General features: G+C 32.6%; 6 protein-coding genes and 1 long non-coding RNA gene across 13 annotated transcripts; 3 read left to right on the plus strand and 4 right to left on the minus strand.

Annotated features, from left to right (window-relative positions):
- Window positions 1-6,039: 6,039 nt before the first annotated feature.
- LOC112284906 (uncharacterized) lies at window positions 6,040-12,620 on the plus strand. Of its 3 annotated transcripts, XM_024525266.3 has the most exons (11): window positions 6,072-6,351; window positions 6,562-6,639; window positions 8,181-9,137; window positions 9,333-9,432; window positions 9,801-9,883; window positions 10,153-10,287; window positions 10,404-10,527; window positions 11,105-11,141; window positions 11,318-11,423; window positions 11,821-11,931; window positions 12,190-12,620. In XM_024525266.3, exons 1-11 carry the CDS (start codon window positions 6,286-6,288, stop codon window positions 12,352-12,354), a joined length of 1,962 nt encoding a protein of 653 aa, XP_024381034.1. In that variant the 5' UTR covers window positions 6,072-6,285; the 3' UTR covers window positions 12,355-12,620. The 3 variants fall into 3 exon arrangements, with proteins under 3 accessions (XP_024381032.1, XP_024381034.1, XP_024381033.1); XM_024525264.3 differs by having other exon boundaries at window positions 6,040-6,351; window positions 8,181-9,432; XM_024525265.3 differs by having other exon boundaries at window positions 8,186-9,432.
- Window positions 12,621-22,195: 9,575 nt separating this feature from the next.
- LOC112284725 (uncharacterized) lies at window positions 22,196-25,531 on the minus strand. The gene is made up of 7 exons (XM_024524851.3): window positions 24,511-25,531; window positions 24,100-24,327; window positions 23,766-23,906; window positions 23,425-23,580; window positions 23,114-23,235; window positions 22,813-22,986; window positions 22,196-22,649 (listed from the first exon to the last, which is right to left on the minus strand). The coding sequence occupies exons 1-7, from the start codon at window positions 24,793-24,795 to the stop codon at window positions 22,382-22,384; spliced, it is 1,374 nt and encodes a 457-aa protein (XP_024380619.1). The 5' UTR covers window positions 24,796-25,531; the 3' UTR covers window positions 22,196-22,381.
- Window positions 25,532-28,163: 2,632 nt separating this feature from the next.
- Window positions 28,164-31,264, minus strand: LOC112284724 (glycerol-3-phosphate acyltransferase RAM2). Of its 2 annotated transcripts, XM_090251797.1 has the most exons (3): window positions 31,021-31,264; window positions 29,794-30,596; window positions 28,164-29,525 (listed from the first exon to the last, which is right to left on the minus strand). In XM_090251797.1, the coding sequence occupies exons 2-3, from the start codon at window positions 30,439-30,441 to the stop codon at window positions 28,632-28,634; spliced, it is 1,542 nt and encodes a 513-aa protein (XP_090107923.1). In that variant the 5' UTR covers window positions 30,442-30,596; window positions 31,021-31,264; the 3' UTR covers window positions 28,164-28,631. The 2 variants fall into 2 exon arrangements, with proteins under 2 accessions (XP_090107923.1, XP_024380617.1); XM_024524849.3 differs by lacking the exon at window positions 31,021-31,264 and having other exon boundaries at window positions 29,794-30,911.
- A 21,923-nt stretch (window positions 31,265-53,187) lies between these two features.
- LOC112285091 (uncharacterized) lies at window positions 53,188-56,737 on the plus strand. 4 transcript variants are annotated; one of them, XR_002970594.3, is made up of 3 exons: window positions 53,188-53,996; window positions 54,737-55,037; window positions 55,214-55,713. It is a non-coding gene; the product is annotated as an uncharacterized LOC112285091 (long non-coding RNA). The 4 variants fall into 4 exon arrangements; XR_016504125.1 differs by adding an exon at window positions 55,721-56,737 and having other exon boundaries at window positions 53,209-55,037; window positions 55,214-55,486; XR_016504126.1 differs by having other exon boundaries at window positions 53,385-54,559.
- A 2,613-nt stretch (window positions 56,738-59,350) lies between these two features.
- LOC112284971 (uncharacterized) lies at window positions 59,351-62,268 on the plus strand. Its single transcript, XM_073535423.2, has 6 exons — window positions 59,351-59,360; window positions 59,610-59,744; window positions 59,854-59,909; window positions 60,209-60,357; window positions 61,387-61,505; window positions 62,108-62,268. The coding sequence occupies exons 1-6, from the start codon at window positions 59,351-59,353 to the stop codon at window positions 62,230-62,232; spliced, it is 594 nt and encodes a 197-aa protein (XP_073391524.1). The 3' UTR covers window positions 62,233-62,268.
- Window positions 62,269-62,503: 235 nt separating this feature from the next.
- Window positions 62,504-64,963, minus strand: LOC112285090 (DNA repair protein RAD51 homolog B). Its single transcript, XM_024525624.3, has one exon. The coding sequence runs from the start codon at window positions 64,220-64,222 to the stop codon at window positions 63,194-63,196; it is 1,029 nt and encodes a 342-aa protein (XP_024381392.1). The 5' UTR covers window positions 64,223-64,963; the 3' UTR covers window positions 62,504-63,193.
- Window positions 64,964-65,877: 914 nt separating this feature from the next.
- LOC112285089 (uncharacterized) lies at window positions 65,878-68,732 on the minus strand. Its single transcript, XM_024525623.3, has 4 exons — window positions 67,630-68,732; window positions 67,338-67,427; window positions 66,498-67,137; window positions 65,878-66,331 (listed from the first exon to the last, which is right to left on the minus strand). Exons 1-4 carry the CDS (start codon window positions 68,097-68,099, stop codon window positions 66,008-66,010), a joined length of 1,524 nt encoding a protein of 507 aa, XP_024381391.1. The 5' UTR covers window positions 68,100-68,732; the 3' UTR covers window positions 65,878-66,007.
- Between the last annotated feature and the right edge of the window lie 3,357 nt (window positions 68,733-72,089).

Here is a 72,089-nt window from a genome sequence, read left to right on the forward strand (position 1 = left end):
GAACTATCAACAAGATAATTGGACAACTTTTTTGCCATTGGTAGAGTTTGATTATATTAATATGGTACATTCTTCTACAAAACAAAACATCTTTCTTTGTAAATTATGATTATCATCTATGACTTGATACTTTTGACTTTTCAAAAGCTGATAATCGTGCGATAAAAGATTTAAAAAAATCATTTATCAAAGCTACATATAATAATGAAGGTGCAGTTGAAAGAAGCTCAAGAATAATAAAAGATCAATGCAGATGTCTATCGAAAGGAACAACCACCATCCCACATGGGTGACAAGGTATGATTACTTTGTTGCAATATCAAGACCACTTGTCCTTATGACAAGTTGGACTATCATAGACTTGGACTATTTTCTATTTTTGCATAAATTAATCTAGTTGCATATCATTTACACCTACCTAATTAACTAAGCATTGTTAAAAGTTGAATTGTAGAAATGACACCAATTTTACAAACTAGCTAAGAGTACTAATTCTAATTTTAATCTATGAATCCCAAGTTGCCAATACAAACCCTTACTTTGAACAACAATTACAAAGTCCAAACAAATCCTATCAAAACCAACCTTAAGTCTTTGCAAGAAGCTTCAACCTAGCTCTCAAATCCTAATCTTTAATCTTCAAATGAAATCCTATTTTGCCCTAGGTAGTTTTTTTAGTACCTAGATGTTTGATTTCGACCATATTTCACAAACGGTTAATCCTTAGGTATCAATCTAACATATCTTAAAGATTTTTTAGCCCAAACCTAACTTTAACTTAATCTTAGTATCAACCATACTAATTATTTATCTCATCTATTCTAGTTTTATCAATTTATGGTCTTTCTAAGGTAGTAAAAGAGTCTCTACAGCCTATAAGGTAAAAGTACTAATCAATATTCAATCTATTAAGTATTAAGATAAGAAAATAAACTAAAAGGCTCTTATAAAAGCCAATTTTAGATACCTTGAATTATTATTGAATCAAGATAATTAGATATTAATTAAAAATTTAATTTTAATTATAGTTTTATTATATAGTCGTATTATATCATAATATCAAGCAGTGCAGTTATTAATTCTTTAACACTAGAAAGATATCTTATAATAGAAAAAATGACATGATTTGGTGGAGATGTTGAAACATCTCCAATCATCTCTATATCTTCATTCCTTGCCATTCTTGTTGCTCTTTGTAGCAATAAATTGAATTGATGTATTGCAAGCACTAATTCTTTGAATTTTTCTTGAATTTGTGCCATTGCACTCTTCTTTTTAAGAATCTCTACCATGATAATGATAATACTTAAAGAAAGAAGATGTCTAATATCACTGAAGATAAATTAAAAAAAAAATAAATAAATAAATAAACTTAAAATAAAATAAAATAAAAAACTAAGAACAATATTAGTTTAAAAGAGGTTATTTTGCAATTCTTAATATGCTTAAGTCTTATAAAAAAAAAAGGTGATTCACTTTTAATTGAAAAAAAAAAAAAAAAAAAACTTCAATATTATATTCTTATTAATTTGTCAAGGATAAGAATTCAATGAAAGGAAATAAATAAGTGAGACTTTTTCAAAGAAATATGAAAAAATAAAAATAGGAGTATGTATATTAAAAAGAAAATAGAAATGATTATTGCCAAAAGACAAGGAAAGTAGAAATTCTTGAAACTAGACTAAAAACAAAAAAGAATTAATAAAAATGAAGAAGGCTTTATTTTTGCTTATATATATATATTATCTACCTAAAATCTATGTGACAATGTTCTATAGGACCTCCAAAAATGTGTTGACTTTACATGACATGTATCTTAACTTGCAACGCAAGTTTTCTATATGGATGCCAAATAATTAGCTTGTTCTACAAGCTATCAATACATGTGATATGTGATTGGCATATTAACCAAGTTTCTAACCTACCAATCAATTACAAATATATGTAAAGTCAAAATAGTATCTATAAACTTCTTGAAAGCTTTTCTAAAAGTATTGTAAAATTAATCTACTTTTACCTACTTCTACTTATTTATATTATTTAGATAAAAATTACAATAGATATATATCTATGATAACTATGTAGTAATATTCTATAAAATCTTTGATGTGTATCCAACTTATAAGAATTTTTTTTTTACATGTACATGATGTGGCCAAATTATACTACAAGTTATCAACATGAATAATATGTGAAAAACTTGTTCGCTAAGTTTTCAAACTATCAATTACCTACAAATACATATAAAATCAAATTTAAAAGTTTAAAAGAATGTTAATAATATTCTTTTCAAAATTGTCTTGATAATTTTTAAACTATATTGAAGTAAAACTTGAAGTCTTACCACCATTAAAAATAAGTGTGGTACAAATAACAACATGTATCTTTTCTTTTACAATATGCATAAAGCTCTTTCAAGTAGAAGTATAGCTTTGGTTGTATTATTCTTATGAATTTTTACTTGATTAGCAAAAGTCTTGGTTAAGAAATGAAAAAAATTGAGACTACAAGAGATCCAATCTATTTATTTATTTTTTTTAACTAAAATAAACCTAAAATAACCAAGATACAAATTGATCTTATAATCTTAAATATTACTAAGCTATTATGACCATTTAATGCTACATCTATAAGAATAGCTTCATGAATAATATGTTTAAAAGATAGTAGATAAATATTTATAATTTTTACATACATTAAGTTTTTTTTATTAAAGATATTATGTATCTTTTAACAAAGTCTTTAACTAAAAAAATAAGTTAAAATTTTTTAATCTAAAAATATAGAGTTTTTTGATTTTTAAGTCTTTAATAAACATCATTGTAAAATGAGGTGAAGATTATAAAGAGAAAATATTATTTTTAGTAGATATTCCACATAATTATAGGCAAACAAATTCTATTATAATTAAACAAATATTTTTTCTAATATATTGTGTATTTTGACATCTATGCTTATTATTTTCTAGTTGTGTCACTTCTTTGAATAATGTTGAAAAGTGTACTTAGGATATTTATATATAAGCATAATGCTTCTTGATATAATTAAGTCTTTTAATATTTATTAAGAGGTTTCAAATTTATTGCATTAATTTTCTTATCTTTTATTTTTAAATGTGTGTATTGAAAAGATATTGATATTGCCATTTAATTATAAAAAAATTAAGGGAGATTTTTATTGCACTTAGATCAAAATTTAAGAAATTGATTATTATACTTTAAAGCAAAATTAATTTCTTGATTTAATATTTCAAGATCAAATTAGTTTAGCATTAATATTTTTACCTCATTTTGTAATCCATAGGAAAATTGGTTGATGAATTCAACATCATATTAATTAATATCAAATATAAGTTATTAAAATTATAAAACATATAAAATTATTGAAAATTTTCTTTGATATAAAATACAAGTCTTGTTGGTTGTAATATAAATTACATAATATTCTCTATATAAAAATCAAAATTTTTCAAAAAAAACCTAAAAAAATCTAATATTAAATCATATTATTCTTAAAAATATAAAAAATATTATAAAATAATTTCTAAAAATAGTATCTTAATTAATTTAACTTGTGATCTTAGAGTTGGATAACTTGAAGGTTGAAGTTCAACTATAAGTTATACTTTATTGATGAATCTTTGAAATTTTGATCTTGTACCATTAAATTTTTTGAGCAAAGAAATATTTTTTTTCTAATGCTTGCACAATATTTAACCATAGAAGAAGTTATATAGTTTTGTGTAGATTTTGAAGAAGATCTAATCATCTCTATATCTTAACTTTTAGTTAATCTTGTTGCTTCTTATAGTGGTGATTTGAATTAATGTATTATAAACATTAGCTCTAACATTTGTTCTTGCATTTGTATCAATTTGATCTTTATTTCAATGAGTTATGCTATAATAAGATAATAAAAAAGAAAGATTATTAATATCACTCAAGAAAAATATAAGAAAAGATTCAAGAATAAAGAAAAATCTAAAAATAATATTAGTTTAAAAGTAAGTAATTTATAAAATCTAATATTCTTATGTATTATTTAAAAAAATAAGTTATCAACTTTTAATCAAAAAAAGACAAAGCTATAATATTAAAAGTGTATTCTTATCAATATTTCAAGGACATGAACTTAAAGAATGTAAATAAACAAGTGAAATGTATATTAGAGAAAGATGACATAAATGAAATAAAAAGGTATGTAAATTTAAGAAAAAATTGGAATGGCTATTTTCAAAGACTATAAAATTAGAGGCTCTTGAAACTAGATTAGAACTAAGAAAAGAATTAACAAGAGTAAAGAAGTCTTTATTCTAATCTTTAAATATACCATCTAATTAAAAGGTATATGGCGACATTCTATAAAACCTCTAATACGTATGCAACTTGTAGGACATATATCTAACTTGCAAGACAACGTTCTTATATAGACACAACATGACTAAATTGTACCACAAGTGGCCAACATACAAGATAAGTAGCTAACTTATAGGCTAAGTTTTCAACCTATCAATCACTTACAAATACATGTAAAGTTAAGTCTACATTTGTAAATCTTTAAAAAGATTCTATATAAGATATTATTATATGTAATTATTTCAATTTATAACTATCTAATTCATATAATATATATATATATATATATATATATATATATATATATATATATGTGTATGTGTGTATAATTGTGATATATAGATATTATCTTCTTCAACATACTTCTATATATATATATATATATATATATATATATATAATAACACTCTTATTTATACTAAGAAGATTAACGTAAATTTATAAATAAGATTTATATATAAAAACTTATGGTATCCTTTTTTATTCAATTTTTTTTTAAAATTGTGACATATTATATGAAATTTTTTTATTAAAAATATTATTAGTTTTTATTTTTAAAATATTATTATTTATATAAAAATCTATTATTATAATTTTTTAATATAAATTAGAATTTTAATGTATATATGCAGAGATGCATAGTTATAGCTTAACAATTCTTTTTCTTTTTTTAAAAAAAAATTACTTACAGAATTCATAATTTGAACAAATTACATATATGTATGTGGATTAAAATTATGTATATATATATATATATATATATATATATCTTAATGATATAAAGTCTCTATTTTCTGATAATTGTCAATATTGGATACATTAAGTTCAAATAATCTCGATTGAAATAACTCATACATACCAATTTTGAAAAAAAAATCTAAAGGCATATCAAATCAACCAAAGCGCCACTGCTTCCATGGCAGGATTCATGCCATATATAATTTATTTTTCTTATATATACATATTCCAGCAACGCAAATGCAACTGATAAATAATACATTATTTACACAAGACACATCCATATATTCAAAATACATTACAACATAAAATATAATTCTAAAAATAATCCTATTAACATAATACCATATCACGTTCCTACTTATGCTCAGAATATATATATATATATATATATATATATAATGTTTTTTTCATAAATTATCTGAAATACAAGATAAAGACATAAAGAAGTGTTCTCATTGACCAAACATGGATGAACAAAGGAATAAATGGACAGCAGTGCCACAGATTGTGGTACCGAATGGCATATGTATGTATATATATATATATATATATATATATATAATAACATATAATCCCACACATTTGTGTATAAATATACACCCACACATACACAGATGAATAAAATAGAAGGTAAAAAAATACCATCAAAGAGGAATCTCGCACAGCAAATAATCAATCCAGAGGAGCGAACGTGGCGAACAGGCGCGGGTCCATCCCAAAACGGACGAACCAACGAATGAAACCAGAAACGGATGAATACGTTTATCGAGGATGAGAACGTGACGGAATGGGCGAATGGAGTCAAGACAGCTGGACGTGACAGAGCGGGTGCGAGGGGGCAGGGAAGGGTCGGGGGAGGCGAGTCCGCCCCGCCCGGCCCGACCAGCGATACCGATGCCTCCTTGCCAGCGTGGTTCCGTGGTGTGGCGTTGCGTTGTTTAGCGTTGGAGATGGTGTACTATGCATTCTTTCATTCATTCATTCGCGTTCGCTCACTTTGCTTTGATGTTGTGGGTTGTTGTTTGTTAGTTTTGTTTTTCAGTGCTCCTCCTCCTCGACTTGCTGTTTGCTTGGATCAGCCTTGGGTTTTGGCTCAGGGGGAGCTGTTCTTCTGCCTCGCTCGTGGACTCTGCCATAGTCTCCTCTGACAACACTACTGCTCAGCTCTGCATTCTTGTGCTTCAGAGAGATGCAGGGCGATGGGTCTCAAGCTGTAGCGACTGCTACCCCTGCTGCTGAGATTACTGAGCATGAAGTATGGGTCACTAATATTTTTAGCTTTTTAGCTTTATTTATTTATTTATTTATTTATTTGTTTTTCTTCTTCTTCTAGTGTTGCTGTTTCGTGTCTTGATGCTTGGATTGGGAGGGAAGGGTGGAGGATCAGGTTTTTGCATTGGAGTTTGGGTGATGTTTGAGAAGATTTTAGTTTTGTGATGTTGTAATGTCGGTGATGATGGTGCAGGTAGGTACCGAGTTGCGTGATGGGTCGTCAGTCCAAGCGGCAGCGACTGTGCCTGAACTGCCACCACCACCCAGCAAGGTATTGTTTTTTTAAAGAGCTATTCCTGAAATCCGGTTGAGGTTCAACAATGCCTCCTCTGGCGCGCGCGTGTGTGTGTGTGTGTGTTTCTTTGTTGTTTCTGTCGGTGTCCGATGGCACGAAAACTTCTTTTATATTCACGGCTTCAGTAGATTGTGCTTGCGGTCGAAGGAGTTTGTGCTTTTGCGTGGATTGTCAACGTAACTACATTTTAGAATGTGGGGTCGCTCGCGGTGTACAAGGCCCAGGATGGGGACGGGCTATGGGCAAGATAGAGCAATGGGTGGTGTGGAGGAAAAGTTGACGGAGGAGATGGGCAGATTTTAGAGACTCGAGATACGGAGACCTGCAACCGATGCTTGCTCCCTATAGAATACTCTTCTTCTACTCTCCTGCCCAGGAGTTACATCTAAGTTCCGAAGATTAACGTGTTAGAGCAAGACTAGAAATGGACTAATAAATTGCAGACACTGAGCATTTTTGGTTGAGAGTGATGAACCGGAAAAACAAATCTTGTGGCTCTGTATTTGTAACCATACATCCTTATCTACACCCGTTAATCTTTCTTTCCTTTACATTTTCAAATGACATTCCTAAGCAAGAGAACACATGCAAATACCTCAACATCCTCATGAATGTCTGGGTTGACCTCAAGAAGTCTAAGTTGTGGATTTATTCATCAGCACCACTGGGGCCGAACGTAGAGTTTAGGCGAAAAAGAGCTTCCCTTGATTTCTCACAACTTTTCCTGATCCGAAATTTAATCTTTTTCTACCTTATAATGGATGGTCGGTCTTTAGAGTCGTATTGATAGCTGAAAGAACTCTCCCTTCTAGACGAAAGCGGGCTAGCATATTCCCGTGGTGTTTCTTGTGTAGAACGTCCTAATCTGTTCAATGGAAGGAGGCAGAGTCAATTAGTTGGACACAAGACCTGAGTGTGGAAAATTGAGAGGAAAACTTATGTGGAAAGAATTTGTCTGTAGTCAGTTTTCGTGACTTAGGTTGGGAAAAGCTTTGTAGGTGGGATGTTTCAGTAGCTTTTGCGGAAAGCAGATGAGCTCTTTGAAAGGATCGCTTTGAAATGTGATGTGCATCTAGTTGGACTAGAGCAACCAATGATATTGTATCCACAACTGATTTCGGCCCCGTCCAGTAGCCATGGCCTCTACATACTCATTCGTTAATGACTTCAAAAGGGATCAAATGCTTGATTTCGCAGCATCAAAGTTTAATGAATATCCTAGAGGTGCATCTGAACCTGTTTCAATAATAATATCTATCTGATAAAGCTTCCTGAGACAAGAAATCTACTACTAGGTATAAGGGACAGACTTTTTCCTACAGACAAGAGTGATGACTTCAAATAAAATGTTATATTGCACATGTAATTTGCGGTGACGCTTGGTGGAGGTCTGGGTGAGGTGGCTGCAGATTGCAGCTACGATTTATGGTTGTGTTAAGTTAGATTCTCGAAATCAACAAACATATTCCTGTAATGACTTTTTGGTCCAACTAACTCTTTGTGGGATGATGTGAAAGGTTAGTGGCGTACCAGAGGATGAATCACAAGATGCAGTACCCAGCAGTCAGTCTCCTGCACATGCTATTCCTGTGGTCAAAGGTCATCTAGCAAAACAAATAAGCAATAACGAGTTTGTGGATGCACCTACCGATTTAGAAATGGCTGCGACGGTTAATGGTCCTACCAATGGTAAAGACGCTGAGCTTCCCAGGGTTGATAACCAACAAGAAGAACATAGAGGCCCCACGGAGTTTGTGGATGCATCCTCTGTTTTAGAGACCCCGACCGCCATCGATGGACCTGCAAATGATAAAAAGGTTGAGCATTCCAATTTTGAGAGCCAGCAAGAAGGACAGGTGAACACTCCAGAGCTTGTGAATGCACTCACTGTCTCAGAGACTCCGGCCGCCGTTGATGGACCTGCAAATGTTAAAGAGGTTGAGCTTCCCAATGCTGAGAGCCAGCAAGGAGGACAGTCATCTACTGCGGAGCTTGTGGATGCACCGTCTGTTTCAGAGGCCCCTACTGCCGTCTTCGTATCTGCTAGCGAGAAAGATGTTGAGCTTTCGATTACTAAAAGCCAGCAAGGACAGGTGAACACTCCTGAGCTTGTCAATTCACCCACTGTTGTGGAGACGTTGGCCTCAGTTAGTGAACCTGTCAAAGACAAGGAAACTGAGAACGTGACTACACCTGTTGAAACAACTGATGAACCTGCCGAATACAAGGAGACTGAGTTGGCTACGCCTGTTGGAAACCCAGAACCTGAAGAGAGCCCTCCACTAAAACCTGTTGCTGGTTCAGCTGTCTTTAGCGAGGAGCAGGACCAGGATGCACTTACAACGGAGGTAGTTCAGAAGTCCCTAGAATCATCTAGTTCAACTAAGGAAATGACTTCCAGTGTTGGCGAAACGTCTCAAGCTCACAATCCGAGTCAACCAGAGGTACCTGCATTGACGAAGACTGTTGCCGAGGTAATAGCAGCCCCTATCCTTGCCACTGAAGGTAACTCTGAGATTTATGAATCATCACAAGTTAAGTCAGATGAAGAAGCAATTACTAAGTTGAATGAAGATGTAGTCGCTCTTCAAAAGGAGGATTTTACAAGGAAAAGTTTACCGGAACCCAGTGTTGTTCCTGCAAACGGTTCACTGGACGCCGTTCTGAAGAATGCAGATGATGCCAAACCCACACTTGAAGACTCCAACCAAGGTGTTGTAGGTACTCAGATTACAGAGGAGTCTGCAAAAGAGATTGTCGAAAAGCAAGGTGTGTCCTTCGAACTATTTTTAGTATGATTAAGCTAGCCGCTATCAACTTGCATTTTGAAAAATATCAGATTTTTCTTTTTAAAAAAAAAGAAAAAGTAAAAAAAGAAGAAAGTAGTTAATATGGTGAAGTTCAATCTTTCTGCTTCTTCAATGATGTGAATATCTCAATTTCGAATTCTTCACTGAGAATCCCTTATCAATATTGCATTTCGAAGGAGTCCACACTATCTTAGCTCTTCCACTGCAGTAGGTATACACTTGTTTACTTGTGATATTTATAACATTTGATAGCTTGGTTCATAATGTGCGAGTGTCTTGATGACAAATCGAGAATGTTGTATTGGATTTTTTTTGCCATATTTTTAGAGACAGTAGCTGGAAAGGTGGATGAACTGAAAGTTCTTGAAGAGATGAGAGCTAAAATTGCCGAGGTGGATCCAAAATCGAAGGCATGTTTCACTTTATCCTACATTCAATGTTCGTATATATATATATATCAAACCAAAACTGTGCTTTTTCTAAATAGTGTTGAAAAGTGTATCACTGACGATAGCGTGGAAGGAGTCAAATTTTGAATAAAAAGTATTTGGAGATCGGATTATAGATTGAAAAAATATCTTTCATTGCAAGCAAGACACTTGCATGTGTTGTCATGGACCAATAACTTGGGAAATGCAGTCCACCACGTAACTTACAAATGTAGGTGTTCTGATTTCAGGACACAGACGAAGCTACGCTGAGAAGGTTTTTGAGGGCTCGATCATGGAAACTTTCGAAAGCAGTCAAAATGTTTGTGGATCATCAAAAGTGGCGGCGTTCATTTTTGCCGCTAGGTTATATTCCACAAGAAGAGGTGACTTATTCAGCACTGATTTACATTGGCTGGCAAGTCATTTTCACTCTTCTTCACTCCAGACTTTGCTCTTAACGACTCAGGTTTACCTGAATAAAGGTGTTAACATTTTGCAGATTAAGAACGAGCTAGATGCTGAGAAAGTGTTTCTACAGGGGAGTGACATCAAAGGTCGACCTATAGTTGTCCTTATGGCAGCCAAACATGAGGCCAGCAAACGCAACTTTGATGAATTTAAACGTGAGTTGGTAGATATCTTGTTATGGGTCGTCCAAATATTAACTTTACCTATGAAATGTTATCGGTTGCTCAATGGAATTGCGATTGTATATACCGGATTAAACAAAGTTTTAAGGAAAGGAGAGCTCTACTTTTAGTCTAGAGCCCTGATCGGAGACTACAGCTTTCGCATTAATCACAAATGTTTACCGGAACAACACTAACTTTTTTTTTCTTCTATATCATCTTTTTTTATGAAAAAGGTTATGTGAACGAAATATCGTCTATTAGATTTCTTCTCAGCTGCTGTAATTATTGCAATGGAAGAATGCAGTTATTTCTTGGTATCTTCTAATAGCAATAGTGTCAACAGAAGATTAAGTAAACAATAACGAATTGGATTCTAAAACTTGAGTCCGCACATAACTTGACTAATTTCTGGCTTTGCTTTTGGCCTTAAGCAAGTAGTGTTTGTCCTAGTAGTTTCTTTTAGGTGAAGTGTAGCGTAATTGATATTGTTCACTTTAATAAGTCCATTCTTTTCAGTAATCTTTGAAATCTTTCTGGTCACGCGCATTTCATGAATTTTTGTGTGCAGGTTTTTGTGTGTTCAGCTTCGACACATTGGTGGGCAGGTACGAATCATGATTCCTCATTCATTGTCCTGTCTAAAGACTTTTCTTATACTACTATTTAGATTGGCTTGAATGTACTCCAGTTTGCGTGCAAGATTAGTTGCTATATACTTACACCATTTTTCTGATTAATGCTTTAGGGGTACGAATGAGTTCTGTTGTGATTGCCTGTGCAGCATGAAACCTGGGAATGAGACCTTCACTGTCATTCTCGACCTGAAGGGTTTGGCCTTTAAAAATGTGGACGTCCGAGGATGGATTTCGATCTTTGATTTTTTGCAGGTTGGTTTTAATATTATGTGCCAGCTGGCGCATCTTTCAATCATTTTAAAATCAAAAATGCTTTGAAGAGCATAAAATGATTCGACTTAAGTGCTGTGCATGGAAGTTGTTAAACTGTCGCTCTCCAAGAACACGCTATCATAAATGCAACCAAACACTAATACCGTACAATAAGTTGCTTAGTATAACTTAAAACATGATTATTAGTGTCAAAGAAGAGTATTTGGTGTACATGCTTTTGCATCTAAATGCATATGGTAGGGTTGTTGTGTGTCGACTTAGGCATAGTCGGGACGGGCCGCACCAACCGCGTTAACCATAATCATTTTCTACTCATCACCGTTGCGTGTTTTACGATCCTACTCAAGCCCTGTTCATGGTGATGATGATGATGCAGGCATACTACCCGGAGAGGTTAGGGAGACTCTTCATTATCCATGTGCCAAAAGTATTTTGGGGAGCATGGAAGCTCGTGTATCCTTTCATCGATAAAGTCACGAGGGAAAAGGTGAAAGCCCCGTTTCGTACTCCGTAATTGCATTCCGTAGATACTCGAGATTGAAGTTGTGAAACGCATGCGTAGAAATCTGTAAACTTATAGAAACTATCGTAACCTACGTATGCGACGCCGGAAACTCATCAATGAAAGAGATAGTTTTGGTTTTTGGATCGAGCTTGTTAATTTCCAATTGTGCTTTGCAGGACGTAGCTAGAATTGATGCGTATTAACCCAATTTGCGCCGCCTTCCTGTGGGTCTCTTTTCAGATTGCCTTTGTAGAAGACAAGCAACTCGAGAGCAGATTGCGAGATGAGATCGAGCAAGACCAGATCCCTGATATTTATGGTGGTGCTCTAGCCCTGGTGCCCATTCAAAAAGTAGCTGGTGCTCATCAACCGCCGAAAGCAGCAGACCATGTGCAAACTTCCTGAAAAGCCACCCATCTGTTTGCTTACTGCGGTCAGATATTCTTTCTATCTCTACAATTTGTTTTGGAAGCGCAGTTGCAGGCTGTGGTTGTCGTGAACACGACAGAGGTTTCAGAGGGCCTTTTATTGCTATTTGGATTCAAAGCATTGGGAGGTGGCTGCGATGCTGTCTGTACTGTTTCAAGCAATGTAGGGATCCCTGCTGTATTCATCTAATGATAAATGATTCACATCATTGTTCGATACCGACAAGACCTATTTTTTAACAACTTTTGTTCCCTACGTGTGAAGATGAGATTTTTAAATCAATGTAGTGTGTGTCGTATAATTCCTTCATCAAAAAGTTTTAAAGATGCCTGCAAGAGAATTTTGAAGTTGCTACGTGCGTTTTTATTGACACTGCCCGTGATAGTGGTTCAAAATCACAAAATAGGTACACACGCACACATACATACATATATTTGTTTGCAGCAATCTTTGTTGTGAGTGATGAGAGCATTCCGTCCCGGGCTCAATCATAACATTTTTTGCCTTGATCTGTATGAGAAAATCTGTCGAATCCAGCTGTTTCAGTCCACAGCTCTATTATGTGTTGCCGAATGCGATAATAACCAGTTTGTACACGTGGTGAACATTCTTAGATGCCCAGATTTGTTGTATAAAGTGTAGCTTTACTACAACAATCCACATGGTAGTTCAAACATATACATCATAGGCATGAAAGATTATAGGTCTTAAACCAGGTTCCTGAGGGACCATGCAATTGTATATCTGCACGACTTTGACGATCACGATTAATTACAGATTCCATTGCAGGAAATTAATCCACTTGTAAAACTAGACGCTGGTACATTCACACTGAGTTTTTGGATTTAAATCCACTGCTTCAAATCCTGGTCCTGATACCCAAATTAAAGCTTACTGGAGTGAGCGATGGCTGCAAATAGCTCAGAAATGTACAACATACAGGCGTGAGGTGCAGAACATAAGAAAATTGCACCTCTTACAAGTGCTCCTCTTGCAGAAAACAAGTCTGGTGTAATGGGCAAACGGTGATGAAAATAGAACCCCCCCTTTTTTTTTTTTTTTTTTTTGTAGTAATGTTCATGTTCTGCAGCATGGTGTTGAATTCCCTTAAGAATATGACAATCCTGGTGTATATAACTACAAGTCTGATCACAATGTAGGTTTAATCACAATGTAGGTTTAGCTTGAAAAATCCTTGCAGGATGGGTTGGAGCATGTTAACTTGCAGTTAGTATTTTAACAGAAGCATGTAGAACATGTAGGGTGATTGTTGAGAACTGATTATAGAATTTTTAGGATTACAACCTTTGATGGTATAAATCATAGCCTAATTCCTTGAATTAGGTTAATTAGGACTAAAGCGATAAGAGTTAGAGAATTAGAATAGCAACTTAGTTAGTTTAATAATTTAGAGGTTGTTAGTCATTACTATAAGGATTGACTAAAAGCCTATAAGTGCATCTAAAATCATTCACATGATTTAGGAGTTGGAATTATAATTCTGTAAAAGATTTAGGGAAGTTAGTAATGATAATTTTGGATTTTCCTCCAAATTTGACAAATTCAAGCAGCATGGTGGTTCTTCTACTTAATGGGAGTCTTTTTAATGCAATGGTGGCACCGGATATATCTCATGGAGTGAAGAAAACAAGATCACCATCCTCTCCTTCAAAATACAAGAAAAGCAATGAAATTCGCATTTTGAAGAATTTCACAAAAATTGCCAAGACCCTTGTGAGTAAAAACTTCCATGAAAATTATAATTGAGCATGGATTGAGGCATGTGAGTAGTTGATCTCAGCTTAAAAAGGTGTTTTGAACACAATAATGAAGTTAGATTTACAAAAAAAATACTTTTTTGACCACTTACAAGAGCCATTAGCCTTGGTAACGAGATTGGCTTTTGGATGAATGAAAGCCGTAGATCCAGATTAAGGATCTTAAAAATCAAGGGTAGAGATGTAGCCACTCTTCTACGAGCCTCCACTCAATTGTATAAGAGAGGCTTGGTTTTCCAAGCCCTCTCTCTTTCCTCTTTTGGGTGAAGGGCGGAGCCATGCCAAAATTTGGCCAAAATCCTAAACTTAATTTTATTTAGATTTTAAATCTCATTGTGAACCTTGTGATTGTGTATGTATGGATTTTGCATTGTGAAGGATGGTAATTAAGTTTTAAAATATGTTTCATTGAGGTAGATATCTCCTCGGCCTTTCAAATACCCTCAAGGGTTTCAAGGGCCTCAGATTTTCTTCAATCAGTCACTCAATTTCTGTTTTTTCAATGTGAGATTTTGATTAGTTGTAGATTTTGTTGTTAGCTTTCCAACAAGATAAGACTTGCTTGATTTGGAGTAAGAAAGAATTTTTGGTGAAGTTTTGAGTTTGAGGGAGTCGACTGCCTTTGCAGTTTGAATCAATCGAGTTTGGAAAGGCATTTCTCAGTGTCTGCTAATTGGATTTATTTGAAATTTTGGGATCATCAAGCCTTATAAGCTAAGCTTTGAAAGGCATAAGTTTTGGTGAATTTAAAGACAATCTGAATTTTTAGTGAATTTCTAAGTGAAGAGGGTTGGTCACTGCGGCAGTTTGGATCACTCAACTTCAAAGGAGAAATTCTCATGATTGGATCATTAGATTGCAACGAGGATTGTTGGATCAAAAGCGCCTTCAAGTCAGCCTTGCAAAAAGCTAAGAATCATTCAAATTGAAGCCGATTACAAATTTTGGCAAATTTTGGAGTAGAAGGGGGTCGCTGCCTTCAATCCTTAAGTGTTGTCAAGGTACCTTCGCTTTCACCTCTCTCACTTTATTTTTACTATCGCCTTCATAGTGACTTGTAAGCTCCACATTTCACTTTTTGGCTAATAAATTTTAAGTTTAACTTTTAACCTTTAATATTTTCACTTTAACTTTTAACTCTAATTTTTAACATTTAACTTTTAAACTAAACTTTTAATTTTAACTTTTAACTTAACATTTTAATCTTAATTTTTAACTTTAATTTTTTTTTAACTTAACTTTTAACTTAGCTTTTAATTCAAACTTAAGTTTTTATTCTTATGGTCAATTAATAGGAATAACTTAGTTAATTATTTTGATTGTGTTTGCTAAGTAAATTTAATTTAACATGTTAATTTAATGTTGGTAACCATTGCTTGGAAGGCCTAAAACTAATTTAATTTTTAATATAAAGATTTAAATTAGTCTAACAATTACACAATTGGGAGCTCTCCAATTCCACCTCTTGGACTTGTTGTGTGGCATAGGTTTCATCAAGTGGTGAAATTTGGTCTCACAACAACTTAGATCATTTTTTGAGCAACTATATATGAGTTGTTACATATGCAAAGGCAAAGTATTAAGAAATCAAGTAGCATCAAAAAGAATTTTCTTAGATTAGAAATCAGACTAGACATAAGACTAGAAATACAACAATATTTGGATTTTTTTAAAACTTGTGTTAGCAAGACTAAGCTATTTTTTTTGTTTTGTTTTGCTCAATGATTTATTCAATTGCAATTAGATTTCATGAAGCTTTTAGAGGGTTCTATAATATTTTAGAATACTATAAAATGTGCTACTTGGAAGACAAGTATCTAAACTATAAAAAACTTTAATAACAGCTTTATAGATCTTGATAAATTCTATATCAAAATTTTATGATTATATTTTGCATCAAATAATACATTTATATCTAACTTAAGTCCTAGAAGCTATTCTAAAATTTTATAAGGATATATTATTTATCTAACTTATTTTTACTTATACTTACTATTTTATTTAAATAATTTAGATTTTTATGACATGTAATAATTAAAAAAATATGCTTCTATTTTAAACAAGAAGTGTTACAAGATTATATCCTACAAGATTATATTCTAAGTATTAAGATATAATACAAGAATATTTTTAGAAGAATATACTATAATCTATTGAGTACCTTATAATATATGCCCTATTATTTCTTTAGAATTTTAAGCATTTCATTTAAAAAACTATTTGCTATCTATTCAACAATTATCTTAATCTACTATTTTAATTTTTTTATATTAATATTTATAATTATTGATAATTTATTTATTTATTTTGATATCAAATTCATTTATACTAACACATAATTTTTAATCGAATTTTCTTCTATTCCTTTATTTAATCCATATTTTAAAATTATAATTTAAAATTTTATTTATTTAATTTTTTGTAATTTTGATTTTATATATAAAAAATTATAACAATAATTTAGGTCTTAAATCTAGAATATGTGATTTTTATAAATTAATATTAGCTATTCAACTTAATATAATTAACTACCATTATTATATATAATTTAATATTAAAATTGAAGTCTTTTGCTTTATTTTGGAGATAATATATTTTGGAAATTTATTGAAGTATATTAAAAATATATATATATAGTTTAAATGGATATATAGATAGATAGTTGTATATTACCATATACCCCTCTTTTAATTTAAGAAGAAATATATATATATATATATATATATATATATATATTTTAAGGTAGAAAACATAAATTTTATTTTTTGAGTATTCTATGATAAAAATTATTTTAGTGTATCCATAATATTTATCATTTAATGATACAATAATGATTTTAAAAAAAAAAGTTTGTGATAAATTACTGTATAATTGCCTAAAGAAATAAACTAGTTTTGAAAAGTAGAACCCCAAGCCAATAATTATTTGTCCTTGACATTTTTTACTTTTCATGTTAACGAATTTTTTTATTAATTTTTAACATTTTATGATTTTAAGAGCAGTTTATATATCTAAAGGTTCTAAGTTTATTATTAAAATTAAGTCTTATTTTTTAATTTAGATTTTTGATTATAATTTTAATAACAACTATACATGACATAGTTTCTTTTATAATAAAATATACTTTATTGCATAAACTATGTAAAAGTGTTATGACTTACTAAAAAGAGCTCTAACATTTAGCTTTTAGTAGTGAGGTGGAAATTTATTAATGAAAATAATATTAAGAAATTTTAACACATAAAAATGCAATTCATATTCCTAATATCTTCATACTAAATTCCATAATTAATATAATTAGATTTTTTTCCTTTTCTAATACTATATAAGTTCTATATTTTTATGTTTTTGATGTTAATAGCTTAATACACTCTTTTATTGATTATAAGATGCATTTATTATATCAATGGCCATTAATGAGGAGATTTTAAGATTTTACTAACAACTTGAATTTTTGTTCTATAGTAGAAAATTGGAATTTTTTTAGCTAAAGTCATTATCTAATATAAATAACTTTATGATATATTTTTTTTAATTTTAGTATTATTGAATTAAAATATATTTGTAACCTCAAAAAGAAATCATGGTAACTATTGGTTTTATCTTCCAAAATAATTATTCTAGAAATTTTTAGAAATCTTTTTAAATTTAGTTCTTTAGTGATGCAATAATTAAAATAAAAATTTGGATCAAATGGAATTATAAAAGTAAGATAGATTTTTATTTTATCTATAAGTAATAAAGTTATAATACTAAAAGAACCAACATCTAAGATAATTTGTGACTTTTGTGTAAAATATACTTACAAAATTTTAAAAATAAATAATTTTTTGTAAAATTCTTGATCTATTAATAAAGGTGATTATTTTTTTGTGGTCTTTTTTATTTATAGAAGTTATATAATTTAACATGATTTATTTTTTATTAAATAAATTAATTTTATTAAAAATATTTTTTAATTTTGTTGGAATATATGACATATGGATTGTAAATCATTTATTTCTTTGTGTATTCATTAAGTGATTAGCAATTTGTTTTGTTAAGTTAAGGTAGACTTGAAAAATATTTTTAAAAACATCTTCTATATAAAAGATAATATTGAGTATCTAATAATACTTTTGTAATTATATTAACTAATGATTATATGCAATAATGCAATATAAAAATATATATTGTGAATATAAAATTTGATTGTGGAAACGACTTTTGTATCCTATATAGTTTCAATATTTATAGATTTTAAAATTTTATTTATGTATAAATAATAATCTAATTACACTTGGTATTTTTTTTAGTTTTATCTTTTATCAAAAAAAGTTACTTTGAATTAATTCTTAAATATCTATAGACAAACACTATAATATAGAATAAAAACAAGACTAGAAGGTCCAAACTAAATCATAAGACATAAGTTGTTGAAACTAAGGAATCTCTCAACGTTGACAACTATATATATGAAAAATTAGAAAGCTTTTAGGTTACATTTAGTGAAAGGCTTTATTCCCAAGTCATTCTAAGATGCTTCTTGAATAGCTTCTTTATTACTTTGTTGTAAAGAAACCTTAAGAACCTTCTCTTGTGAACTTTCTATATTCCTTGGGAGTCTAACAACTTAGCACCTTCTACAACCTTCCAAGATCTTTTAGATTATTTTAAGACCTTCAAAAAAGTTTTAGTACTTCTTAGAATCGTTTAAAACTTTCTTTGGATGGATGCATGTGGCAACAAAGCTCTAAGTGCATTCTACAGTATGTACCACCAAAATCCTAATTGGTATCTAATTTTTGAATTTACAAGTGTAATTGCTAATATTATTTCAAAAAATAAAAATTATCTAATATAAAATTTTACAACTTTGCTTACACATAGGTACATCCTTCATATAAAAGGACTTTTTTGAATATTAAGATTATTCCAACCAACAATAATAAGTAACAAAATAGAGTTGTACTATAAACTATAGCAATGAGATTGGACACCTATAGGATCAAATTTCTTAACCCATCACATGTCTACTAAGCATACCATTTATATATATTATTTTATATAACCAATTTATATGGAAATTTAAGTATTGTCTTCTCTTTTTTATATCCCCTTCTTTAAAGCAATCATTAGATATCTCCTTTCTTTCTCTTTTTATTTTCTTTTCTATTCAATTTAAATGATTTATATTTTTTTCTTTCACCTTATAGCCAAGTTATAACACAACCATGGATTATAAGAATTGTTTTTCAATTTTTGAATTTGGTCTCTTCAAATTTTGTGTACTTATTGTCAATTAGTAAATTAGAAGTATAATTTTTTTAAATAAATATCAATGAATAAATTAATAATTATTGAGGTTTTAATTTACTATAGAATTTATTTATATTTTTATTAGGATTTTTAAAGGTTTTCTTAAAATTTAACTAGATTTTGAATAGGATTCAATTAAAATTTGATTGGGATTTAATTAGGTTTTTTTAAGAACGGTTTAAATTTTGTTAAGATTTCTTCAAGTTTTCTTTAGGATTTCTTTAAGACTTCTTTATGATTTATTTAGGATTTTTTTAATGATTTTTTAATGTTTTTTTATGATTTTTTAAAATAAATAAAAAATTTGTTAGGATTTCTTTAGAATTTGATTAGAGTTGTTAAAGAGTTTTTAAGATTTATTTAGAGTTGATTAAAGTATGATAAGATTTTTTTCATATTCTTTTAAGATTGATAAGATATATTTAGCATAATTGGAAGCTTATTTATATTCTTCAAGGTTGCCAAAAAAATATTTCTAAATATCTTATGCATTGTTTTTGGATTATAAATCCAACTTCCATGTCAAATCAAACTCTTTTATAATTAGATGCTTAATGCATTCTTAAGATGATTTTCACATTATACAATGCCACGTGATTGTATCATAGAATTGCAAAATTAAGCTCCATTTCTATTTGGACAAATATATGATCTTTTATAAACAAATTTAATAGCCATACATGAATACATTGATAAAAAAATTTTAAGAATTTTATTTGAAATTTTAAAATCACTAGCTAGAGCATCTATACTTTTTGTCAAGAAGTAGAATGGATACATACAAATGTGAATTAATTATTGTGGTTTAAAAAAGTAAATATTAAAGAATTATTATCTATTTTCATTAATATTAGGATTTCTTAAACAACCAGGTTAAACAAAAATCTAAACAAAAATTGAATCATATGTAGTTTATAATTTAGTACACAAAAATAAAAATAGACAAATAAAAGAAAAAATTTTGGACAAGAAATAAGCATTTTGAATTAAATGTTATGCCTTTTGGACCAAAAAATACATTAATTATATTCCAATATTTATTAAATGATATTTTTGAGAGTTTTTAGATAATTGTTTTGGCTGCTTTTTTGATAATACTTTGATCTTTTAAAAAAAACTTAAAGAAAACAAAAAAAACATATAAGATTGGTACTACAAAAATTAAGATATGCACCTTTATATGCCAAATTAAAGAAATATGTATACTATTGGCTAAAAGTAGAATTTCTTGGATATATCATAATAATGAAGGTTTATTAATGGATCTAAAAACAATTAGATTTATGAAATATTATACAATCTTCAAGACAATAGAAGACATAAAATATATATATATATATATATATATATATTTATTTATGTTTGCTAATTTTTACTTAATATTTATTAAAAAAAATTCTAAAGTAGCTATTTTACTTACTTGGTTGACATACAAGAATAAATTCAATTGGAGGCCTCTCATAGATAATGGTTTTTAAGACCTTATAATAAATTTGATTATAGTTATAATCTTAATATATCTAGATTTTGTAAAATTTTATTTATTTATTTATTCTTTTTTATAGAAACTGATGCCTTGGATTTTGCGCTAAAAGTTATGTTATTACAAAAGCAAAAAAAACAAGAAACTTTACTGAATTGCATTTTATTCTAAAAAAATTTTAGATGTCAAGATTAATCATAATAATAAAGAAATCCTTGCTATTGTAGATTTTTTTGAAGATTGGCATTATTTGCTTGAAGATGCTTCACATTGATTGATTGTATATACAAATCACAATAATCATAAATATTTCATATTTTCTCATATTTTGAATTATTTCCAAGGTGGTAGAATATGTCTCTAGCCTCTTTTTACTACAATATTACATGTCAATATAAAAAACAACAAGATTTGTCAAATGCTTTGTCTAAGGAATTATACCTTGAACCAAAAGTGTGAAAGGCAACATATGACCAACAACAAATGATATTCTTAAAATCCTGGCAATTATGCTTTTGAGCTACCACTTTGTCAATTGTAGTAGATTCTTTACTTTCTAATAAGATTTGTAGATCATTGACTACAAATTCTCTTGTATTTGACATTAAACAACATACCAGCAACATTGAAGATGATACAAAGAAAATTTAAGTTTAAAGACAATATCCTTTACTTTGAGAAACAACTATATATTCTTGACAAATGAACACAACTTTGTGTTTTCTTCACATGTTAAAACTTTCCTATTGCTTAACATTTTGGATTCAGTAAGATGTTAGAAATTTTTTTTTAGAAATTTTAGTGTAATAAAATTATTTATATCAAATTTTATTTTTATTTTTATTTTTAGATTTCTAAGGGTTTTTAGCAAAAAAATCAAAAACCAAATTAGTTATATTCTTCCACAGTAAAATATCAATATAAATTATACTTAAAAAAATTATAAAAAATTCAAATCATCTTCTTACTCATTTATTTTACTGATTATATTTATAACGATCTGATTACAAAGATTATGTAACCTAGTTATATATCAATACTCCAAATATTGTAATAAATCATATTTGTTAATGCAATTGTTACCATATTAACCCTATACACATTTCTCATTATCTACAAGTCACCCAAATCAAATCATTGTTCCCAGAGACACTTATTCAGTTGTCACTATACAATTTTACCCACAAACTTAATTGCACATTTTACAATCTACACATTGACAATTACAACTGTCATCAATCAAATGTGAAGTGGCCAATCATTGCAAGTGTCCTCTTTCAATTAGTTTTTCTTGACATGAATATATGTCTATGTACACATACATACATACATACACACACACACACACACATGTATATATATATTTATATTTATATTTATAATTTTTTGAAATAATCACCTAAAAAATCCTCAACTTATGCTTCAAGGTTTGAGCAGGGGCGTGCTACGACACAGTGCCGTCGTCGTCATCGTGGACGAGCGCCGTCGTCGCGGCGTGGCTACCGAAGCCCATGTTTCGCCAGACTACAGCTAATCCGCTCCCCATGATGTTCATCAACATCGCGGAGACGGCAGCTGGGACCGCCGTCAGCGGCGAAGCAAAGTGCATGGTGGCCAAGACCACTCCTAAGGAGGAATTCTGCATTCCGACCTCTATCGACACCGCGCGTCGCTGCGGCTCCTCGAATCCAGCTGCCTTGGCAGCGACATAGCTGTGCAAAGCAACGCACAGGTGGGTCCATCTTGTCACAATATTGCCCTGGATGGGAATACAACGTGTGCCCTTTTGGCACCTTGCAGAGTATTGATCGTTACCAGTTCGAATAAAATAGAGAAAAAGATAGTTGCGTATGAGGATTGATGGCGGATTAGTACCCGAGAAGGAAACCTGCGCCGTGCAGAGCCATCACGACGCCTCCGATGATGCCCAGGGTGACGATCACTGGTTGAGTTGTCGTTGCTGGATCCATGGCCGATGTCGCGCTTCCCAGAATGGATACCATCTTCATAGGAGAGGCCACTAGAAGTGGGATGTTGGCTGAGAAGACACTGTCAACATTGGGGGGAAGTCGCGGTGTCAATAGATTGTGGAAAACAGCAGGACTATTCGGAATTCATAGGATCCGGCATTCATTTAGCCAAGCTGTAAAAAGAGAGGTGAGGCAGGAGGAAGTACCTACTAGCGAGTAACGAGGAGATCAGAACGGCGATCAGAGGGGCAAACTGAGTAATGACAGATACGACTTGGGGGAAGAAAGTCTGCATACACGCACCGGCAATGACTGGAACCAGAACTACCTGTACATAACGTCTTGACGGTTAGCGTGACACAATTGTGATGAAACACTTCAGGACAAATATACGGCGGAGAAGCTGCTCAACCCCTCGCCCTTCGACATTACTGGGTGTCACCTTACCGAACTCTAGACAGGGAGCTGTTAAACCAGACACAAGTGATGGCATCAAATCATATGCTCAGCGCGGTACCTGTAATGTACTCAAAGCCATGCTAATCGCATCAACAGGTACATAAACTCCCGCAAGAATGCTTGTAAGTAAGGGGGTTATGAACACTGCCGCGAAAGTGGTACATATAGTCATGAGGATGGAGAGTGGCACATCTCCCCGTGCGATGTAGGTCACCTAGTGTCCGTTCAACACAAGATCTGAATCAGATTTCACTTTAAAAATATAATCTGTTTAAAAGCAAGTCACATCGAATTTATCATGTCAACTTCCACAAACATTGATACATACTTTACGTATGCAGGGTCTCTCTGAACAAGATCGATTCAACAGTATCACGACCAGTAGGAGATGATGCATACCACGTTCGACGCTGTGCCTCCTGGACAGCACGACAGAAGTATAATTCCTGCTGCAATCTCTGCTGGAAGGCCCATCAAGCGACACAACGCAGAACCCAGGAGTGGCATTATGGTGTACTGGGCCGCGAATCCAAAGACAACCTGGAGTAATTAGCAACAATTAGCATCGTCTAGTCGCGTAGCAAACATGAATTTCGATACGAAGCAAGCTTGCCAGATTCAGTTCAAGCATGCACACTGGCGGATTCGATCCCTGATTGAAACAAAATCACGCATTCGTGACAGGCCAGCCATAGAGTGGCAATGGCAGTTGCGGCACAAGAAAGCATGTTACCGCCACAGGCCGTTTGGTGAGGACATAAAGCAGGTCTTCGATACGCATGGTAAAACCCATCGAAAGCATAATGATTCCCAACGCAGCACTATAAGAATCCGGTCCTCTCTTCACAAACCATGAAAAAGCTGACGGTCTCCAGAACGCGATCAACCCACCCACCAGCATGTACACGGGATACAAGCTGGTAGCAAAAGCGAGCCATTCATGCCATTTCTCCGTCGTACCCTAATCCCAACAACATCCAATTCACTGTCAAAGAGATGCAGAACATGGCCTTGTCATTTGCCTTAAGGAGGGAAGCGTAGCTCGAATGATCGGTTCGATTCGCTCATGCCAATTTGTATGCTGCACGGAAAAAAGTTGACATTCTGACGAGGTCCATAAATTGGGAAAGAATCCATTACTAACCTCATCCAAGGAGGGATCCGGCTCCACCCCCAGGGTTTGACTTGGACCCAGTGCTGCAACAGCTGTAAATCGTGGCCTCTCACTCTGAACACTCGGTGAGACAGTCCAAGGTTCACATCCTGTTTGATTGCTGACACTCGGAGAAGATAATCCCGAAGAAACATTCTTAGGTGAACGCCGCAATTGATCTCGAAGAACAGCTTTCTTGCCAGCTAAAACTGGGCCTGAAAATTGCCGGAAAGTATCCGTAGATGGAACATGCCGAGCCAATTGCATATACGGCATTGTCCCCCTGTTAAAGTTTCAACTGAAGACTACCTTGGCTTAGAGTTTCAACTCTGAAGGCCGCATCTCACTACCTAACCACCCCTGACTGCAATTTGCGCCCGAAAATGTGTCGATTGTGACAACATTGGCATCAGTTGTTCAGACCACATCAATAACGACTACCAAAGCGCTGGTCAGAAAATATCTACAGCGTCAATGACGATGCAGATTTCATAGACATCAGAAAAATGCGCAAAAATGCTAACCAGGTCGCGCTCAGACAGCGGATTCGAGGTTGTGCCCAGCTCAAAAATCCCAAGAAATCTATGGAAAAACAGAGTGCAAATATCCCCAGCTTTCAAATTTCTCCACTAAAAGCTGCACCAACCAACCACGATGGCGACCACCTTCAATTCTCACAACTCAGGTAACCCAACACGCTCAGGCTGTGAATGCGCAACACCTCCAGAGACCACGGTTTCGAAATCGACCCACAGATTTTAGCGCAAGCGACTCCACTGCGTCGTCGTCTTTTTGTTTCTGTATCGTAATCATCTCTCTATCCTGGCGAGCGCTGGAGCGCGGTGTGCCGCTACAGATCACAAACATCGCTCGCAAGATCTTTCCCAATTGCTAGAAAAGCAAATGACAAAAGCAGATATTTGGGTTTTGGGCAATGATTATGAGCTGCTAAAGGTGTGGATAAAAGGGCGTCTGCCATACTGAAGAGTAGAATCGATGGATGCCGAAGTGCAAAATGACGAATGAGAATGCCCACTCACCTCATTTCTTTTACACTGAAATCCCGTCACAACTTAGATTCTTTATAAAGAAAATAGTATGTGAGATCTTACACACGGCACACCTTCAAAGTATGTATATTTTCGACACTGCATAGATAAACCTTAAGGGAGTTTTTGTGAAACATGGTTGGGATATAATAGTCAGGAACAACTGGGCAAATTTTTAGGGTTGTGGATTCCTCTTAGGTCCAACCTTGCCAACTTTTAATAGTTTAAGGTTATTGTTGATCTGTTTAGGATCATTTTTTCTAAAAGGATAAAACTACTTTAATCCTGCTGACTATGCTCTAAACTTAAGTATAGTACAAGAGAAATAATGAGCATAGTTGTTGTATTTTAAGTGAGTAAATTAAGTACATGAAAGGATAGTTTTGTGCTCTAGAAGTGTTTGTTGCTAATGAGTGTTTCTTTTAAGTTTATTGTTGTAGTTCATTGATTCACTTCAACTACATAGTTGAAAATTTAAATTAAGATTGAAGATATAAAAAGAAAAAAGAATATAATATTAATATTTTGTATTCAAGATATGATAGATATTGGAAGAAAAATATTACTTGAATAGTAAATGTAGTAATATTATTTGAAGATTTTAACATTTAATTGTATAGAAGTTGTTACAACATGACAAGTTTTGATGGATTCAATGCCAACACTATGAGAAATCATTAATTTTTTAGATATAAACTATTAAATATTAGATGTAAAATTACTAAACATTCTTTTATAAACTAGAGATTGAAAATTAATAATATAGAAGTCAAAATACAAAATAAGTGTTGTACATCCAATTATATAAATTAAGAAATATATATATATATATATATATATATATATGAACAAGTCATGAATAAGTCAAATAAAGAATTTGTTAAAAACTTGATATATATATATATATATATATATATATATATATCAAGTTTTTAATAAATTCTTTATTTGACTTGCTCATGAATGATTATACTTTGTCAATAAAACAAGTCAATAAAAGGCTAAAGTATTGCTAGATGTTTAGTAAGAATAATATTATCAAAACATAAGATGTGGAACTTGATGAAATTGCATAAGAAATGATATCCAAAGTCATATTCTAACATGGTATTAATGACATGAATTTGAATAAACTTTTTAACATTATTATTTTTATTTATTGCTTATAATAAAGGAAAAAAAACTTGTAATTATAAAATAAGAAGGAATTAGAATGATTATTACCAAATATAAATGAATTTTAAAAAAATGATTTAATTTTGTAGTGTAAAACAAATCTTAACAAATGTGAAGTTGGTTTCAATTGTATCTTTTTATCTATTATCTAATAAAAGAATCATGTAGAAGCTTCTTTATACCTATACAACTTGTGGACTAAACATCCAAGTTATATGATATTTTTATAGTCATTTTTTAACAATGTAATTTTTTAGGATTTTTTTATTTTTTATTTTTATTGCCATATATCATATCATAGCATTTGTAGATCTAGTTTATTTTTATGAGGATTTCTTAATATATTAAAAAAGATATTATCTTTCTATTGCATTTTACCTACTTTTATTTATTTAAATAGTATAGATATTTATTGTATATGAAAAATTAAAAATACTGGTAATTATGACTAAAATTAGAAATAAGAGTTATTTTTAATTATTAATTTAGAGTAGATAAAAAAGACTTAATTATACTTACTCTTTAATATTATGTGCTTGGAAATGATACAACAATGAGACTCAAATGCAACAAAGTTTAATAGATGAGCTTGTTGTGAGTTTGATAGATGAAACTTTTTTATAGGAAATTTTTATTTAGTCTCAAAAGTCCTTTAAACTTGACAAAAAAAAAAAAAAAAAAAAAAAAAAAAATCATAAAGTAATATGTTGAAAGAAACTTTAGAGTCCTTGAGCCATCAAGCCAGAAGGCCAACAACATTAATTTTAAAAAAATAGAAAAAAAAGAAGCATAGGCTTTAATACCATACTCAAAAATCTATTCTATAGACCAAATGAGAAACATTTCAATCTTCACCCTCCATGTTTTGTAATTGAGTGGGATAAGAGAGAGAATACAATATGCTCACAAAGCTATACTTGACCTGAAAAAATTCATGGTTAGATGAGGCTGTAATAAGGCTGAGGAGCAAAGCAAAGACTCAATCGCCAGACATTGTCAAAATGCAAAGACGAACCTTATCACGGAGGGATAAGGAAGGAGAGGGCTACAAGCTCATGGCTTTGATACCATGTGTTGTAAAACTGAAGGACAGCACCAAAGAAATGAAGGGCAGTAATCGTTGTATAGTTAGTACCTGAGTGAATCTCAAATTAATACTGAGCTGTGTTGATCATGTCCCTGACGATAAGTATTTTTTTCACTAGTACGATGACCATTGAAGCCTGCCTGGTTCAATAATCTAACCTTGTCCGTGAAGGAGTCAACAAGGACCCATGAGTTATAAGTTTTGCACGAGTTTTGCCCTTACAGAGTTTATTTTTTTTCCTGCTTCAAAGCAATCAGGACTTACGGGAAAAATGAACCACTTAGACACTGAATATAATCTCGTCTACACGCCATGGGAGGAAACGAAGAATGGTCTTTCAATACCTGGAATTTTTATAACGGTTCCAAATCCAAGTGGACTGTTTCTGAAGGGTGAAAAATTCTGTTGCCGCTCTCCCCAAGTATATTTATTGCTCCTATCACAACCTCAGTGCTTCAGGAAAAAGCCCTTTTCGTGGAGACCCAATAGGTAGACCAAACTCTCGCTTATGTTAAATTTATGATACAATAATCTTGCTTCTATTTTTCATGAATAGGGACAGTGCAGCAGGTTGAACTGGATTCAGACCATGGTCTTTTTAATTCAAACCAGCTCAAATCTCTACACCAGCCTCAGATCTCTTGAACTAAAACCTGGCCTGGTGACACACACTCTTCTGGATAACAATTCGTCTGTTTCGGAGACACGAGTGGATTTTGATTCCAGAAATGTTGAGTGATCGAAATCCAGCTCAGAAATCACAAAAGAGTGTGTGTTCGGGGGAAGGTTGATAGATGCTGCTACGGCAGCTTGGGAATCGTGGTCTCAACGCTGCCATCGGTTCCAGCCAGAATGCGGTACTTGTCTCTGCGGGTGAGATTGGTGCATTCGAATCCCAAAACCCCGCCGAGCACACGCTGGATGTGGTTGGCGACCTCATACGAGTTTTTCCCTGCGGAGCATGTCAGCTCTTGGGGAAGCTGGTTCAAGAACGTGACCTCGTAAAGGGGGCTGGGGTTCATGAAGAAGAAGAACGGGTCCATGCCCTTCCACCCCGTGACTGTGGTGCCGTGGAACAAAGACATGGCATTCTTCATCGCCACCGGGACTATCTGGTCGGAAAGCTCGGCGAAGAGCGCGGAGAATCGGAGCAGGAAGGGCTCCCGGCATGTGGTACCCTCTGGGCACATAACCAGGTCGCCCTCTTGGAGGAGCTTGCGGATCATCGCGGCGTCGGCGTCACGTCTTCGGGTCAGGGCCACAGTCTTGATCGGAGACAGGAACTCGCTGAGGCGAGAGATTGAGTAGGTGACGGCCGTCACGGGCCGGCCGAGTGCGATGGACAAGATGATTGGGTCCAGGAGAGTGCGATGCGTGCAGATGAAGAGCAAGCCAAGTTTTGGGTCGCCTGAGTTGGCTTGGGTGGGTGGGGTTCCTTTCACTCTTATCCGGACGCCGAGAAGATTGTATGCATAGAAGAGCCAGCTCATGCGCATTTTTCCCAGCAAGGTACCCACGACTATGCGAATGATAGCTAGAACAAATCCTATAGGCAACCAGATTAGCATCAGAAGGGAGCACAAGGGGCTTGGACATTGCACCAGACGCCCATCGTGGAAGACAATGGACTTCGCCAACCTCCCATTTGGCGCTGCAGATTGGCATCCGGAGTCAGCAGGAACAACATAACCCTCCTGCGAATGAGTACCAGAGAAAAATGGGTCCTCTTAGCTTCGGTTACAGCTACAATTTCCCAGAAAGGAAATATAGTGAAGCTGTGGCAATGAACGTGAGGCAATCAATTTCAGTACTGACTATGTGAAAACAGTTTTGTAACAGTAAAACTAAAAACTGAAAAAGTTTAGACAGCAACTTCCGATGCAACGCCGTTCATGGAAACAATCCCATGATCTAAAAACGCTATCTGACTAGTTAACTGCACTTAGTTCAGAATCAAAGCACCTTGCAGTAGGTCAAGAATGGATGGTCGTGCTTTCTGTCTCCGACTCCAACGTCTGGTGCATCTTTTCCGTCGCATGCAGCTTTAAGAGCATTTCTCTTGTCCATACTCAGTAATACACCTGGCGGCCTTACAAACCCTGTAGCCCTTCCGCCGCTACTCACTTCAATCTCCGTGCAAATGACTTCGTCCGCACCCAGGTACTCTTTTGCAAAATGCTCCACCATCACCCGTGGACTCCCGGTAATCACATACCGCTTGCCAAAGGAGGAAAACACCCGCCATGTCTCCCAGTGAAGGTCGCTAGTGTAGAATCTCGGCAGCACAGTGCGGGCGCAAGTCTCAATCTCCTTCACCCGGAGCCCGACGAATGTCACGAAGATGAGCAGCTTGATACACGCCGATTCCGAAATGCAGTGGTAGATGAACCATGCAACAGGCGACGATAGCAGAAGAATGATTGCTCGCAAAACGCTTCCAGCTTCAAATGCCACCAACATAAAATACGGAAACGAGGCTCGGGATCTCACCAAAGTGCCATACAAGTCGCACGCTATGCTTTGCCTCTCTCGATTCTCCGTGCTGCACTTTTCTAACGACTGAAATCTTTGCTCGCCATGTGTAAACTCCTCCGGCAGGCTGGCCATCATCTCTCAAGGTTATCAAGAACTAGGGTGAGGCAACAAGGAACTGGGCCTGTAATGCTCCGCAGCGAAACTAGCACTTCGGAAAAGCTCTACTGCACATAAAATGCTGAGCGCATGCCCTTATCTGTCTTATCTGGACAGTTGAACACGCGACTTAACTGCGCAATCAAGCACATTTATAACATCACAACGCTGTAGTGATACAAAAGCAGCTTTCACGTACTACGGAACGACAACTATCCATCGTGCTTACTGTGCTAAGCCTTACTCCATTTGAGGGAGGGGGTAGTATGGCGGAACTCCTCACCCACCACTCACTCTAGAAAACCTCACTCCTGGCGCTCCCTTACCGCGACATGAACCCACAGGCGTGAGAGACAAAAGCCGTAATTATGGTGGACATGGGCATGCACCCACTCATGTCCCGAATTACCACTAACCTCAAAACAAAGACTCCAGACAGACATACATATATTTACACATACACACACTCACGCACACATACACACCTCCTTTAAGCTGCTTCGCTTTTCCCCCTCCCTCTGTTCAAGCCACTCACACTATCCTCATCAGTGATAGTACCTTTCGACGCCACATTTCCACTGCCATTGCCAGCTGCGTGCCATCATCGCCCCCTCCTTCCTTCTTTCAAACCCATCACCATTCAACAATCTCACCCACCCCCTTTCCCTCTAGCCTGTATCTATCCAGGCGCTGCTGCCATGGCTAATCTAATTGTAAGTGTAAGCTCCCTGCCCTGCTGCTACTTATCCCACAATCATGCTGCTCATCATTGAGACCATCACCATCCCAGTGATTACCGGTAATAGTGAGACTCTCAGGCTTTCCACCCACCTAGAGAATGATATCCCAGCGCAGCACCAGTACATGTCCCAACAGTCGATCTCGAATGAGCTGCGTGGTGAGGACGATGGACTGGACTGGACTGGACTGACTGATAGATAAGCTTCCCTTCCTGCCTTCCTTACTGCCTTCCTTCCTTCCACTGTACATGCCCTCCTCCTCCTCCTCATCCCTCTTCCATTCCATGGGGATTGATTGACTGTGTGTGCCCCCACACCAACATCAACATCCAACCCCACATGTCCTTGTGCCCCTCCGGTATCCGCATTCTTACCAACCTTGTTCAGAAATTAACACTTGCTGCTGCTGCTGTTGTTGTTGTTATTTGCTTGATTCCTTCTTTCCTCCCACAACCCCCGCCCCCCCTCCCTCCCTCCGTTTGGTTTCGGTTTTGTTGCTTCGTGGCCATTCGTATCGCCATCTTCGCACCGCTTGTATGTGTGCATTTTGGTTGTGTGTGCATTTTCGGCGGGCGGCGGTGCAAGCTGCCGACTGGTGGTTTTGCGAACTAGCCTTGGAGAAGGGGAAATTAGGGATCTATATATATAGGAATGGAATGAACAGCAATGGAACGAAGAAGGCAGTGGAAGTGGAATTGAAGATGGGGTGCAAAAACCATTCCGGGCAGGACATTGTTGAAGAAGGAGAAGAAGAAAAAGCACATGTTACAAACCATGTCTTCCTCTGTTTCTTTAGCTACTACATCCTTACTTGTAAGACAATCTCTTTTTCTCTCTTTTTATTTATCTTCTTTTTGGGTTTATATTTGATTGAACAAATGTATGGGTGTTTGAAAAAGATGTGTTCTTGTTATGGAACGACCTCAAACGATTCAATGATAACAGACAGCACAACTAAGTAATTTTTTAGTTGATAGTTAGAATTTGAGGTCTAAAATTTCAATTCTATCTGATAAATTACAAAACAAAACTGTAACTTTTTTTTCTTTTGTAGAACAAAATGTGTCTCTCTCTCTCTCTGTATATATATATATATATATATATATATTTATATACATATTTATTTAAATGGGTTTCTACATAATTAAAGAGACAGTGTTAAAAATAATGATTTATATTGTTCAAATGACATTCTAGGCTTTGAATAAAGATGATACACTATTACATAAAATACGATAAAATACTATTTAATAGGTTTATTTTCTATTCTTTTCAATTTTTCCAAAAAAGAACTTACTGAACTCATAGAATCTTACTATGACATTATTTACATCAAAATAAAAACAAAAAGTAACATAGTTATAATTCAAGATAAGTTTGATAACAATTTGTATTAATAAGAAAATAGAAAAATTAAATTTAATCAATAAAGATTTCAAAAACCAATCAAAATAATAAAGAATATTTTTAAAAAAGATAAAAAAATATTTTTTCTTTATTAATTAAAGCATGTATTTTTAAACATTATATTAGGCAATAAAATTTAAATATAACTTCAAAACTGAGAATAATAATAGTATTTATCACAAATAGTTTGACACAATCAAAGTCATAAAAAATTGTTAAAAATTTAAGAACATGGAATTTTTTTGTTGATAAAATCTGCTTTAATGTTCATTATACATTTTTATTTTAAAAAAAATGTAATGTTCATTTAGCGAAATAATATAATTTGTTGCAAAAATAAGTATTAATTATTAGAAGTTGTTAATCATTAAAAGTGGCATATTAAAGGCAAGATGGAAATCATTCTTGCTGGGGCTCTACAAACTTAGATGCTTCCACCGTGGCAGGTACTAAGCTACATACGCCTAATCATATATAGCCTCATGGCATTCCTAGCCCTATTGTCTTGCCTTACCCAAGAACAAATAGTCATGTGGTCTTCTTAGCCAGTTATCTCTGTCAATTAATAAAAATCAGTATAAATAAAATTATTATTTATAATAAAAAAATTATTAAGTATATATTATTGGATGCACTTGTTTCTAAAATTTTGATTAATTATTAATTAGTATTAGTTATTTGGATATTTATTATTAAGTAAAATAATTACTAAATTTAAAGATATATTTTATTTATATAAATAATATATACATATATATGTTATAATACTACTATGATTTTATAATTAAATAAATTATTATTCTTAGAATTGATTTTATATATATTTATATTTTAAAAACTATTCAAAATTATATTTTATACTATTTTATATTTTTATATATCTAAATATTATTAGAAATATTTTTATCAAATTTATTTAAATTTATTATGAGAAAAACTACTTAAAAAAAAATTATTATATTAATTTATAAATTTTATTAAATTATATAAAACATATAATGCATTTATTTTTTAAGGATATTTTTATTTATATATATATAAATATTCAAATGTACATAATATTATTTTTTAATATTTTATTTTATTTTAAGAACATCACCAAATTTTAGGATAGTATTTTTATTTTATATTTTTTACTATTTGATAAACATACAAAATATTAAAATATTAAGGTAATTTATTATTTTATCTCCTAAAAATTTAAATTTATAGGTAATATTACAAGCTATATTATTAACTTTTATTTATAGATAATAGTTGGCTATTTATCATTATAATCTCTTTTTTATATCTTTTAAAATAATATTTAAATTGTGAATTTTTTTCAAATAGTTAATAATTTTAAAAAAATTAATTAATTCTAGCATTAGACACTTGTGCGTAAATTTAAACATTCTACTAACTTATGTATATGTGGATGTTAGGAATCTTTTCCAAGATATTTAATATCTAATTTATAATTATTTATTTATTATTTAAATAATATATATATATATATTTGTGTATATATTTAATAGAAATTTTAAAAATCTAATTGAATATAAATTAAAATATTTAAAATAATAAAAATAAAGTACTTATAATAATTTGAATTTTATATGAGTATATCATTTTATATTTTATAATAATAAAGTAAAATTTATATTTTTTATATTCTGAAAATCTTTTGGTATTTTATTTTATTTTATTCTCTTGTATACCTCTTTTGCTAACTTGTACTTGTTTCTTACATCTATATTTTAGAAAAACGTCTCCAAATAAAATTATTAAAAATAAAAAAAATAAAAAACCTTATACAATTCACCACTATTATTTTGTATAATCTATATATCATCTTACAATTCTTAAAATTAATGTATTTTCTTTAACAAAGACGCATGATCTTTATTCCTTCAAATTAAAGTTGATAATTTTAGACTAGACTAGAGACAAGAAAGGTACTGATCACTGTGAAAAGACCTTATTCTTATCCCTACATATTTCCATATAACATATATTTAATTTATAAAATATGTATTTAACTTGTAGAATAAGTTTTTAACATATGAACCACATAGCCAACTTGTTATATAAATGGTCAAATTGTTGGCCAAGTTTTCAACCTATCAATCATCTACAAATACTTCTTAAGTTAAATTTGTATCTATGAAACATCTTAAAAACTTTTTAACAAAATATTTTCAATTTTATCTACTTTTACTTACTCTTATTAAATTCTACTTATTCTATGAATTATTTTGATAAATATAGATTTATTTGATGCACATATAAAATAAATTAGATAATAAAAAAAATAACTTGGTATATTTATTTTAAAGTTTGATTTTTAACTTAATATTTTTTATGAAAATCTTACCATATGAATTATCAAAAAGAAAATCAATCTAAATGTTGATTTTAATATTATAAAAATAAAATAATTTAAATTACATAATAAGCTTTAAATAAATTAATATTAAATTAAATTTATTTATGAAAACCATATTAACTTTATAATTAATAAAATAATATTTTAGATTTGTATTAGAAATAATATTATGATTTATTTTCTAAATTTTTATTTTTAAATATAATATTTTTGAGTTTAAAATACATCCCTAAAACATTTAAATACTCTTATATTTGATATCTATAAAATAAAAACTTTAAAGATCTTTTTTTTAAAAAAAATCATTTAAATGAATATTTAGAAATAATATTTTCATATAATTTATTTAAAATAATATTTTAAAAATTATAATAAAATAATCATATATTTATATATATATATATATATATATATATATATATATATACACACACTTAACTACTGAGTTATTAAATCATAATTAATAGGTTAAAAGTTTTAACTAAAGAAAATTAATCTACAATATATACATGTAGACATATCTTATATTGCACATTCTAATAATTTATTTAGATATGCTTGAAGAATAAAAATAGATAAAGAAAAAATGCATAATTTTTTATAATAATTTTAGAATGACACATAGAGAATAATTAGAAAATAAAATTTCTCTTTCATTGATAAATAGCTTTTGTACTTCAATATATATATATATATATATATATATACATATATCTTGAAGTTTATTTTAGAAGCTACATATTGGCCACTTCTAGATTTTAAATTGTACAAAAATAGTGGAGTGCTAGAAAAGTATCAAGACTAAGATTGAAGGCACTGGCAAAGGAGAGAGCACATATTTACAAATGGGATGACAATCTAATTCTATGGTGTTGTTTTGATTTGTCTCCTCCTCTCATTTCATTAGTTTTCTCTCCACCTCCATCTAGCAGAGCACAAGCTTAAGAAATTGGTATACCAAAGCTAAGATAGCCTATCCATTTCTAATAACTTAATCATTTTAGCATATTTGCAATATGTATATGAAAAAAAAAAAAAAACAAACAAAAAAAAAAAAACAAAATAAAACACATCAAAACAAAAAAAAACAAAACAAAACAAAAAAACAAAATCTATGTACGAGAATAGAAATTAAAAGAATTCTAGGTGTTTGCACATCTTTTTGCTCAAAAAGTAAATTACAATTAATATTTTTGCTCAAGATTTTGTCCAACACAAATCCAACATATAAACCAAGCTAATACCAACCAATGGTTGGTTATAAAATTAAGAATGCTTGATTCCAACCAGATTTTTGTTCACATAAAATTTTTAATTTCTTATTCAATGGTGTCATGGAGTTGAAGCAAAATGTGAATTAAGGTAGCCAACCCATTGTCAACCACCTTCTCATTTCCAATATGTAGGCCTACCTAATTCCATTAATTGAACGACTAGGTCTAATATCCACATTGATTGGAAATAAGTCAAAGGTTGGTTAAAATAATATTAAGCTATGAGTAATAAATAAAATTCATTATGTTTGAAATGGGTATGCATGAATTAACAATAGGTGGCAGATGTGGATTAGTTAGAACAGAATAATAGTATGTTAGATATCACACTTCTCTTGGTAGCATAATTAAGTGCCACTCTTCTTAGTTTTGTAAAAGTAGGATTATTAGTTTTGCAATCTGCCATTGTTCAAAATTAAGTTGGCCTATGATCAAAATTAAGTTGGCATATATTTTGAAAATATTGAAGAGAATCTTCAGCTAAAATATTTATATAAATTCCACTTTTAGACCAAATTGTGTGAAAACACTTGAAATCCTCTTCATTTCTATTTCTCTACATGCAGATAATTTTATATTATTTATACATTTGTTGCAAATATGCTGAAATTCTTAAGTTATTGAAAATGGGTTGTTTACCTTAAGTAACGTGAAACCACAAGATGTGAGAATTGATCTTTATTATCATATCAAGTTGATCAAAAATACATCACCTATAGGTTGGAAATGGAGGGTGGTCAAGAATGGATCAGCTACTTTACTCCATTTAGAAGAGGGAGTAAAGAACTGCAAAAGTGCTAACCAGGACACTAATAAACAGCTTCTTTTCTCTGTGGTTCCTGTCTTGATGCTTCCCCCTTCAAACGTGATGGATCAAAGAATCTGACATCTCATTTACAGTGCATGGAGATGATCATCTGTCAGTTAAACCTGCTCCCCTGTCACAAACACTTAGTGGCGAATGGCGAAGAACCTATGCTGAGTTCGCACTTATGACAGTATAGTAATTGCTTACAGAGGAGGAAGTTGTAGGAGTGAAAAGGCTTATCATTCCTCTCCACAGTGTATCTGCTGCAGAGAACACCCTGGTTAAGTGAGTGAGGGAAGAAGCTCATCAAATAGTTAGCTTTGATTGGTCTTGATTGGTTAGCTTCTCAAAACTCAAGCGAGGTGGAGGACCATTAGGGAAAAGGAGAAGCAGGGCGTGCTTGGCGTGGTTTCTTTTTGCAGGAACTCCACAGGACTCCAAAAAAATTGAAAGAACCGGAGCATCACATCCCTTCGATGTGCCAGTAATCGTGTGAATACACCGGCAGTGATCCACAGAACTACTGGGTAAGTAAAAGATCTAGCCAGGCCAGCTCCTGGTCGGTCACTGCGAATTGTCTTCGCGTAAGCTGCTTTCTGTTCATGAGAACCATGCAGGGTGCTTTACAGAAAATCCATTAGAACTGTGTGGTGGCTGGAACTGTGTCTGTGGTTAACTCGTATGATGATAAACGCGAAAGTCAGTTCACAGAATCCCCGCATGCTTCCATCAATGCATTCGTGAATGTTCATCGGCTGAACTCCTTTGCATGGTAATAGAATGTGGTGATTAGTCAAGATGTATCGACAGCAAAAAGGTAAGGTCGTTCTTTGCGAGCTTCCATCGATGGGATGGAAGGCTAACCCTGCAGCATGCCGCACAACTTCGGACTAGGCAGTAACATGGATTTGCTGGATCTGCCGTTAATAGATTTTAAGTCAGGATGCAAAGCCAGATACAGAGTTGAAGTTTAACCAGATCACAAACAAGTTTTTGCGTCTACGTGAAACTTCGACTATTTTTTATCTCATTGAACGGGTTGGAAGTGGCTTAAGGCATCTTCAAAAGGAGCCAGCGAGTTGTGTTATAGATGTCTTTGGTAGCACCCAAATGTGCATGCACATATTGATTGTCGTGAAAGATCCTTGTGCATCCAATAGGTGCCGAACTCCGCTTCTGCCATGTGGGTGAGGACAAAGCCCAGGCCATCCATCATCTTCGATACGTGCAAAACGTGGACCTGTTCTGCTCGATTATGTACCAAGAGAGAGTTGAGAGTCCAGTATATTCTGGCATTGTCTTTAGAATCACCAAGCTCTAGGTTCCATTCCAAATACTGAGGAAATAATTCAAAAGAACATAACACAGAAAAGCTATCATTTTACTGTGATACACAAAAACACTCAACGAGCATGAAGCAATGCTCGTGTAAGTACAGAGAAGCACAGGATGAGATCCACTTCTCTCCGAGATAAGTGGATCTGAGGCCAAGTATTTGTAGATCTAGGTAATAGCGTAAGTAGGAGGATGATGGAGTAGGGATGAACGTCCCAGCACCCTCCCTCACTGCAAAATCGTCCATGATGGAGGATATTGCAAAGACTGTTATTCTGCTAACTCTATAAAACCTAAAGCAGAGTAGACATCTGGAGAAATGGAGGTCTTGAAGTTGGAGTTTTTATTTTTGTTGATGGTGATGACAAGTGTTCTCTTACAGACGGCAGAGTATACACTTTATGATGTCTTTAATTGGTTGATGGTGGTTACTTTTGCAATCAAACGTGAACACATCAAGTAGAAGTGAGAATGAACTTTTGTTAGGCTCTGAGGGTGGATCTGAAGGTTCTTCATGTGACACTCCTTTCAATCGTGTTGTTGATGATTTACTTGTTTCCTTTGAGGTTGTAGGGCTTGTTAAGTAGAAACAATGGTTTCCTTGAAGAAAGTGCTTGTAGTATACCTAAAGATTATGTAGAGCAAGAAAGGAAGTAGTTTGTAAGTCAACAATTATTCACTTTGAGGTTGATAAGAATTGTTTTTTTTTATTTTTTTTCATTTTATTTATTGTTGTTGTTGTTGTTGCAAGCTTGTTTATGTGATAAGTGTAGGTGATGAAAGCATCAATTGGAGAAGAAGATTGTTGCAGTTTTCTAAAAAAGTATATTCTTCTTCAATGCATCAAGTTTTACATAGGAAGTGTTCATGGACAATTGATTGAGAGAAGAAGATTCTTCAAAAGAGTTATTTCTAGGTAGTTGGTTGAGAGAGGAGGTAGTTCATTGTATTCAAGACAGTTATCTTCTAAGAATCTCACACTATTGTATTATATACATTCTTGCTTGAAAATGCACATAGTACCTAGCTGTTGAAGGTAAGTAACAATGCAACAACAATTCTACCAAGTTTAATAGAGCCTTAAATAAACTTCAAGTAATCCTCAATAATCCAATCAAATTTTAACCTATCAAAATAAATTTAAAAGAAATCACAAAAGAAATACAAAGAATCCTAAAGAAATATTAAAAATAAAAATCCTAATGTAACTCTAATTAAAATCTTAATTGAATCTTAACCAAATGTTGGATCAGATCCTATTTAAAATCTTAATTTAATCTTAATCAAACTTTAGGTTAAATCCTAATAAAATTGTAATGAAATCCTAAATCCTAAATAAATCCTAGATAAGTTCTAAACCAAATTTTAAGTAAATCCTAAACCAAATCCTAATCAAATCCTAGATCTTAAACAAACTCTTAGAAAATCCTATAGAAAAATAGAACCTCAACAACTAATAATCAATCCATTAATATCAATTCAAAATTTTCACAATTCTTAATGTCTTAGTTAGAAACACACACAAAAAAGATGAAATCAATCTCACTTATTAATTGAGAGAAATGCAAGATAATTCAATTGGGTGTTGGATAGTCTCCTATTCTAACCTAAATGCTGAATTTCAAGCACTAATATCTCCTTCTTGAATTATTGAATTGGTCTCAAATTTCACTTAAACATTGAAAATCAAGTCTAGTATCTTTACTAAATAATTTCACTTCAATCCAATTGACAAATTGCTAAAGATCTAAGAAACACTTACTAATCCTCAAACTCCAATTTTTGAGATCCTAATCCACAAAAACTTTTATATACTTCAATCTAACCATTTGATTGACTTTAAAATTTGCATATACATTTAAAAACTTGTATATCAATACACTGTTCAAATTCTATTTCTATATACACCATAGAACTCAAGAAATCCTCAAATTTGTAAAAACATTTTTATTTTTCAAATCCTAATCCTACTAAGAACATTATTAACTTTGAAAATCTCTCAAAATCTCAATATTGATTCAAATGATATGAAACCAATGCCTTAAATTTTTTTCGAAAGTTTTTCTTAAATTCTACTCTTTGAACTATCAAAGAATTCCCAGAGGTACTATAAGTGCAAAGTTTTGTATCTCAAGGTCTGATTTTGACCCAAGTTGACAACTACTCCTTTCTAGGTATCAATTCTTACTTTCTTGAGTTAAATTTTGCTAAAATCTATTCTTAATTTTTTTCATATACATGCTTATATTATTTAATTTTCCAATCTACTTTGTTTTTTTTTGTTTATGGCCTTATAATGTAAGTAAAAGCCTATTTTATAAAAAGGCTATATTAACACTTTTTAATTTTATTATCTTTTTATACTATTATCTATATTTTTAAGATAATTTTTTATAATATTTTAAAATAAGATCTTTTATAGTATAATATTTTCTTCTCTTTTTCATTCATTAGCCATATTATATCACAACAATGGTCTAGAGAATTGCTTGAGGTTGGATCAACTTCAACTTGGTCTCATTTTGAATCTTTATAGTACCAATATGGTATATGTAGAGTTTCTATTGAAGAAGCTACTTCTCATAGATTAGAAGTAGCAAAGGAAGTTGAGAAGGAGGTAAGGATTTTTGTGACATAAGAAGATGTATTTTTATAAGAATTTGAAGTAAGATAAGGATGCAACAAAGTATATGATTGGATTGTCTTTGAATATCAAGCAGAGAGTAATATTGCCATGATTACTTCAACAGCTAAAATTTAGTGACAATGTATTTTGATTGCTGTAAATAATAAAAAAAAATTATTAAAAAATGGAAGCATTGAGAAATTGAAGTTGAATAGAGTAGGCTCAATTTAATAAAAATAAAAAAATCAAATAATTAAGTCATTTTTTTAATAACTCTTACATAAAATAGGATAATTAATACATATTATTATGAGCTTGATTTAAAGAAGAAAATAAAATAGATTGTGTTGTTAGATTTGAAGATTGGAGGAATAGCTTAGGATTTAAGAAGTATTGAAGGTATAGATTACTGATTTTATTTTGATAAAGCTAGTGATTGTTTTGTAACTATTGAAATAATGTTGAATTTAGTTCCATTTTTTTTAAATAGACCATATTCCAAAGGCTTAATAAATATATGAACTTTTTGATCCAAAAAAGACACATATTTTATTCAAATTTTTTCATTGTCAATTTTTTTTAGAGTAAAGTAGTTGTGTATATAAATGTATTTGGTCTAAGGATTGATGTCAAGGTTAGTGGCCATCTTGATGCTCTCTATATTATCATAGTTTATGATGAGAGATTTGGATATGATAAAATCAAAATCCCGTGTTAATTTTTTTAGCTATGCAAATTCACAAGATACTCCTGAGAGATCCATATATTCTACTTTGGATGAGAAAAAGGCCATAGTGGCCTGCTTCTTAGATATCTAGATAATATAAATTTTTTCCAATTTAAATACAAAGTCTATTATAGAGGTGACATTTGTTATGTTACTTGCTCAATTAGTATCTATAAAATTTGTTATGATATGATTACAGATGTTGGTGCAAAGGATTCCATAATCTATTCCTCTTATAATGTAATAGAAGATACATTCAGCTACTGCAAGGTAAAGTACATGTGATCATTGCATCAAATTTTTTACAATAACAATCGAGTAGGACGGATCCGATTTGATATGATTAAGTTGAATTAGTTTTTCAATCATGCCTCTATAATATGTAAGGTCTATAATATCTTTATACATTTTTGGGATTAATTTAAGATATTTTATCATAGGTGTAGTATTTATTTGACATCCTTCTACTCTATATGGCTTAATGACCTCTTATACATAGTTTCTTTGTGTGGTGAATAGGCCTATTGGTATGCAAATGATTTTAGCTTTTAAATATAAGATAAGATTACTTTCTCTAAGTTTTGATATTTCAAATTTGCTTTATAGTGTTTCCTTGAAGCAAACTATCTAATTCTTATAAATGCCTCTAAATATAAGTTCATCAATATATATTATGAAGATAAAAAATTCTACTATTATAATGTCTTATATATAGATTATAATCTCCTTCTTTCTTTTTAAATCTTTGATCTTGTAGCAAATGTTAATTTTATCATATTATGTCTTCAAAGCTTGTCGTAGGCCATAGAAGGCTTTGTATAATCTACGTACTAAGTGTTTTTTTTTTTGCTATGACAAAGCCTTGAGATTGATTGATATACACCTCTTCTTTCAAATCACCATGTAAGAAGGCAATTTTAACATCTATGTGGCAAAGTGGCCAATTATTTTGTGTAGCTAGTATAAACAATAAATAAATGGTTTTTTTACTTCACTATTGGAGCAAAAGTTTTTGCATAATCTAGTCTCTTGGTAGGAATTGGATTCTATGGAGAGGTTAAGTAGACTATAGAAATAATCTTATAGTCAATTAGATCTTTTGGTAGCATGTCAAGGAACACCTTTGTATAAGATAAAGTGAGTTGTAGTAATTCTTTTTTATCTTTTATAATTGGATAGCTGCAAGTAAGTTATTAATATACTCAAGATCATTAACATATAAAAAAAAGTCTTTGATTATATCAAATATTAGCCATAATTTGATATAATCAAATTATTAGACATAAAGATTGAAGTTAGCTAAGGATTGTTCATTGATTGCAAGACATGAAGATAAGATTGTTAGTATGTTGAGAATACGTAAACGACCTTAATCCATGGCATAATCAAGTGATGAGATAGTCAATTTGATTAGACATTGGATAATATTAAAAATAAACTAGTGAGATAACTTATAGACAATATAAATGTTGTATTACAGAGATAGTTCATCCAAAGTGGTTTAATAATAAAATATGTAGGAATTTTAATCTTAAAAGATGGTGTGGTTGAAGGACCTAATAGTTGTATTATTAATGCTCTAATTTGTGTAACTTTAGTAACTTCATCAAAATCTAAGTCATTGTTATAGGAAGAGAAATCTGGATAAAAGTCATTAAGTAAATCATTGATGATTGTTTTCTCTAATTCATTGATGTTGAAAAACTTGATTTTATCAATAGTTACATTATGGGTCACTTGTACTTGGCGAAGTTTAGGCAAGTAAATGCAATATGCATTTGACTCTAAATCTAGACCCACATACAATCCTACTTGTAATTAAGGGTCCATTTTTTGCATTTGTATTTCATCACAAGCAACATAGCACAAGCATCCAAATAAACACAGTTTTGTCAAAACAGATTTAATACCAAAAAATACCTCATTAGGCATAATATCGTTGTTAGCTCTTATAGGAATTGTATTGATAATTTGTACTATGGACTTTGTTGCTTTTGTCCATAAGAATTGAAGGACTTTGCTTCCAATTAGCAATACTCGTATTTTATTGAAGATTATACAATTCTTTCTTTTTGATACTTTATTTTGATGTGGTGTCTTTGTAGTGCTTAATTGCCTCAAGATGTCATTTTCTTTTAGATATTCGTTGAATTTATGAAAGATGAATTCACTTCATTTATTAAATATAAGATACAAGATTTTATGTGGTATATGTTTCTTAATCATGACATGAAATTGTTTAAATTTGTCAAAAGATTCATCCTTAGTTGCCATGAAGTAGATCCATGATCAATGATTATAGTCATTTGTGAATAGAATGTAGTAATAGGAACATCCTAGAGATCTGATTGATAAGAGACTACACACATCTCTATATATTAATGCTAGAAAAATTATATTACAACTCAAGAAATTTTTAAAAATTTTATTACAAGGTTATTTTTCTTCATAGCAAGTGAAACATGTGGTATTTTTAATTATAAACTAGGGAGTGTAATGACTAGTCCTTGACAGCTTATAGCAATTGGGCTTTTAGTATTTATGTAATCCAACTATTTGTACCAAAGAATGGAAAGTTTATTTAAAGACGATTTTCTATCATGAGACTTGGAAGTATGTTTTATTATAAGGTTTGCTAAATTTTTAATCTTACTTATTTGAAAGTTTGGTTCTAACTAATCTAATTTTTATAATCCATCATTTGAATTTTATATTCTTTTTATAACTATCATGTGTGGTTTTTGAATTAATACTATACTAAAATATCATAGATTAAAGATGTACAAGTTATTCACATCAATAATTTTGCCAACAAACAAGATATTGCAATAGAAACTAAGAACTTAGCAAACATCCATTAAGGTTTTTATTTCTCCATTTGATATAGACAAGTCAACTGTATCTTAACTATTAATTATATGACTTTGTCTTTTTATTGATATTACAAAAAGACAAAGTCATATAATTACTAGAGTACTTTATATTCTGTCTATATTGCTAAAGGTTGAGTAATTTCCTGAGAAGTATTTGGATGTATCAAAATCTATTATCCATTCTTTTCTTTAGCTTCTATAATTACTAGTAATTTTGATGCCTCTAGTATAATGTCAAGGATATAAATATGTATTATATTAAATATCTATATGATTTGGTAGAAGTACGTAAAAGTATATAAAAATAAATTAATTCTATAATACCTTCTAAAGAAGCTTTCTAGAAGTTTCATAGACACTACTTTGACTTTACATGTGTTTGTAGTTGATTGATAGGTTAGAACCTTGGTCAACAAATTAATTATGTGTTGATAGATTGTAGAGCAAGTTGATTATCTAGTGCACATATAAAAAACTTGCTTTACAAGTTAAGATACGTGTCTTGCAAAGTTAACACGTTTTGGAGGTCTTATAGCATATTATCATATAGCTCCTAATTAAGAGTATATATGGAGGTAAGAGTGAAGCCTTCTTCACTCTTATCAACACCTTTTTAGTCCTTAGTCTTGTTTCAAGACTTTCTAGTCTTTTTGTTTTTGGCAATAGCCATTCTAATTTAATATTATTTCATTTTTGAGTGATTTTGTAGTTCTTTTCAGTGACACAAGAGTGTATTGAGGATTTCCTTGAGATTCATGTCCTTCATATATAGTTTCATCACTAATTAGATCTGTGAAGTCTTTTGATAAGTAGTGCTTACCAGTCTATTTTTTTTTCAAGTTTATTCAAGGTTTGGTTGAGATTAGAGAACTTCTATAGTTATCTCGTGAGTATGAAGTTGCCCTTGGCACTATTGGTTGATATAGCAAAGGCTTTGGTGCTCTACAAAATTATGATGTATGGATAGATTTGTTATACTTCCAGTATATGAGTGGTGTATGAGATTGTCTTGAGGGACATCTTCTATATGAGCAATGAACTCCAATAGATGTTTGGTGATTCAAATACAATCTTGGTGAATTGTGTCATGGTTTATGATGTCTATAGTAGTGTTAGGTGTATAAGTTTCTTATTTTCATAATAAAAGTTGTATTTGGAATTTCTTCTAATTATTACAATGCAATATTAGTTTTTGTCATATGCATATGATTCCATACTTCTTGTAGGAGTCGTAAGGTCTTTTTGGAGAGTATCTAAGATATTAGTTTTTCAAAATAGTGAGGAAGACGATTGAGTATGTGATGTACTATTACTTCTTTTGATAGTTTTTATTTTATCAATTTCAAGTCTTAATGTCATAGATATATATATATATATTTATAAATATTATCTAAATAATATATCATAGATAATATATATAAATATTATCTAAATAATATAAATAGGTAAAAATAAATAAAAATAGATTAATTTTATAATACCTTCTAGAAAAGCTTCATATAAGCTTTTTAGATGCTATTTTGACTTTACATGTGTTTGTAGTTGATTGATAGGTTAGAAACTTTGTCAACAAATTAACCACGTGCCACATGTATTGATAGCTTATATAACAAGCTAATTATGTGGTGTACATATAGAAAACTTGGCTTGTAAGTTAAGATATGTGTCATACAAAGTCAACATGTTTTTGGATGTTGTATAGAATATTGTCATATAGATCTTAAATAGATAGTATATATAGAGGCAAAAGTGAAGCCTTCTTCATTCTTGCCAACTTCTTTCTTGTTTTTAGTCTAGTTTCAAAAATCTCTAGTTTATTTGTCTTTTGGTAATAGCCATTTTAGTTTTCTTTTTAATACACTTACTTCTCTATTTCTATTTCTTTGAGAGAGTCTTATTTGTTTATTTTCTTTCATCAAATTCTTATCTTTGACACTTGGAGGATATTATTCACATGTTGTATGAATGTTAATACATCTTATTGTTCTATTATTTGTAGATGCATTTATTATTTTAACAACATTATAGTATCTAAAATTGTATTGATTTGAAATATAGTATTTAGCATGTTCCATACTTCTTTTGGATCTGAAATATCCAAGATATTATGGTGCAAATTTGAGAAGATTGAGAATTGAAGCATTGTTTTAGCACATTTCTTTCTCCTCCAATTCAAGTTTGTTGTGTTCAAAAGCTCAACCATCTTTAATGGATTGACAATTTCTTCTCTTTTTGAATCTGTTACTATTGAAGTTGCTCAAATTATAGGTTTGATTAGATCTTATAATTTTTTTTATTTAAAGATGCTTTGTATTGTAACTACACAATATTTGTAGTTGTTAGAGCCAGTTAGTATTATTTTTTTAGAGTTGACAAATTCAAGTGAATTCAATGTATTTGATCAATCTGTAATAGCAATATATCAAGTGGCTAGTTTCTAAAACTCTTTGCAATGAAAAGAGAAGAAAAAAGAAGAAAATAAAGATATTTTAAATAGCCAAATTAAACAATGTGTAAGTCATCAACCAAGGTTGCATAAAAATCCTCCATTCTAATATTATGAAGAAATAATTCAAACAAACATAATACAAAAGCTATCATTTTATTGTGATATACAAAAATGCTCAATGAGCATTAAGCAATGCTTGAATAAGTATAGAAAAGAATAGGATGAGATCTACTTCTTTCTGAAATAATTGATCTAAGGTCAAGTATTTCTAGATCTAGCTAATAATGATGATAGAGTCGGAATGAACATCACAATAGATACATCATCTAAAATAAAAATATACATGTAAATTTATTTTAATAAATATTAGAGACTAATATTAAATTTATATCTCAACAAAAGAATAAATTAATATAAATAAAGCAAAGATATATAAAAATATTTAAAAATAAAATAACTATTGTATAATAAAATAAATATATTTATAGGTATTGTGAATATTCAATAATATCTATAATATGAAATTTCTTTTGTTAGAAATAAAAGACATAGATAGGTATCATTGATTAACTAATCATAATTGGACTACAAAAGAAGAAATCAATGTCTTCTACAAATCCAAAATCTTGTTTGATAGAATGCAAAAAAAAACTATACTAAATTAAAATATCTCCACCTACAATCTCTTAAAAATAAGAAAATGGTCGATTCATGAGTTTTATTTAAAATCTAACTATTAAAACTAATGTTAATTAAAACCATCCATAATTTTCAAAAAATCTTTGTAAAATCCTACTTTTGTACAATTATAAGGATTAGCAAAACATGTAGTTTTGCAAAATCTCTCTCTTTCCATTAATCTGAATTTCTACTTGTAACAATGATAAACTAAAGTAGTTTTCTATCACCTCACATCTATCTATGGATGAAATTATATATGAATAGCTATACACATCATCTTCATGTTGAGATCCTTCTTTTATAAATCTCAACTTATGCATTTATATCTTATGTATATCTTATATATATCTTATGTATACATGTTATGTAAGTATTATTATTTGATTTGATTCTTCTTATTTATTCGACATGGTATTAGAGAAAACATTTTGCCTAGTTTATTTTTTTTAGCATTGAATTTTCTATCATGTTTTTTGCTTCATTTTCTTTCTTTTGTTATTATAAATATTCTTTCTTCTTTTAAAGTTTTCTTCTTATGATATATTAGCATCTACATGCCTTCTTCAATTCTTTTTTTAACTCTTATATCATTGTTCTTTTTTAAAATCTTATAGTATATTTGTACATCTATAAAATAACACATGATGAGTACTCACAAAAGTGTGTATTCCAAAAAATTATGTTGACATGACTCAAGAAGTATAAACATTAGTCCATCACAATGCAAAGTATTTTTGATAAAAAAAAAAAAAAAAAAAAAAAAAAGACCTATGGGATCTTATTCAACATGAAAAAAATCCTATTGCAAACAACATCAATGACAACAAAGAGAAAGAATCAAGAATAAAAGCCATCACTACTACATCAAGAATAATCAATGCCAAATAAAAATAGAATAGAAGAGTAAAGGCATTCTTGCAACTCTCTTTCATTCCAAATCTATGCCATACGATTTTCACCAAAACAACCTAAAATCATTTCAAGAATTTTTTTTTAATACTATTTTTAATACTATAGTTATATTGAATCAATAAGAATACTTGAGAATGAAAAAATACAAAGATTTTTCTTCCTTTATATAACACATCAATGATATTATTAGACATCTGAAAGCCATAAATTTGATACAAACTCTAGCAATTATAATTTATAATATTTTCAATTGTCTTCCAAAATATTTTAAAAAATTAATAATACATATGAAAAATAAAAAGATCTTATTATTCTTAGAAGAATTATGGAGTCATTTGTATATAGAAGAAACTAACACTGATCTTAGGAAGTGATAAGAATTTGTGAATGAAACACTCATGATGAGGATCTATAATATCTATCACAATAAGCTTCATCATGGACCTTTACATCAATAAAGATAAAATCGAGGTAAAATATAGGGCCTTCAAGAATCTCAATATTACCAACAATGATTCATACAAGATTTAATTATTTGTTGTCGTTGCGACAAGGAAGGACATACTTCAAACATCTATCAAGCACTTGCCAATATGATCCTTTAACAAGGATATTCCAACTTTTACTTCAATATTTATCATACTCTTGAAAATTCAAGTATTTTTACCTCCATACAAACATCTTATAACAATTATGGAATTAATATCATAGAAGAATAATATGGAGATAATATTGTACTTGATCTACTAAGTAATTAAACTATCTTAGGAGCTTTCAAATTCCTAGCATTCAATGATAAGAATAAAAATGAATATATCATAGACTTTGATGCTTTGAAGTACTTTACTAAAAAAAATTTGTTCTTTGACTATATAGATTATTACCTTAGAAGTTTAATAACCTCACTTGAGAACAATGCCTATGTAATTACAAGACAAGAGACAATACATGTATCTATGTCCAATAAAGAAATAAAAATCTTCAAAGAAATTTGCTATGTCTTTGGTCTTAGAGAAAACATTCTATCTATTAGATAAATTACAATTGTTAGAAACTTTTGCATCTTTGGATCTATATAGTGCTTTATTATCTCAACTAATGAAGTATAGAAAATCATAGGAAAAGGCAAACGGGATCTTAATAATGATTTTTAAAAATTAGAACAATTAGCTACACCCAATTTCAATATTTATACTACTAAGATTGATAAAACAGAGTCACTAAAACATAATGCAAAACTCTTCAAATTAAAAACCTCTTTTATTAATAAATATGTTGATTCTCTCATTTCTCTTTAACACTTTGAATTAGATCATTTGAAATATAAAAGCCTCAAACATCTTAAAATCAATGACCTAGTTCTAAGACTTCTTTGCTTCTTTGTCAAAATCCAATCATGTAATTTTTATTATTAAAGTAAACAAACTAGAAACCAAATCCCTAAGATAGCAACAAATAGGGCCAAAAAATCTTTGAAACTTATATATATTGATATGTGTGGACTTCTACTAATCAAATCTCTAATACATTTTTATTACTTTATAGTATTTATTAATGATTTTTTCAAAAAATCTTGGATTTATTTTAGATTTCAAAAGACTAATTTTTTGGTAGGTTTAATAAATTTCACATAATGGTTGAAAGACAAACTTCTAACCAAATCTTATTAGTTCATTTTGACAAAGGAAGAAAACTCATATTACATAATTTCACTAAGTACTTACAAGACCATAATATCATTTATCACTTGATTGTTATTTGCATCTAACAACAAAATGGGATATTAAAGTGACCAACAAAACACAATGTGGAGATGCCACCTTTTTATTTTATTAACTTATTTTCTATTGAAGTGACTTATTATAGTATAATGTAGGTCTTTAAAGCATTCATTATAATAAAGTAGATCATATCACTTCCAATATCTAAGTATTACATACAATGGATATGATATTTGTAGCCAGAAGGGATGTTGGAAAAATGATCAACTAAAGTAGTTTTTTGTTACTTTACATCCATCTATAAATGAATTTTTATGTAGATGAATGTATGTCATCATCATGTATTATATATCATTTTTGATATATTATACATCATAAATTTGATATATTATACATCATAAATTTGATATATTATATATTATATTTGATGTGTGATAATGCATAATTTTTGTTAATTTAATTTTTTATTGATAATGTCTAAAGTGACACTTTATACACTTTATATCATTTATATTTTATATCACAAAATTAATATAAATATTTATATTAAAACTCTTTAAAGTATTATTTATCCTTAAAATACTTTTATTTGATAAATACCAATAAATAAAGAATATGTATTAATTATAGTTAATATCTTTATTAGCTTTATTTCAAATAACTTGTGATTAATTTGATTTTTTATTATATTTTTAATTTTATATATATATATATATATATATATATATATATATATATATATATATATATAAATACTTCAAAAAAATTATTCAACTATATATTAAAATTTTAAAATATTTACAATAATATTATGATATTATAGTCTATTACTACTAATAATAAAAATTACTAAATAATGATTTTTTAAAAAATCTTAAAAATCTTAGAACTTACTTAGTTGGTCTTTATTTTAATATTTAAAATATAACATTTTCTATGATTTAAATCAATATTGCATTCACATAGGTAAATATCTTTGTTAAGCTCAAAATAATGTTTATAAACATATATATATATATATATATATATATATATATATATTTACTTACTCATTTATTTATTTTTATATATCTTAGAAGTAATTTATACTTACCAAATAAGATGAGAAATCACAACTTTTAAGTGTTTTATTTGGTTAAAATCAAAAAAAAAAAAAAAAAAAAAAAAAAAAAAAAAAAACTTTCTAAATTAGCTTTATACTTCAAATGATAAGTCTAAAAGTCATAAGAAGAAAAAAAATGAGGTAGGATACAATTTTTTCTCATATTAATTAATAATATTGTTGTCTAAAATTTCTATTGGATCCACTTCAAAAAGGTAGTTAAAAAAATAAAAATTATTTTATTAATCTTTAAAAATGACTATAAATTATATATATGTATATCAAAAACAAAAAATTAAGTCAAAATCATAATATATTTTTATCTTAATATTTTATATTTCTTTTATAAATTCATTATCTTTCTTTAATAAAATTTCTTCACTGTTTTTTAATATACTTTTATACAATTATTTTGTGCATGTTTCTTTTCAACTTTTCTTTATCATTTTGTGTATATTAAAGGTGGTTGCTTTAGATGTTCTTACCATTAAATTTTGCATCATTCATTTTATTATAGAAGAAAAAATATAACATAATAATTTAGTTTTTTTCTACTCTTTATTATTCTATGCATAATCAAACTATCTCTATTTATAATTTTAAATATTTTTTCAATATAAGTTAATTTAAAGATATCATGTAATAAAAAAATACATTCAACATAAATATTTTATATGTCAATCTATTATAGATTTGGTTATATACTTTAAAGTTTATAATCTTAATAATTAACTAAAGTTTAGACTCAAAACAAGATTTCTATGTAGTATTCATGAAAAAACAATAAAAATCAAAATCACGTTCAACTAAATTTCTATGAAATAAATTAATGTATCAATTAAAATACTAATCAAGTAAAAAGTATATAATTAATTAAATTAAATTTTTAAAGAATAAAAAATATATATATATATTATAATATAAATTAAAAATTATATATTCTTTCAAATAACTATTATAAAATATCATTAAAAAATAAATCTAATAAATAATTTTCCTTAAAAAGATAATAAATAAAAGAAATAAGAAGTAAAATAAATGATATAAAATAATTTAAATCAAAAAATATAAATTTTATTCATAAGAGTTGAATTTATAAATGACTAAAATTAATATCTATATGACTATATATATATAATTCTATTTTTTAAGATAAATGACTTTAAGATTAAGATTTGTTGCAATAACAAATCAATTGCTTAAAAGATTTTAATTTATGTAACTTATTTTAAATACAACCAAGTAAGAACATGGACATTAGAAATGGGTATTGGAAACAAGGATGGAGGGATTCAAGTTGCAAGACAAGGACTGGAAACGATGGATGGAAGACATAGAATAAGGTTGGGAAATAGGGGCTTTGAACAAGAGACAAGAGCTAGGAACAAGGTATTGAGAATAGAAACTGGGAAAGAGAGACAAAGATGAGGAATGGACAAAGTTAAGAAACAAGAGCTAGGAACAAGGTATTGAGAATAGAAATTGGGAAGGAGAGACAAAGATGAGGGATGGACAAAGTTAATTAGGAGATGGCAAGGGAGGCTAACAAAATTGAGGTGTGGCTTTAACAACTTCTCATATATATATATATATATATATATATATATCTTATAATTATATAAATCAAGATATAGATTGATATATTTAGACTTGTAATAAAATAATAATTTGGTGACTTCTTTTCATATTTTCTTATATCTTAAGGAAAAGGCTTCTCTTCATCAAGCAATGGACCTTAGTAAGGCTTTTGAACCATGGTCTTTAATAAATAGGCTTTTAAAAAAGATGTGCTTCTTATATATCAAAGACAATGATATTTGTTTATTTACATCCATCCAAATGATATTACATCTCTTCATGCATCCATTTACTCATTTACCCATTTTTAAGTTTGTTCCAAAATTTCTAATTATATTCTACCTATGTGTACAATTTTATCCCATTTTACCAAATCCTATGTAAGAAATAAGGCATGGATATTATCATATATTACCTAAGCAATTTCAGTACCACCAAAGTTGGTCAATGGTTTGTTCAGGAATATAAAATGTTATGATACAACTAGTCCTCTTGTCCTCTACTTAAAAACAAAATAATGAACAACTCTAGTATGTACAAATATAACTAATTGAATGAAGCAAAACCTACATTCACACTGATCGTCTCCACTCCCGTTCACACTTGTATTGTGTTCAAAGTAAGGTTGCGCTCACACCAGTGAATACCTCTGGCTTACACACACGTATCGCGTTCCAACTGCCATGGCGATTAGAACGAGGCTCTCGAATCGACCTCAGGAGCGTTCACACCGCCATGTTCCGTTCACACCATCCACACAAGTATCGCGATGTGCAAGTGGGTGCACTGTTCACACGGGTCATTAATTCTTCCGCGTTCACACAGGAGAGGGAATCCGTTCTTGTTGCATTCCCACGCTCTAGAGGTCGCGGCGAGCCTCTTCGAATCGTCGTTCTGTAGCCATGCTCGATCGCTCGCAGGCCCGATTTGCAGGTAGTAATCCTGTGGCTTCGCATTTCTAGTGTTGGGTATATGAATACCGATTGTGGGTAAGACAAACATGAAAGAAATGGGTTGGATTTAGGGTTTAGGGCTGAGCTAGTGAAATCGCTACGATCCATGAACGTGCTGGATCAGATTGTGGGGCGAGTGCAGTCTTTGTGTGTGTATGTGTGCGAGTAGGAACGATGTCTCGTGTCTCAGCAGTTTACTTGAGCAAGCGGATAAAGTTTTTGCACGCTTGCGCTCTTCGTCTCCGTCATTCCTTGTTCGTTTCCCTCGTCTCGTGTCTTTATTTTGCTAGCTTCTGTTGTTAATGGCGTCAGTTTGGTGAATAGGGTTCGCGGGTCTGAACCTAGTTGGACGAGTCTGGACATTGCTGATTGGATAAAGATGTGATTGAAGGAATATACAGCGAGGCTTCATGATGTGGAACATTCAGCTGGGAGCAGTTCGAGTTATTTTTCTTTTTCTTTTCTTTTCTTTTCAAGTCGGATCCCTGCTTTCCTTTGTGTTTGTGCTCCAGAACGAATTCTTGTGGCAGCTGACAAGCTTAGGTTTGGATTCAATGATACCCCCGTATCTGCAAATAATGAGCTAACTGTTTGGTTTACTGTGGGATTTTACAGTGGGATGAGCTGATTTTCTTAATTGAATTGCTCCTTGATATTGATTTCACGACGAGTATGTTTGTAGAACCTATTGATGTGCTTGAATTGCACTGCCTTTTACAGACTCTTCACTCCTTTGCTTCGAAGCCGCGGATGGTCACAGTTTCACTTTTAACAACTTTTGCCGGAGATTAAAGGAGCAATCAATATTCTTCAAGGAACCTATGCGCGTCATTCTGCCCGTGAATACTTGACTACCATTCACGCATACTCTCTGCAGATGTGATGTTTGTCCAAATGCTATGACTCCTGTCGTATTGTCTATGAGGACTGCATGTTTGAAACTGATACAAAAACAAAAAAAAACAAAACGAAAAACGAGCTGCACTCAATCCTGGGACTCCCTTCTGCATTGCTACCGTGGGTAGGCTCTGCTTACTTCTACTTTAAAAGCAACATTTACACTATCCAAAATCAATATCAGAGAGAAAATATTTAAAAACCCCTATTTTGTACTCACTCTTCTCATTCTTGTGTCGTGATGGTGTCTCAACACACTGGGGTGCTCGACCCACCTGATGAGGATTTTTGTGATTGCAGGGGAATGATCTACATTGGTTTGAAAATTCTCTGCAAGGCGTAGGAACTCTTCCAACACGAATTGCGTCTCTATTCCCAAATCAGAGTAACCTATCTATTAGAAAAGCATTATCAAGTGCTTAGTTCGTCTTTGAGAAGAATAGAATCATTCACCTTTTGATACTCATTGGTATCAGTTTGTTGCTGAGACTGCTATAGCTCCCACGACAGCCCTGAGTGCTATTCACTATTGCAGCTTTCAGGAAGATGGGCGTGTTTCACTAATACAAAATGGTAAGTCTGAGAGCAGTCTGAAACTTGGTCGTTCTAATTTGAAAAGAAATAGTTCGTATGAGGATAGTGGATTAACTGTGTTCAATGATGTCTAATGAGTCTTCGTCCACCTGATATCGTACAGGTCCCTCCTCATCCGTAGTGTATCCTGCAGTTGTACTAAGAAACCCAAAATCATGTCTTTGATTATGTCCCATATTTTTTGTGGAATTTATTATGTTTCTAAACTTCCAGGTCTTGCCTTTGTTTATGTCCCATTCTTTTTGTCATTGATGGAAAGGAGACTTCAAGACTGGAGAATAAAGTCTGGATAAAATCAATGAACATTGCAAAAGGCAGAGTGAGTGATTCAAGAGTTTCGAAATCCTGCTGAAACACACTAGTTGTCTGCGCCAAGGCTTCAAATTGAGATTTACTGATTGCTCGACAAGTGATGATGTCTGGGGAGTTTCATCTGCATTAATGGTTCTGTCTAATGATTTCACTTTTTTGATAATTCAAGTCCATCTAGTTTTCCTCTGTTACAGTCTCTTTCCATTATAACCTGTTTTTTAGCTTCTTTTTTTGCACTCATTATTTGCTGATTGAAAAAAAAAAAAAAAAAAAAAAAAAAAAAACTCTCTCTCTTTCTCTCTCTATTGCTTGCTTCCTTCCTACCCCCCCCCCTTTTCTTTTTTTTTCTCTTTTTCTGTCTTTTCCTTTCTATTTTTCTATACATATGTGTTTATGCAGCACAAACTGTTTCGGGTGCTGCAATGATGTACATGAAAGTCGGGAACCCACAATATTGTGCACAACGTGTAGTGTTGCTGATTTGGAATTTATTGAAACGGTTCAGGCGTGATTATGCACATTTCAGCTCGTTGGAGTTGGAGGTGTGTTTCATACTCTCAAGAAGAGAATTTTTTTTGTTGATAATTTGCAAAGTATTCGACTAGAAAGTTGATTATGGGAGTTATTGCGCTCCCGAACAGACTCAGTATTTCATTCTCTGACAATTCGGATATTCTGTTGGGAGATTTGGTTGTTGTTTGCATGATTGTGATTAGATTAGAAGTGAGATGATTTGTTGATACAATACCATATTTGAATATACATGTACTAATTGGATGGAGTTTCATTAATACTGGCAAAACCTCTCTTTTGAACAGTTTTGCAATTAAGGGAGAAGTATTTGTTTTGTCAAATTCACTTGACATTATGAGATTTTGAATGATTTCATGGCGAGAATGAATAAGCTTATATCTATTGTATATACTAGCATATTATTTTAATATACTAGATTATCTTAATTAATTAGTTAGAATAAATAAAACCAAATAGAAGTTTATCTTAGAATTTTGATACTACCACCACAATCAGTCATTCACTTAATATATAGCTTTAGTTTCTATTTTAATTAAAAAATTTATTAATATTTCTAATATATATTTTTAACCTACATCAAAAATAAATTTCTTTCTAACATGATATCATCAAAGGCTAATAAGAATAATTAATTTATATTTTACTGATTTTTTAATATATGTATATATATATATATATATATATATATATGTGTTTTAAATATCAAAAAATAAAATTTATATTTGATTAATTTAAATATATATATGATTTTTTTTATTTAGTATTGACAAAGAATGTGGGTGGCATATAATAGATGGCAAGTTATTGTAACAAAAGCAAAAATTATAGTAGCAATAGCAAAACATTTGGTGGTATTAGTTATACCCTTATCTTAAGATGTTGTCTTTATTGTTGAGAAGTTAAATGATATTAATTGACAACTATAACTTCATAAGTAAGATCTATAAGTTAGATTTTTTTATTTTTTTATTTTTTGTTAATACTAAGAATAAAAAATAAATAAAAATAAAAACTTTGAAAAAATCTATAAAAAAAAGTTTTTACATTAATTTATATTAATTATTACAATAAAACCAAGAAAAAATAACACCAGTATTCTAAAATTATTCTTAGTACAATTAAATTGTCAATAAAAATATTTTTTAAAATTTTAAGAAGTTTTTTTTTAAATGAAAATAAAAGTAAAAATAAGCCACAAATTAAAACTATAAGTTTTGTATAAATTTATTTTAAATTATTATGTTATTTCTATTTACATAATTACTATTATTAAAATATTTTATGATTATGTTGGATCTATTTTTTAAAAAATTTAAAATATTTGATTATAATTTTGTATTGTAATTCATCTATAATATTGAATACTATTATATATTTATAAATTGCTTTGTAATGTTATTTTTGAAGAAAAACCAAGACCGTATTATTATTTTTATTATTATTAAAAGTAATATTTAGAACTCATTTGAATTAAAATTTATACATTTAATTGCTTACATTTGAAAAAATATATTTTAAATACATCTTTAAAAAATCACATAGACTTTTAGGTTTATCTTGCAATATTTACACAAAAAAACTCTAACTTAAATTTATTTAAAAGAAAAAAAGAAACAGAAAATTAACTTCGAAATAAGAAGTTGATTTTATAATATAATAATCACTTATTGCTATTTTTTTGTCAATAAATATATTTCTTTTTAAGCAATAAATATGAGTTTATTTCAGTCAATTGTGAACATAATATATATATATAGCATCATCATCAACAAAAATCATAATCATATCTAATTATTAAAATTTAGAAATACCAATGCATATTGAAATGAATATTTTACATGATTATTTATACCATATACATAGGGTATAAAAAAATACAAAAAAATTATGCAAGTATAACGTTTTTAATCAATTCATCTGTTACTTGGATTTGGGAAAACATTAGTTCCTATTTCAAACTTAATAAATATCTAAAAGTATATTTTTTCCTTTTAGTTTCTAACAATTTTACAGATACCTTGGTTCAATTAAAATTCAATATAGAAACTTAGACTTAAAGTTTTTGATGGTGAGGACTATATGCAACTCATGTCAACATTAATGAATCTAGTTTTATGGCATTTTTGGTACATATACTAGAACAATAATAAAATCATAGTAAAAAATGAAAATATTAAACTTTTATAAATAATTTTTATCAGTATTTTTAAAATCCAAGTTCAAAGTATTTCATCCAGTAGGATATTTATACTTGCCACACTCCACATATTTTACAAAATTGATATTTTGGTGAAGATATTAGTGCAGAAAACTGACCACTTTAGCTTGTAGATCCTTATCTCATCAAGAAAACAACTGATTTTGCTACAAGAGACAAGTTTTTTAAAATATCAAAATTACTCTAATATGAGATGGATCTTCAATTCCAAAGGAAACTAAACAATATATATATATATATATATATATATATATATATATCTGTGTGTGTGTAAAACAGATTTCCTTTATTCTAAATAAGAACTACTTAAAAATGAATGAATTTAAAAAAAAAAAAAAAAAAAAAAGTAACTAGTAAAAGTGATAAATACTTTCATGTCAATTAAATCATATACATATAGAAACATGAAATATTCATTGACTCCATGGGAGCCCATTTATCAGACAACGAAAAGGATATCAGGGCTGGAAATACCAACTACCCACCTCCTAATACCCCAAGCCCCATTAATAAAATACCCCTTTTAATAATAATAATAGTTTAATAATAATAATATTTTAATAATAATAATAATACGATGATGAGTGGACTCATCTGAACGAACAGAGTTCACATCCTAAATTAACATTTCAAACAAATAAATAAATAAATAAATAATTAAAGGAAAAGGAAGGCAATGAAGAAAGCCATCCTCAATGGGCATTCACTCAACATAATATAATAAGAGACCCGTGATTCTCCCCGCGGATAGCCACCGCCCACCGGGGTTACCGGTCACAATGGGCACCGGTATACCCCGCTCGATGCCCCCCCACTCAAGCTTTTCTGCATTGTAGCAGGAGCCCTCCCTTCGTTTATTTGTTTGTTTATTAGTTTGTTTGTTTGTTTGTGTGCTTCTTCGCCCCTTTTGCTTTTCCCTCGTGTTTGTTTCATTTGCGTTACCGCACTTCTTCTTCTTCTTCTTCTTCTTCCCTTTGTTTGTTTGTTTGTTTGTTGTTGTTGCCTGCTTGGAATTTCTACAGGCTATGAGTGCTGTGTAATTGTGCTCGGGAAAGGCTGGAGAAGGAGGGAGGAGGGAGGAGGAGCGACATGAGCATGGCGGAAGCGCTGCTCCATCGCTGGAGGAGGCGAGTGGAGGTGGCAGTGGAAACGTGCGGAGGGCTGTACGTGAAGGTGATGCCGCACCGCGACATAAACAAGAACACTTCGTGATTTCAGTACCCTGGCATTTGGACGACTTATGTTCTGATCATCTTGTTCTCGTGGCTCGCAATCGTTGCAGTGTTTCGATGCGAGGCCGGCACCGCATGGACTGTAATCAACCTCGTCCACTTCGCCGTAACGCCTCTCCCCTCCCCCCTCCCCTGCCTCTGTTCTGTAGCTGTGTGCAATCTGTTTCCAGGCGGGCTGATTACGGGACGAGGCTGCTGTCGATTTTATATTTATATTTATATTTGTTTATTTATTTTCTTTCCTTTCCTTTCCTTCTGCGTGTGAGCGTTGCATGAATCGGCGGTCGATTAGGAGTGAATTGTTAGTTCGTGGTTGGTGGAATGGCGCAGACTCTGGGATGATGGTCCCCGAAGCTTTGCTGTTTTTGAACTGGAAATGGTTGTGTTGGATTCGATTGCGAGCAGGCGACGTATAGATTCTTTCATTGGAAGAAAGGGACTCCGTTCGCTGAAGACCAAGGTGATTATGGGAAGCTGACATGGTGGGAGCAAGTGGATGATGGCCGTCAGCTCACTCGTAACCGGAAGTTTTTGACTGTCGTCCCTGTCGTTCTGTACGAATCTTTTACTCTCGGTCTCTTTTGTTCTTTGTGCGGAATTCTCTGAGTTCGATTACGAGGGTGCTGTGTGGAGATCTCTTGCATCTTTATCCGGAGTGAAATGTTTACCTTTGTGGTAATTCTCATCTCAATTATAGTTCGAATTTCAGGCTCCTTCAATTCCAGTCGACATATTATGCGCGATTTTTTGTGCTCGACTCTTGAACAGAAATGATAATGATCTCTCTTGATGTTGAGGTTTATTATTGCTAATGCCTTCATGGCAATCGCATAGCTGGGCACTTATCTTTTTGAAATTAGGCTTAGCTTCTAGATATCATATAGGATGGTCATGTGCATTTATTTTCAGGCAAGCTTGAGATAACATTAGGAGCATCTGTGCCCAGAATACACATCAGGAATAGCGAATCTGTCGAAAAGGTAATTTAATATCATATTTGTTTTGGAACGCTGTCCAGCACTGGGCGTACCTATCTACTCGTTTTGTGGGTCTCTCACGAAAATGTTTCATATTCATAGCGGCGTAACAATATTTTAGAATTACGTATAGCGGGCATTATATCGATTGCACTTCTGCGCCATATCATGGTAAATTGAAATTTCAAATTTTTATCGGTAAATTTTTAGTTGCGTTTTATTTCGTTTCCCTATCGCTTCTGCTAGTTTTAGGTCGATCTGGAGTCCCTGATGAGGCCTCTTTCTGATTGGTTTTGTTCTCTGTGTATAATAGTGAAATACTTCACTTACTGCGGAGTGTGTCACTTCATACTGAACTCGTCTTAAATACTGTCTACACCATAGCACCATTATCTCCTTTAAATGCGGTGACTACTCGATAGATTTGTAAGTTTTTGTTAGGATCAATCTTACGTGAATGCCTAATGTATTACACGACACGCTGTATGGTCCAAATTGTACGTCTCATTACACAGAAAAGTATGTGAAGCTCCTCAATCAGCATTATGAGCTTTATGCCATAGTATCGCTTTTAATTGACCAGCTTGTAAAATTGGTATATGGCAGGTATTTAATAGCTTCTCATACAACGGACTACAGGAATCCAAACCTTTTCTTAAACACGATTGCCGTGTGTTGGTTGGTGATAGCCAAGTTTCCAAACATGCATAGAGTGCGCATATTCGGTATAAACTCTGACTATGACACATAGCCGTTTTGAGCATATATAATTTGGGTACAACTCTTGCATCTGGGACGTGGTTTTGTAAATTCTATGATAGCTCACAAAGGGGCCCTTTGTACAGGTCATCTCTGGCCCTTGGTTAGGAATAGTATTTTTACCAGAATTTCTAGTACAGCGGACCAGCAAAATACGTGTTGGCTTCTCTGCTTACTTTTCAGCTCGTACCATATTCGCGGTGATTAGTAATCTTGTAAGTATTCAATAGTTGGAAAATTGTAGCAAACGAGAAGTTAAGGGCAAATCAGTTGGGGCCGCTTGATTACTGTGGGATGAATGTCCCCATGATATCAGGCACGCCTGAACAGCACTTAGTAATGTGTATTTAATTCAAGGGGGGCGGCTTTGCGGTAATTTCATGGTCGTTAAGACCATATTCTCACTAAATGTTTACCAAGTCAGAATTTCCCCGTATTTTAGTTGGTCGACGTCGTAGTTGGTTCTTCATAAAGACAACCGTAGTGATGTGCTAAATGTGATACTCGCTACTGATGAATTCAGGTAAACGTGCCTCATACTGCAATTTGTTCTTGATTCTTGGTGCAGCTGGTGTCGTTGGTCGTTGTGAGATTCGGCCAAAGTGCAGGGGTTTTAGGTTGTTCCCATCCCTGTCGAGAATCGTTCAGTTATTTTGCAGAATTGGTGTTGTAACAGAGATAATATTGCACTGAAATAATGGTTTCAATAAAAAAAAAAAAAAAAAAAAACTTCACCATGAACAAACTTATGCATGTTCACCCTCTGAGAGCTTCCGAGATGGATAGTGGGACATGACGATTCGTCAAACGGGATTTCATCACTTGCATCAATATTAATTTCAAGAGATAAGAGAAATGACCATGGCCCACAGTCTACAACTCTGCATGATAACTCACAGTTCATGCCAGGTCTGTTCTTCGAAACGTTCTCATGACCACATTATCACGCAAAAGAGCAGAGCGATGGGTTTCATGCGGCCGGGTCTTTATTTGCTCGTTTTTCCGAATAGCAAAACTTTAGAGTACATTCAACTACTGTAATCCGACAACTTCGAAGCATGCTTCGAAGCACCCTCTCAGAATGGAGAGAAGTTGGGATTTCATCCTGGCTATGCAGAAACTGACCATGAACGTGCCGATACCTCATGTTTGTCACATTCACTTACGAAGATTACGCCAAAAGGTGGGTCACTTTCAATTACTTGCGCTACTTCCGAGGGGATTGGCAATGGCAACGTGCCATCGCAAAGCTACTCACACTGACCAACGCTTAACTGCATCGAATATTACTGTCATTCGAGCTGTGCACAACTCCAACAGGCGTACAGCTCCAACTCCAACAGGGTTTACTAAGCGTGGTTGTACCATTACCCTCCTGATTGGAGCCAGAATTGACCAAGATCGTGTCTGTGGCCAACAGTTTTGTCTCTCCAATACAATGTCACAGGCACTTGAAACGTGGGTTCTGCCACATTCTATACAACTCCAAGAAGCTTGTGGCGCCGTCAAGGGATTCCAGATTTGGGGTCTTCCAATCCAAATCACTAGCTAACACAAGTGCTATGAAGTACCACTGGTAAAATAATGAGAGCTATGGATTGAGAGAACAAGAGATTATGCTTCGAGACACGGCGAAATTCGCTACCTCTGCGGGTTATTCTTTCACGTCAACGACGCCCTCGTTGGTGATCTGAAAGCGAGCCTCCTGTTCTGCCAAGCATGGGGAGGCAACCACCTTAATTACACGTTCCTCACCACGACCTTTCCGCACTGATAACCTGGTAGTAGATGCATGGGCGATAATGTTGCCGCCAATGGGTTTGAATTGAGGACCATTGAACATCGCAGAGCCGTCAACTTGAGCTACCACCTGATTTGTTACCACCACAGCAATACCGAATTCATCTGCCATCTTCTGGCAACCCCGAAGAAACTTGGCAAGGTGGAATTGACGGGCTGCAAGCTCCCCTCTCCCGGAGTAATCCGTCCTGTATAATGCTGTCGCACTATCTACCACCATTAGGGCAAACCTAGTCTCGGCCATCATGGACGCAGCCTCAACTAGCAGCTTCGTCTGATGGTCGGTATTGTACGCTCGAGCATAAGCCACATTGTCGAGAACATCTTGTCCATTTAGGCCATACTTCTCTGCAATTTGAAGCAACCGCTGAGGTCTGAACGTGCCCTCTGCATCGATGTACAATGCTTTCCCCTCACCTCCACCCTGGTCTAACGGGAGCTGACATGTGACGCAGAGAGTATGACAGATCTGGCTCTTACCCGAACGAAACTCTCCGTAGATCTCTGTAATGGAGCCCGTCTCAATGCCGCCTTCGAGAATGCTATCAAACTCCTTGGACCCAGTGGTAATTTGAATGAGCTCCGCCCGCTGCTCATGCATCTGCTTAGCGCTAGTGAAGCCCATAGGAACAAGTTTCCCCGCTGCTTCAATAATCTTATCCACCTTAGCATCGCTCAGCCCCTTGATATTCACAAGATCTTTCTTCGCGGAGTAAGCAACAGCTTCCACAGTGCAATACCCCGCGTCCTTCAGCTTCTTCAAATCAAGCGCACTAATACCACAACTCTGAAGATGCTCGACAAGGTATGGGCCATGGTGAATCTCTTCCTCCGTCGCCGCACTGGTGGTAGCTCCTTCAGTGGCTGCACTGGCAGTGGCCATAATGTAGAAGCAAAAGCAAAAAAACGAAAATACGGGAAGAAAGCAAGGTGAAGGAGGCGCAACCCTAATCAAGCAGTGAAGAGGTTAGAAGCAATAACTGGGTCAAGGAGAAGGCGGCGATGCGATGTGGGGGAAGGAGCGATGCGAGACTACACGAGACAGAGTTTAATGCACAAGTAATCCCAGCACTAAGCTAACATAATCAAGGGGCAAGTGACGAAGAGGGATTGAAGAAGAAGCTTGAAGCAGAAGCAGGGGCAGAGAGAGAGAGAGAGAGAGAGAGGAGGAAGACTGTTTGTTCATGTGTCGTTTGACGCTGCTTTGGATGAAGCTCCTTCTTAGCAACAACCCATTTGGCCTCGGCCTTTGCAAATGTAATTTGGCGCCTTCGCTGAAGATTCGAAAAAGGTCGAGTCATTCCTTCGGCGGGCCCTCCACCACTGCCGCGCCCCACATTCACTGTTCATCAATTGCTGCTCTTGCTCCGCTTGCCCCTCTCGCTCATCCATCATCCATCCTCTGAAAACAAGTGCAACCCAACATCCACCCTTCGTCCCCAAAATCCTTGAATACGTGTGCTGCTAGAGAATTCGAATCCAGAATTGGGTACAAGTAGGTTTCGGCGAATGCAACAAAAAAGAAAAAACATCTTCCCATCGATCGAGAGGGTCTTACTGTTCACCAACTAGGCTAGAAATGAGGGTTTGTGAGGACTGAAGAACATTCGCTCTACAGGGAGCCAGGACCTCGTGAGATTGAAGTGAGAAATCGTGTTTCGATAATTATACAGTTGTAAAATATTGAGAAGTAGGATAGATTCACATGAAGGTGGGCCACAGGAGAGCATAGACTGTGCAAGTACGTCGAGGAAAGTCGTCCACAAGGATTGCATGGACACAGTACCTTCACTTAGATCACATGCGAAATTTTCTAATAGCCAAATTTGGTTCCGAGGAGTCAAAAACGTATGCAACGTGTCACAGAAGAGGTGAGTGCGGATTTCTTTAATCCAGCAGGAGCTCAGGGAGTGTTCTGCTGAATCTGAAGAGATGCCTTGTATCCACCAGATTTTTTTCCCTGTGAACTTTCTGGAGGGTGTTGCCACACTCTAGCGATGGGAGAATTAGTGCAAATATGAATGGAACGTTTTATATATGTAGACCAACTGCTGTCAAACATTCTTCCGAACTTGAAAGACAAGTTAGCGTAGTCGACGCATTTGGTGTTGTCAAAAGTCAAGTAATCCGTGTAAACTTCATAGTTGTCGCAGGATTAGAACAACCGGTTTCGATTGGACGAAAATCCGAAGCCAGAAATTCGAGGCTTCCGAAAGACTTGCACTAGTGTGAGACAATGTTTTGGATGAAAATGTGTTTTAAAGAGCAATGGAGGCGACAATAATTGTAAGGGGGGGGGTATCCATCGAGACTAAATCGCCACCGAACACCAGATGATTCAAGCCGCAAATTTGTGGTATTGATTGATGGCCGACGCTTGTGGATGGAGAGCGGAGTCAACTCACAACCGTCAATAACTTAGATCTGGAATGAAATCCTCGCCTCAATTTCATCTCGGTTTGGCTTGCGAGCATCTTCTCAATGACCAACACACAACAAATTCACTGCTAATCACATCACCATGCAGCCCATCTGAAGTTTGTCAATGTGTGAACCCGGGTTGTTATAAATGGGAAATCATGACGTAATCCCTCTGTATACAAGGATGGAATTGCTCACCCTCTAATAATGCCAGCACAATGGCTCCTACGTTGAAGGGAGCGGAGCATTAAAACAACCATAGCTTAAGTTGGGCACCTATACAGATAACTGAGGAAGCAAGAAAAAGTCCATCAAAACGATGCACAAATTTGGTAATTGAATGGAAACTCCTTCCTACTTGCTTCAAAAGTCCCCTTTGCTGCTTCTGCATTCGAAACCGCTTGGGGTGTGTTTCATCCATGCGACGGGCAAAAATTAAACATGCCACTCGACTTTTCAGTGCCTTGGCGGATGGCTTCTGCTCAAGCTCAGGCCTCATCGTTAAACTTCTCGAAATAAGTGTCTTTTTGTGGCCAAGAGGACCTTTTGCCTCTTTCTTTTGTAAAAGAAGCTGCAAGTCCACATAATTGTTTAATGAGAAAGGCACGATCTAAGCCAGTACAACACTGCCTCATTCCCGAGTATTCGTAATGAGGACCGTCACGCTCAATCCCGACTTATCAAGTGGAACTAACCAACTTAAACATCCTCAAATACAAAGGCCAACTGGGTGATACCTGTTTTTGAGCCTTCTTCCCTTTGGGCCACTTCACATTCAACGTAGTCGTACAGACCTCCACCTTAGGATTGGAGGGGTCATCTCCACCCTCTTCATGTTGCCTAAGTGCTGCAAAGACGTCCATATCCTGCATTCGGGTGGCTTGTTTAATTGATTCTACTCCAAAGACATGGTCAATATAACTAAGCAGCGAGTGCTCCTTGACACCTTCCATCGAGCCCATATTCATGTGGAAACTTAAGTGGTTTCCCATCTTCCAGCGCTCCATGTCAGCGTACTCCAAGAAATTTGTCTCTGTGTCAAGCAAAACCATATGACCTGCAAACGCATATCCGGAGCCTGACTGGTGGGAAAGAGCCAAAGCCAGCGTACGGTGGAGAAGAAACCGCAATAACGAAGGCAGCCAAGTCATAGCTTGCGTGCCAGCTACGACGAACGGCAGCTTTTTAGGCTTCACCTTCAACACTTGAGCAAAGAGCAGAGCAACGCGCGTCAAGTGCATCAGTTCCCTGAAGGGTCCGACACCAAGCCCAGCCCAAATGGTGTAAATCGTGAAAGCAACCGGCATCACCTTAGGCACGATATCGTTCCGAGACACAATATGGACCAAGTGGCGCTTGTAGCGTTTATTGATGTACCTATTGCACGCAGTTGTACGTACAAGTTAAGACCACACACAGGGGTACAAAAAACAATCAAACGAGCAATCATAAATCAAAGGTGGTTTGAAATCTATGCTACAATTTTGCGTGCTTTCTGCTCGCAAGTTCATTATTCACTATGAATGATTATGAGATTTTAACTTTGTATATTCTTAACCCGGATGATTTGTACGCACCTCGCGAGACGGTAGTCTGCGAAGAATGGGCAACCAAATGTGTAGCACTGCACCTGATCATGACACCACTTTCCAGTTGACTCAAGAAGCCTGGAAGTGGGAAACACTTCAATAAAACATTTGAAGATGGACTTGGGGGAAAGGGAATTAGACAATGCTCTTGTAATTTTGACAATCAACACTTGAAGCAGTCAGAAAGGGAAGGGACGCTGTTGAAACATAAGATTACACATTGCCAACTCAAGAATCCTACTCTGATGAAGCACTTATATAGATATTTTGACCACGTCACCTTAGGGTGAGAAGAGAGGCAACGGCGCCACCAAGGGAGTGACCTGTGAGCACCAGGCGCTCACCCCGGATCAACAACCTTCGAAAGTACTCCAATGGGATTGACCTCGCCCTATCCAGGAACCCACCGTGCGCTGCTCCAGGTAGCAAGGTCATGGTTCGCTGCATGAAATTCAGATCCACGAGTGCATCACTCACGTCGTTGGTCCCGCGACATGCTACCACGTAATGGTTATCCGCTAAAGACCGCACCACGAGTAGGGGTTGCTTGCAGTGCCCAAATCCGTTTTCACGCAGCACTTCGTCGGGAATAAACTCATAATTTGCAGTAGATGGCAGCCCGTATTCCCGTTCCATTAACTTCAGTTCATCTGCAGGTTTTGGGCTGTAAACTACGGCAGACAAGATGATGGAATCCACCAACCAGGTTGGATGCCTATCGTCCTTGATTATCTTCCCTAAGCTCGCCATGATTCCTCTCCTTTTCAACTGCCCTCTGGACTGCCTGTTGTGCCACCGGATGTAACGACCTGAAGGACACTAATGGCTACTTCCACCTTCTTTTATGTTAGTCGAAATGGGGGGAAAAAAAACTCTATCTCTGTCAAAAGTCTGCGCGAACCGGCCGATCAGGAGCCAATTCAGGCGAGGTTTCGCTCCTCAAATCCTCTCCACACCCAGGAGCTCCGCTAACTCCATTCCATAGATCCATTCAATCCACGAACAACAACAACAACACATCACCAATAACTAAACCGGCGACTAATTCCAATCACAACAAAGATACATCTACGACCCCATTTTCGCGCACCACATCCAGAACCCAATCCGCAAACAGAAACCAAACTTCCACAAAATGTGTTCCTTGCGCACTGAAACAAAAACCCATTAGGCTGCGCACGCGACTTCCACAGCAAGATTGACCAGCAGGCCTCATGCAGAAGTAGAAGCAGCAGCAGATCTTCCCATGTCACCTCCACAACTCACTCACTCAAGCACCCACCCACCCACAAAACACATCCATCCCCTACCCCTGGAGATGAAAACAGGTGGAGCTCGCAGAATTGCAAAGGGGCAGAAGAAGAATACTTCTCTCTCTCGCTCTCTCTCTTTCATGCGAGGAAATCGAGACTGTGCAGATGAAAAAGTCAATTGTCGTGAAGCGCATGGCCATTCGAATCCCAGAAAGAAAGCAAGCAAGTCAGTCCCTGTGGACCCCGTCCCCCCTCGCCTTGTGACCAGCAAGCAGCCCCCCTTGTGAATTAATATACTAATTCCTTGAGTGTCCCACCTCTTCTTCACCCTCATCGCTTATTCTCACTCACTCACACAGATTTCCACATCCATCTGCAGAAACCAAGCAAGGCAAATAAATGCAAACCAAAAGATACTAAATGAAAATTATGTCATTGAAAGTCACTAAGGTTGTTGCAAAAATCCTCTACCTTATTGGTTCTTTGGAGGTATATAGAGACAACTACAATCAAAGAGATGTGGAGCTTTCAACTACATCATGTTGCAAGAATATGGAATCTTATTCAACAAGGTGCTTAGCTAAAGATGTGAGATATTTTATTCTTATTAAAAACAAAAGATGATGTCTTTGTAACTTAAGAGTGATATTTTAGCAACAACTTTTATGAAAGAATATACATAAGATATATATATATATATATGTATTATATATAAGTATTATATATATATATATTGATGATAATATATTAAAGAAATGATATTTTTAATGCTTTTGGAAGAAGTGGAAATTAATATTTTTATAAACATGTTTTTAAAATAGCATCACAATAAAAAAAATCAAAATCAAAATCAAAGAATAATATGAATTTTTTGCGAAGTTGACAACACACTCAAAATTAAAGCTCATGTCAAAGACATGAATTGAAAGAAGATGCATAAACTTGTGAAATTTATATTAAAAGAAAAATGATAAAATAGAAATAAAGAAGTATGTATATTAAAAAGGAATTGGAATGGCTATTCCTAAAAGACAAGGAAACTAGAGACTCTCAAATCTAGACTAGAAGCAAAAAAAGAATTGACAAGAGTGAAGAAGGCTTCACTCTTACCTCTATATATACTATCTACCTACGTTCTATGTAGCGACATTCTATAGGACCTCCAAAAACGTATTAACTTTGTATGACACATAACTTGACTTGCAAGGTAAGTTTTCTATACGAGCACCACATAATTAACTTATTCTACAAGCTACCAATACATGTGGCATATGATTAGCTTGTTGATCAAGTTTTTAACCTATCAATCAACTACAAACACATATAAGTCAAAATAGCATCTAAAAAGCTTCTAAGAAGCTTCTTTAGAAGATATTATGAAATTTATCTACTTTTACCTACTTCTATCTATTCATATTATCTAGATAATAATTATAGTAGATATATATCCATGACATTACATTCCCTTCTAAATACAAGTTTCAGAAGGAGCGATGATCATATATTAAGGAAGACTAACATATGGCAAATTATATTTGCCACATATTTTATTCTTTATTTCTTTTGAAGGTAATTGATAGGTCCTCTTAGCCATCAATAATGTTCTATTCTAGGGCAAAAAGACCACTTTGTGATTTAATCATTGTTGAAATCTTTATAACTTCTTTCAAACAAAATATTTGTAATACTATTGGAAATTGTGCCTATCTTAAATAAAATCACCAAACACCAAGAGACTTTTTTCATGTCGTGATACTAAACACATTGTATCTCGATATCTATTTGAAAAAAAAAAAATGTCGTTCTTGAAGGTCTTCATCTCTATTACATCATCATGAAGGTTGTGATATTTGTAATATCTTATCAGATAAGTTAATAAATGATGGCTCTTCAGTTGAATCTGCCGACTATTGATTCTCCATCTCTTTAATATCATAATAATATAAAAACCACAAATAATAATAAAAGGTAGAATGCAATCCTTTTTGAATTATATTTTTTTTATAACAAAGGTTTGCTATCCTTTATCTTGATTTTGATGGATGTTGTTGATGAAAAACTTGATCTTTTTTTACTGCATTTGTAAGATTTTTTGTTGGTTCTCATGTGTATTTATTAATATTATATCTGTGCCAATGGACAAGATATTTTAACTTATTTTGGTACTACCTTGAGTCTAGAATTTCTTCTACTTCAAATTCTTCATCATTGTCTACTTCTATAGGAGGAGGTGGAACTTATCTTCTTTTTAGTATGTTCACAGTCTTATATGATTCAAGAAAAGACATGTGAAATATATGATGGATCTTCATTGACTTTGATAGATGTAATCAATAAGTAACTAGATTGATTTGTCTACAAATAGGAAAAGATCTAAGGCCTGTAGTAGTCCAACTTATCACAAGGACAAGTAGTCATGATATTAGGACAAAGTAACCATATCTTATCACATATATAGAATTGTAGTTATTCCTTTTGATAGGCATCTGTGTTGATCTTTTATCATTCTTGAATTTCTTTTAATTTCGCCTTCATTATTACATGTAGTTCTAAGAAAAGATTTCCCAAATCTTTTGCCACAAGATTATCAACTTTTAAAAAGTCAAAAATATCAAATTATAGATGATAACCATAATTGGCAAAGAAATGTGTTGGTTGCATAGAAAAATACATTGTATTAATATAAACAAATTCTGCCAATAACAAGAAGATTGTCCAATTGTCTTATTGATAATTGATAATACACCTTAAGTATTGCTCCTAAACTTAGTTTATACACTCTATCTATCTATCAGTTTGAGGATGAAAGGTCAAAGAAAGTTTTATGTCCACCTTAAAAATCTTATAAAGGATTCTCTAAAATCTTGATACAAATTGAGTCCTCTTATTTGAAATAATATTTTTTTGGCAATCCATGTTATTGATAGATATTATCAATGAAAAGCTTGGCAGTTTCTTTATTTGTGATAGATTTTGTACATAGTATAAAATATGCCATTTTGATGAAATGATCTACTTTCACAAATATAGAATCACATCAACTTGAAATTAGAAGATTTGTAGTAAAATCCATAGAAACAAAAGACCATGCTTATTCTACAATAGGTAGTAGCTGAAGAAGTCCTTCAGGTTGATGACAAGGAATTTTTAACCTTGAATAAATGTCATATGATTGAACAAAGTCTTTTATAGCCTTCCACATTTGTAGCCACTAAAAATCTCTACATATTAGTTCCAAAGTCTTATTGTATCCAAAATGTCATGCTATTAAAAAGTCATGACGTGCTTGAAGAACATGTAAATATGCTTCTCTTTTTGGAACATATTGACATCCTTCAAAATAAAGTAGGTTGTTTTTGAAATCAGACTTGAAAGTATCACAAGATTTAGAAGAAATATTTTTGATATCATGAATAAGAGGATCAAAAAAAATACTTGATTAAATTTGCTTGAAAAAAGTTAAATCAATAATAAATATTAATTTCAC

This window comes from Physcomitrium patens, chromosome 7 (genome assembly GCF_059467195.1).
Source record: "Physcomitrium patens ecotype Gransden chromosome 7, ASM5946719v1, whole genome shotgun sequence".
Lineage (NCBI taxonomy): Eukaryota > Viridiplantae > Streptophyta > Bryopsida > Funariales > Funariaceae > Physcomitrium > Physcomitrium patens.

Coding starts and splice junctions, on each gene's coding strand:
- LOC112284724 (XM_090251797.1), bottom strand. CDS start 30,441: ATGATGGCCAGCCTGCCGGAGGAGTTTACACATGGCGAGCAAAGATTT. Junction 29,526..29,793: donor CATTCTTGACCTACTGCAAG/GTGCTTTGATTC, acceptor ACTCATTCGCAG/GAGGGTTATGTTGTTCCTGC.
- LOC112284906 (XM_024525264.3), top strand. CDS start 6,286: ATGCAGGGCGATGGGTCTCAAGCTGTAGCGACTGCTACCCCTGCTGCT. Junction 6,640..8,180: donor TGCCACCACCACCCAGCAAG/GTATTGTTTTTT, acceptor ATGATGTGAAAG/GTTAGTGGCGTACCAGAGGA. Junction 10,288..10,403: donor GTTATATTCCACAAGAAGAG/GTGACTTATTCA, acceptor AACATTTTGCAG/ATTAAGAACGAGCTAGATGC.
- LOC112285089 (XM_024525623.3), bottom strand. CDS start 68,099: ATGGCGAGCTTAGGGAAGATAATCAAGGACGATAGGCATCCAACCTGG. Junction 67,138..67,337: donor GCAGACTACCGTCTCGCGAG/GTGCGTACAAAT, acceptor TGCGTGCAATAG/GTACATCAATAAACGCTACA. Junction 66,332..66,497: donor GGAAGAAGGCTCAAAAACAG/GTATCACCCAGT, acceptor GTGGACTTGCAG/CTTCTTTTACAAAAGAAAGA.
- LOC112284971 (XM_073535423.2), top strand. Junction 59,745..59,853: donor GCGGAGGGCTGTACGTGAAG/GTGATGCCGCAC, acceptor CAATCGTTGCAG/TGTTTCGATGCGAGGCCGGC. Junction 61,506..62,107: donor GCATAGAGTGCGCATATTCG/GTATAAACTCTG, acceptor TTCTTGGTGCAG/CTGGTGTCGTTGGTCGTTGT.
- LOC112285090 (XM_024525624.3), bottom strand. CDS start 64,222: ATGGCCACTGCCAGTGCAGCCACTGAAGGAGCTACCACCAGTGCGGCG.
- LOC112284725 (XM_024524851.3), bottom strand. CDS start 24,795: ATGCCGTATATGCAATTGGCTCGGCATGTTCCATCTACGGATACTTTC. Junction 24,328..24,510: donor CGGATCCCTCCTTGGATGAG/GTTAGTAATGGA, acceptor TGTTGGGATTAG/GGTACGACGGAGAAATGGCA. Junction 22,650..22,812: donor GGCGCAGGTTTCCTTCTCGG/GTACTAATCCGC, acceptor TGCTTTGCACAG/CTATGTCGCTGCCAAGGCAG.